The following is a 72,089-nucleotide window of genomic DNA, read 5'->3' as shown; positions in this document are numbered from 1 at the left end:
TCTGTTTGCTAGCTCCTGTGCCGTTGCCTGACTGGCTCGTACCTTTATAGGACCCCTAGTCAGTGAAGCCCCGCCCCCTAATCAGGGCTCAGCTTCTCTCCGAGCACAAAGCCCCTACACATACAGATACGACCAATACAAAACCAAACACACACAAACACCTTCTCCTCCAACAGAACTTCCCCTCAAACTCCCCTGTTTACAGCTCTGTTTGCTAGCTCCTGTGCCGCTGCCTGACTGGCTGCTCCCTTTATAGGACCCCTAGTCAGTGAAGCCCCGCCCCCTAATCAGGGCTCAGCTTCTCTCCCAGCACAAAGCCCCTCCAAGCCTCTACACATACATATACTACCAATACAAAACCAAACACACACACAAATACCTTCTCCTCCAACAGAACTCCCACTCAAACTCCCCTGTTTACAGCTCTGTTTGCTAGCTCCTGTATCGCTGCAGCTGTCTGTGCCGCTGCCTGACTAGCTGCTGCCTCTATAGAACCCCAAGTCAGTGTAGCCCCGCCGCCTAATCAGGGCTCAGCTTCTCTCCCAGCACAAAGCCCCTGCACATACAGATACCACCAATACAAAACCAAACACACACAAATACCTTCTCCTCCAACAGAACTCCCACTCAAACTCCCCTGTTTACAGCTCTGTTTGCTAGCTCCTGTGCCGCTGCCTGACTGGCTGCTACCTTTATAGGACCCCTAGTCAGGGAAGCCCCGCCCCCTAATCAGGGCTCAGCTTCTTTCCCAGCACAAAGCCCCTACACATACAGATACCACCAATACAAAACCAAACACACACAAATACCTTCTCCTCCAACAGAACTCCCACTAAAACTCTCCTGTTTCCAGCTCTGTTTGCTAGCTGCTGTGTCGCTGCAACTGTCTGTGCCGCTGCCTGACTGGCTGCTACCTTTATAGGACCGCTAGTCAGTGAAGCCCCGCCCCCTAATCAGGGCTCAGCTGCTCTCCCAGCACAAAGCCCCTAAACATACAAATACTACCAATACAAAACCAAACACACACAAATACCTTCTCCTCCAACAGAACTCCCACTCAAACTCCCGTTTACAGCTCTGTTTGCTAGCTCCCGTGCCGCTGCAGCTGTCTGTGCCGCTGCCTGACTGGCTGCTACCTTTATAGGACCCCTAGTCAGGGAAGCCCCGCCCCCTAATCAGTGCTCAGCTTCTCTCCCAACACAAAGCCCCTCCAAGCCTCTACACATACAGATACTACCAATACAAAACCAAACACACACAAATACCTTCTCCTCCAACAGAACTCCCACTCAAACTCCCCTGTTTACAGCTCCATTTGCTAGCTCCTGTACCACTGCAGCTATCTGTGCTGCTGCCTGACTGGCTGCTCCCTTTATAGGACCCCTAGTCAGTGAAGCCCCGCCCCCTAATCAGGGCTCAGCTTCTCTCCCAGCACAAAGCCCCTCCAAGCCTCTACACATACAGATACTACCAATACAAAACCAAACACACACACACACAAATACCTTCTCCTCCAACAGAACTCCCACTGAAACTCCCCTGTTTACAGCTCTGTTTGCTACCTCCTGTGCCGCTGCCTGACTGGCTGCTACCTTTATAGGACCCCTAGTCAGGGAAGCCCCGCCCTCTAATTAGGGCTCAGCTTCTCTCCCAGCACAAAGCCCCTACACATACAGATACTACCATTACAAAACCAAACACACACAAATACCTTCTCCTCCAACAGAACTCCCCTGTTTACAGCTCTCTTTGCTAGCTCCTGTGCCGCTGCAGCTGTCTGTGCCGCTGCCTGACTGGCTGCTACCTTTATAGGACCCCTAGTCAGTGAAGCCCCAGCCCCTAATCAGGGCTCAGCTTCTCTCCCAGCACAAAGCCCCTCCAAGCCTCTACACCTACAGATACTATCAATACAAAACCAAACACACACAAATACCTTCTCCTCCAACAGAACTCTCACTCAAACTCCCCTTTTTACAGCTCTGTTTGATAGCTCCTGTGCCGCTGCCTGACTGGCTGCTACCTTTATAGGATCCCTAGTCAGTGAAGCCCCGCCCCCTATCAGGGCTCAGCTTCTCTCCCAGCACAAAGCCCCTACACATACAGATACTATCAATACAAAACCAAACACACACAAACCTCTTCTCCTCCAACAGAACTCCCACTCCAACTCCCCTGTTTACAGCTCTGTTTGCTAGCTCCTGTGCCGCTGCAGCTGTCTGTGCCGCTACCTTTATAGGACCCCTAGTCAGGGAAGCCCCGCCCCCTAATCAGGGCTCACCTTCTCTCCCAGCACAAAGCCCCTACACATACAGATACTACCAATACAAAACCAAACACACACACACACAAATACCTTCTCCTCCAACAGAACTCCCACTCAAACTCCCCTGTTTACAGCTCTGTTTGCTAGCTCCTGGGCCGCTGCCTGACTGGCTGCTACCTTTATAGGACCCCTAGTCAGGGAAGCCCCGCCCCCTAATCAGGGCTCACCTTCTCTCCCAGCACAAAGCCCCTACACATACAGATACTACCAATACAAAACCAAACACACACACACACAAATACCTTCTCCTCCAACAGAACTCCCACTCAAACTCCCCTGTTTACAGCTCCGTTTGCTAGCTCCTGTACCACTGCAGCTGTCTGTGCCGCTGCCTGACTGGTTGCTCCCTTTATAAGACCCCTAGTCAGTGAAGCCCCGCCCCCTAATCAGGGCTCAGCTTCTCTCCCAGCACAAAGCCCCTACACATACAGATACTACCAATACAAAACAAAACACACACAAATGCCTTCTCCTCCAACAGAACTCCCCTGTTTACAGCTCTTTGCTAGCTCCTGTGCCGCTGCAGCTGTCTGTGATCCTACCTTTATAGGACCACTAGTCAGTGAAGCCCCGCCCCCTAATCAGGGCTCTGCTTCTCTCCCAGCACAAAGCCCCTCCAAGCCCCTACACATACAGATACTACCAATACAAAACCAAACACACACAAATACCTTCTCCTCCAACAGAACTCCCCTGTTTACAGCTCTCTTTGCTAGCTCCTGTGCCGCTGCAGCTGTCTGTGATGCTACCTTTATAGGACCCCTAGTCAGGGAAGCCCCGCCCCCTAATCAGGGCTCAGCTGCTCTCCCAGAACAAAGCCCCTACCCATACAGATACTACCAATACAAAACCAAACACACACAAATACCTTCTCCTCCAACAGAACTCCCACTCAAACTCCCCTGTTTACAGCTCTGTTTGCTAGCTCCTGTGCCGCTGCCTGACTGGCTGCTACCTTTATAGGACCCCTAGTCAGGGAAGCCCCGCCCCCTAATCAGGGCTCAGCTTCTTTCCCAGCACAAAGCCCCTACACATACAGATACCACCAATACAAAACCAAACACACACAAATACCTTCTCCTCCAACAGAACTCCCACTAAAACTCTCCTGTTTCCAGCTCTGTTTGCTAGCTGCTGTGTCGCTGCAACTGTCTGTGCCGCTGCCTGACTGGCTGCTACCTTTATAGGACCGCTAGTCAGTGAAGCCCCGCCCCCTAATCAGGGCTCAGCTGCTCTCCCAGCACAAAGCCCCTAAACATACAAATACTACCAATACAAAACCAAACACACACAAATACCTTCTCCTCCAACAGAACTCCCACTCAAACTCCCGTTTACAGCTCTGTTTGCTAGCTCCCGTGCCGCTGCAGCTGTCTGTGCCGCTGCCTGACTGGCTGCTACCTTTATAGGACCCCTAGTCAGGGAAGCCCCGCCCCCTAATCAGTGCTCAGCTTCTCTCCCAACACAAAGCCCCTCCAAGCCTCTACACATACAGATACTACCAATACAAAACCAAACACACACAAATACCTTCTCCTCCAACAGAACTCCCACTCAAACTCCCCTGTTTACAGCTCCATTTGCTAGCTCCTGTACCACTGCAGCTATCTGTGCTGCTGCCTGACTGGCTGCTCCCTTTATAGGACCCCTAGTCAGTGAAGCCCCGCCCCCTAATCAGGGCTCAGCTTCTCTCCCAGCACAAAGCCCCTCCAAGCCTCTACACATACAGATACTACCAATACAAAACCAAACACACACACACACAAATACCTTCTCCTCCAACAGAACTCCCACTGAAACTCCCCTGTTTACAGCTCTGTTTGCTACCTCCTGTGCCGCTGCCTGACTGGCTGCTACCTTTATAGGACCCCTAGTCAGGGAAGCCCCGCCCTCTAATTAGGGCTCAGCTTCTCTCCCAGCACAAAGCCCCTACACATACAGATACTACCATTACAAAACCAAACACACACAAATACCTTCTCCTCCAACAGAACTCCCCTGTTTACAGCTCTCTTTGCTAGCTCCTGTGCCGCTGCAGCTGTCTGTGCCGCTACCTTTATAGGACCACTAGTCAGTGAAGCCCCGCCCCCTAATCAGGGCTCAGCTTCTCTCCCAGCACAAAGCCCCTCCAAGCCCCTACACATACAGATACTACCAATACAAAACCAAACACACACAAACACCTTCTCCTCCAACAGAACTCCCACTCCAACTCCCCTGTTTACAGCTCTGTTTGCTAGCTCCCGTGCCACTGCAGCTGTCTGTGCCTCTGCCTGACTGGCTGCTCCCTTTATAGGACCCCTCGTCAGTGAAGCCCCGCCCCCTAATCAGGACTCAGCTTCTCTCCCAGCACGAAGCTCCTACACATACAGATACTACCAATACAAAACCAAACACACACAAATACCTTCTCCTTCAACAGAACTCCCACTCAAACTCCCCTGTTTACAGCTCTGTTTGCTAGCTCCTGTGCCGCTGCAGCTGTCTGTGCCGCTACCTTTATAAGACCCATAGTCAGTGAAGCCCCGCCCCCTAATCAGGGCTCAGCTTCTCTCCCAGCACAAAGCCCCTCCAAGCCCCTACACATACAGATACGACCAATACAAAACCAAACACACACAAACACCTTCTCCTCCAAGCGAACTCCCACTCCAACTCCCCCATTTACAGCTCTGTTTGCTAGGTCCTGTGCCACTGCCTGACTGGCTTCTACCTTTATAGGACTCCTAGTCAGTGAAGCCCCGCCCCCTAATCAGGGCTCAGCTTCTCTCCCAGCACAAAGCCCCTACACATACAGATACCACCAATACAAAACCAAATACACACACATACGTTCTCCTCCAACAGAACTCCCACTCAAACTCCCCTGTTTACATCTCTGTTTGCTAGCTCCTGTGCTGCTGCAGCTGTCTGTGCCGCTGCCTGACTGGCTGCTCCCTTGACAGGACCCCTAGTCAGTGAAGCCCCGCCCCCTAATCAGGGCTCAGCTTCTCTCCCAGCACAAAGCCCCTACACATACAGATACTACCAATACAAAACCAAACACAAATACCTTCTCCTCCAACAGAACTCCCACTCAAACTCCCCTGTTTACAGCTCTGTTTGATAGCTCCTGTGCCGCTGCAGCTGTCTGTGCCGCTGCCTGACTGCCTGCTCCCTTTATAGGACCCCTAGTCAGTGAAGCCCCGCCCCCTAATCAGGGCTCAGCTTCTCTCCCAACACAAAGCCCCTCCAAGCCTCTACAAATCCAAAACCAAACACACACACAAATACCTTCTCCTCCAACAGAACTCCACTCAAACTCCCCTGTTGACAGCTCTGTTTGCTAGCTCCTGTGCCGTTGCCTGACTGGCTCGTACCTTTATAGGACCCCTAGTCAGTGAAGCCCCGCCCCCTAATCAGGGCTCAGCTTCTCTCCGAGCACAAAGCCCCTACACATACAGATACGACCAATACAAAACCAAACACACACAAACACCTTCTCCTCCAACAGAACTTCCCCTCAAACTCCCCTGTTTACAGCTCTGTTTGCTAGCTCCTGTGCCGCTGCCTGACTGGCTGCTCCCTTTATAGGACCCCTAGTCAGTGAAGCCCCGCCCCCTAATCAGGGCTCAGCTTCTCTCCCAGCACAAAGCCCCTCCAAGCCTCTACACATACATATACTACCAATACAAAACCAAACACACACACAAATACCTTCTCCTCCAACAGAACTCCCACTCAAACTCCCCTGTTTACAGCTCTGTTTGCTAGCTCCTGTATCGCTGCAGCTGTCTGTGCCGCTGCCTGACTAGCTGCTGCCTCTATAGAACCCCAAGTCAGTGTAGCCCCGCCGCCTAATCAGGGCTCAGCTTCTCTCCCAGCACAAAGCCCCTGCACATACAGATACCACCAATACAAAACCAAACACACACAAATACCTTCTCCTCCAACAGAACTCCCACTCAAACTCCCCTGTTTACAGCTCTGTTTGCTAGCTCCTGTGCCGCTGCACCTGTGTGTGCTGCTACCTTTATAGAACCCCTAATCAGTGAAGCCCCGCCCCCTAATCAGGACTCAGCTTCTCTCCCAGCACAAAGCCCCTACACATACGGATACTACCAATACAAAACCAAACACACACGAATACCTTCTCCTCCAACAGAACTCCCTCTCAAACTCCCGTTTACAGCTCTGTTTGCTAGCTCCTGTGCTGCTGCAGCTGTCTGTGCCGCTGCCTGACTGGCTGGCTGCTCCCTTTATAGGACCCCTAGTCAGTGAAGCCCCGCCCCCTAATAAGGGCTCAGCTTCTCTCCCAGCACAAAGCCCCTCCAAGCCTCTACACATACAGGTACTACCAATACAAAACCAAACACACACACAAATACCTTCTCCTCCAACAGAACTCCCTCTCAAACTCCCGTTTACAGCTCTGTTTGCTAGCTCCTGTGCTGCTGCAGCTGTCTGTGCCGCTGCCTGACTGGCTGGCTGCTCCCTTTATAGGACCCCTAGTCAGTGAAGCCCCGCCCCCTAATAAGGGCTCAGCTTCTCTCCCAGCACAAAGCACCTCCAAGACTCTACACATACAGATACTACCAATACAAAACCAAACACACACAAATACCTTCTCCTCCAACAGAACTCCCACTCAAACGCCCCTGTTTACAGCTCTCTTTGCAAGCTCCTGTGCCGCTGCAGCTGTCTGTGCCGCTGTCTGACTGGCTGCTAACTTTATACGACCCCTAGTCAGTGAAGCCCCGCCCCCTAATCAGGGCTCAGCTTCTCTCCCAGCACAAAGCCCTCCAAGCCTCTACACATACAGATACCACCATACTAAACCGAACACACACACAAATACCTTCTCCAACAGAACTCCCACTCACACTCCCCTGTTTACAGCTCTGTTTGCTAGCTCCTGTGCCGCTGCCTGACTGGCTGCTACCTTTATAGGAGCCCTAGTCAGTGAAGCCCCGCCCCCTTATCAGGGCTCAGCTTCTCTCCCAGCACAAAGCCCCTCCAAGCCTCTACACATACTGATACTACCAATACATCTCTGGAGCTGCAGCTAGCCAGAGATGTCAAGAGTAACAAGAAGGGTTTCTTCAGGTATGTTGGCAACAAAAAGAAAGCCAAGGAATGTGTGGGCCCCTTACTGAATGAGGGAGGCAACCTAGTGACAGAGGATGTTGAAAAAGCTAATGTACTCAATGCTTTTTTTGCCTCTGTTTTCACTAACAAGGTCAGCTCCCAGACTGCTGCGCTGGGCATCACAAAATGCGGAAGAGATGGCCAGCCCTCTGTGGAGATAGAGGCGGTTAGGGACTATTTAGAAAAGCTGGACGTGCACAAGTCCATGGGGCCGGACGAGTTGCATCCGAGAGTGCTGAAGGAATTGGCGGCTGTGATTGCAGAGCCACTGGCCATTATCTTTGAAAACTCGTGGCGAACCGGGGAAGTCCCGGATGACTGGAAAAAGGCTAATGTAGTGCCAATCTTTAAAAAAGGGAAGAAGGAAGATCCTGGGAACTACAGGCCAGTCAGCCTCACCTCAGTCCCTGGAAAAATCATGGAACAGGTCCTCAAAGAATCAATCCTGAAGCACTTGCATGAGAGGAAAGTGATCAGGAACAGCCAGCATGGATTCACCAAGGGAAGGTCATGCCTGACTCATCTAATCGCCTTTTATGATGAGATTACTGGTTCTGTGGATGAAGGGAAAGCAGTGGATGTATTGTTTCTTGACTTTAGCAAAGCTTTTGACACGGTCTCCCATAGTATTCTTGTCAGCAAGTTTAGGAAGTATGGGCTGGATGAATGCACTATAAGGTGGGTAGAAAGCTGGCTAAATTGTCGGGCTCAACGGGTACTGATCAATGGCTCCATGTCTACTTGGCAGCCGGTATCAAGTGGAGTGACCCAGGGGTCGGTCCTGGGGCCGGTTTTATTCAATAACTTCATAAATGATCTGGAGGATGGTGTGGATTGCACTCTCAGCAAATTTGCGGATGATACTAAACTGGGAGGAGTGGTAGATACGCTGGAGGGGAGGGATAGGATACAGAAGGACCTAGACCAATTGGAAGATTGGGCCAAAAGGAATCTGATGAGGTTCAATAAGGATAAGTGCAGGGTCCTGCACTTAGGACGGAAGAACCCAATGCACAGCTACAGACTAGGGACCGAATGGCTAGGCAGCAGTTCTGCAGAAAAGGACCTAGGGGTGACAGTGGACGAGAAGCTGGATATGAGTCAGCAGTGTGCCCTTGTTGCCAAGAAGGCCAATGGCATTTTGGGATGTATAAGTAGGGGCATAGCGAGCAGATCGAGGGACGTGATCGTTCCCCTCTATTCGACATTGGTGAGGCCTCATCTGGAGTACTGTGTCCAGTTTTGGGCCCCACACTTCAAGAAGGATGTGGATAAATTGGAGAGAGTCCAGCGAAGGGCAACAAAAATGATTAGGGGACTGGAACACATGAGTTATGAGGAGAGGCTGAGGGAGCTGGGATTGTTTAGCCTGCAGAAGAGAAGAATGAGGGGGGATTTGATAGCTGCTTTCAACTACCTGAAAGGGGGTTCCAAAGAGGATGGCTCTAGACTGTTCTCAATGGTAGCAGATGACAGAACGAGGAGTAATGGTCTCAAGTTGCAGTGGGGGAGGTTTAGATTGGATATTAGGAAAAACTTTTTCACTAAGAGGGTGGTGAAACACTGGAATGCGTTACCTCGGGAGGTGGTAGAATCTCCTTCCTTAGAGGTTTTTAAGGTCAGGCTTGACAAAGCCCTGGCTGGGATGATTTAACTGGGAATTGGTCCTGCTTTGAGCAGGGGGTTGGACTAGATGACCTTCTGGGGTCCCTTCCAACCCTGATATTCTATGATTCTACAAAACCAAACACACACAAATACCTTCTCCCCCAACAGAACTCCCACTCAAACTCCCCTGTTTACAGCTCTGTTTGCTAGCTCCTGTGCCGCTGCAGCTGTCTGTGCCACTGCCTGACTGGCTGCTCCCTTTATAGGACCCCTAGTCAGTGAAGTCCCGCCCCCTAATCAGGGCTCAGCTTCTCTCCCAGCACAAAGCCCCTACACATACAGATACTACCAATACAAAACCAAACACACACAAATACCTTCTCCTCCCACTCAAACTCCCCTGTTTACAGCTCTGTTTGCTCGCTCCTGTGCCGCTGCCTGACTGGCTGCTCCCTTTATAGGACCACTAGTCAGTGAAGCCCTGCCCCCTAATCAGGGCTCAGCTTCTCTCCCAGCACAAAGCCCCTCCAAGCCTATACACATACAGATACTACCAATACAAAACCAAACACACACAAATACCTTCTCCTCCAACAGAACTCCCACTCAAACGCCCCTGTCTACAGCTCTGTTTGCTAGCTCGTGTGCCGCTGCAGCTGTCTGTGCTGCTGCCTGACTGGCTGCTACCATTATAGGACCCCTAGTCACTGAAGCCCCGCCCCCTAATCACGGCTCAGCTCCTCTCCCAGCACAAAACCCCTACACATACAGATACTACCAATACAAAACCAAACACACACAAATACCTTCTCCAACAGAACTCCCGCTCAAACTCCCCTGTTTACAGCTCTGTTTGCTCGCTCCTGTGCCACTGCCTGACTGGCTGCTACCTTTATAGGACCCCTAGTCAGTGAAGCCCCGCCCCCTAATCAGAGCTCAGCTTCTCTCCCAGCACAAAGCCCCTCCAAGCCTCTACACATACAGATACTACCAATACAAAACCAAATACACACACAAATACCTTCTCCTCCAACAGAACTCCCACTCAAACTCCCCTGTTTACATCTCTGTTTGCTAGCTCCTGTGCCGCTGCCTGACTGGCTGCTACCTTTATAGGACCCCTAGCCAGTGAAGCCCCGCCCCCTAATCAGGGCTCAGCTTCTCTCCCAGCACAAAGCCCCTACACATACAGATACTACCAATACAAAACCAAACACACAAATACCTTCTCCTCCAACAGAACTCCCACTCAAACTCCCCTGTTTACAGCTCTGTTTGCTAGCTCCTGTGCCGCAGCAGCTGTCTGTGCCGCTACCTTTATAGGACCCCTCGTCAGGGAAGCCCCGCCCCCTAATCGGGGCTCAGCTTCTCTCCCAGCACAAAGCCCCTACACATACAAATACACCAATACAAAACCAAACACACACACAAACACCTTCTCCTCCAACAGAACTCCCACTCAAACTCCCCTGTTTACAGCTCTGTTTGCAAGCTCCTGTGCCCCTGCAGCTGTCTGTGTCGCTGCCTGACTGGCTGCTACCTTTATAGGACCCCTAGTAAGTGAAGCCCCGCCCCCTAATCAGGGCTCAGCTTCTCTCCCAGCACAAAGCCCCTACACATACAGATACCACCAATACAAAACCAAACACACACACACACAAATACCTTCTCCTCCAACAGAACTCCCACTCAAACTCCCCTGTTTACAGCTCTGTTTGCTAGCTCCTGGGCCGCTGCCTGACTGGCTGCTACCTTTATAGGACCCCTAGTCAGGGAAGCCCCACCCCCTAATCAGGGCTCAGCTTCTCTCCCAGCACGAAACCCCTACAAATACACATACTGACAATACAAAACCAAACACACAAACACAAATACCTTCTCCTCCTACAGAACTCCCACTCAAACTCCCCTGTTTACAGCTCTGTTTGCTAGCTGCTGTGCCGCTCCCTGACTGGCTGCTACCTTTATAGGACCCCTAGTCAGGGAAGCCCCGCCCCCTAATCAGGGATCAGCTTCTCTCCCAGCACAAAGCCCCTCCAAGCCCCTACACATACAGATACTACCAATACAAAACCAAACACACACAAATACCTTCTCCTCCAACAGAACTCCCACTCAAACTCCCCTGTTTACAGCTCTCTTTGCTAGCTCCTGTGCCGCTGCAGATGTCTGTGCCGCTACCTTTATAGGACCCCTACTCAGTGAAGCCCCGCCCCCTAATCAGGGCTCAGCTTCTCTCCCAGAATAAAGCCCCTCCAAGCCTCTACACGTACAGATACTACCAATACAAAACCAAACACACAAAAAATACCTTCTCCTCTAACAGAACTCCTACTCAAACTCCCCTTTTTACAGCTCTGTTTGCTAGCTCCTGTGCTGCTGCAGCTGTCTGTGCCGCTGCCTGACTGGCTGCTACCTTTATAGGACCCTTACTCAGTGAAGCCCCGCCCCCAAATCAGGGCTCAGCTTCTCTCCCAGAATAAAGCCCCTCCAAGCCTCTACACGTCCAGATACTACCAATACAAAACCAAACACACACAAGTACCTTCTCCTCCAACAGAACTCCCACTCAGACTCCGCTGTTTACAGGTCTGTTTGCAACCTCCTGTGCGGCTGCCTGACTGGTTGCTACCTTTATAGGACATCTCGTCAGGGAAGCCCCGCCCCCTGATCAGGGCTCAGCTACTCTCCCAGCACAAAGCCCCTACAAGCCTCTACACATACAGATACTACCAATACAAAACCAAACACACAAAAAATAACTTCTCCTCTAACAGAACTCCTACTCAAACTCCCCTGTTTACATCTCTGTTTCCTAGCTCCTGTGCCGCTGCCTGACTGTCTGCTCCCTTGATAGGACCCCTAGTCAGTGAAGCCCCGCCCCCTAATCAGGGCTCAGCTTCTCTCCCAGCACAAAGCCCCTACACATACAGATACTAAAAATACAAAACTAAACACACACAAATACCTTCTCCTCGAACAGAACTCCACTCAAAATCCCCTGTTTACAGCTCTGTTTGCTAGCTCCTGTGCCGCTGCAGCTGTGTGTGCCGCTACCTTTATACGACCCCTAGTCAGTGAAGCTCCGCCCCCTAATCAGGGCTCAGCTTCTCTCCCAGCACAAGGCCCCTACACATACAGATACTACCAATACAAAACCAAACAAACACAAATACCTTCTCCTCCAACGGAACTCCCACTCAAACTCCCCTGTTTACAGCTCTGTTTGCTGGCTCCTGTGCCACTGCAGCTGTCTGTGCCGCTGCCTGCCTGGCTGCTACCTTCATAGGACCCCTACTCAGTGAAGCCCCGCCCCTAATCAGGGCTCAGCTTCTCTCGCAGCACAAAGCCCCTACAAGCCTCTACACATACAGATACCACCAATACAAAACCAAACACACACAAAAATACCTTCTCCTCCAACAGAACTCCCACTCAAACTCCCCTGTTTACAGCTCTGTTTGCTAGCTCCTGTGCCGCTGCAGCTGTCTGTGCCGCTGCCTGACTGGCTGCTACCTTCATAGGACCCCTAGTCAGTGAAGCCCCGCCCCCTAATCAGGGCTCAGCTTCTCTCCCAGCACAAAGCCCTTCCAAGCCTCTACACATACAGATACCACCAATACAAAACCAAACACACAAATACCTTCTCCTCCAACAGAACTCCCACTCAAACTCCCCTGTTTACAGCTCTGTTTGCTAGCTCCTGTGCCGCTGCAGCTGTGTGTGCCGCTACCTTTATACGACCCATAGTCAGTGAAGCTCCGCCCCCTAATCAGGGCTCAGCTTCTCTCCCAGCACAAAGCCCCTACACATACAGATACCACCAGTACAAAACGAGACACACAAAAATACCTTCTCCTCCAACAGAACTCCCACTCAAACTCCCCTGTTTACAGCTCTGTTTGCTAGTTCCTGTGCCGCTGTAGCTGTCTGTGCCGCTGCCTGACTGGCTGCTACCTTTATAGGACCCCCAGTCAGTGAAGCCCCGCCCCCTAATCGGTGCTCAGCTTCTCTCCCAGCACAAAGCCCCTACACATTCAGATACTACCAATACAAAACCAAACACACACAAATATCTTCTCCTCCAACAGAACTCCAACTCAAACTCCCCTGTTTACAGCTCTGTTTGCTAGCTCCTGTGCCGCTGCCTGACTGGAAGCTTCCTTCATAGGACCCCTAGTCATTGAAGCCCCGCCCCCTAATCAGGGATCAGCTTCTCTCCCAGAACAAAGCAGCTACACAAACAGATACCACCAATACAAAACCAAACACACACAAATATCTTCTCCTCCAACAGAACTCCAACTCAAACTCCCCTGTTTACAGCTCTGTTTGCTAGCTCCTGTGCCACTGCCTGACTGGCGGCTACCTTCATAGGACCCCTAGTCATTGAAGCCCCGCCCCCTAATCAGGGTTCAGCTTCTGTCCCAGCACAAAGCCACTCCAAGCCTCTACACATACACATACTACCAATACAAAACCAAACACACATAAATACCTTCTCCTCCAACAGAAGTCCCACTCAAACTCCCCTGTTTACAGCTCTGTTTGCTGGCTCCTGTGCCACTGCAGCTGTCTGTGCCGCTGCCTGCCTGGCTGCTACCTTCATAGGACCCCTACTCAGTGAAGCCCCGCCCCCTAATCAGGGCTCAGCTTCTCTCGCAGCACAAAGCCCCTACAAGCCTCTACACATACAGATACTACCAATACAAAACCAAACACACACAAATATCTTCTCCTCCAACAGAACTCCCACTCAAACTCCCCTGTTTACAGCTCTGTTTGCTAGCTCCTGTGCCGCTGCCTGACTGGAGGCTTCCTTCATAGGACCCCTAGTCATTGAAGCCCCGCCCCCTAATCAGGGATCAGCTTCTCTCCCAGAACAAAGCACCTACACAAACAGATACCACCAATACAAAACCAAACACACAAATACCTTCTCCTCCAACAGAACTCCCACTCAAACTCCCCTGTTTACAGCTCTGTTTGCTAGTTCCTGTGCCGCTGCAGCTGTCTGTGCCGCTGCCTGACTGGCTGCTCCCTTTATTGGACCCCTAGTCAGTGAAGCCCCGCCCCCTAATCAGGGCTCAGCTTCTCTCCCAGCACAAAGCCCCTACACATACAGATACTACCAATACAAAACCAAACAAACACAAATACCTTCTCCTCCAACGGAACTCCCACTCAAACTCCCCTGTTTACAGCTCTGTTTGCTAGCTCCTGTGCCGCTGCCTGACTGGCTGCTACCTTTATAGGACCCCTAGTCAGGGAAGCCCCGCCCCCTAATCAGGGCTCAGCTTCTCTCCCAGCACAAAGCCCCTCCAAGCCTCTACACATACAGATACCACCAATACAAAACCAAACACACACACAAATACTTTCTCCTCCAACAGAACTCCCACTCAAACTCCCCTGTTTAAAGCTCTCTTTGCTAGCTCCTGTGCCGCTGCCTGACTGGCTGCTCCCTTTATAGGACCCCTAGTCAGTGAAGCCCCGCCCCGTAATCAGGGCTCAGCTGCTCTCCCAGCACAAAGCCCCTACAAGCACCTACACATACAGATACTACCAATTCAAAACCAAACTAACACAAACACGTTCTCCTCCAACATCACTCCTGCTCAAACTCCCCTGTTTACAGCTCTGTTTGCTAGCTACTGTATCGCTGCAGCTGTCTGTGCCGCTGCCTGACTAGCTGCTGCCTCTATAGAACCCCAAGTCAGTGTAGCCCCGCCCCCTAATCAGGGCTCAGCTTCTCTCCCAGCACAAAGCCTCTACACATACAGATACTACCAATACAAAACCAAACACACACAAATACCTTCTCCTCCAACAGAACTCCCACTCAAACTCCCCTGTTTAGAGCTCTGTTTGCTAGCTCCTGTGCCGCTGCAGCTGTCCTTGCCGCTGCCTGACTGGCTGCTACCTTCATAGAACCCCTAGTCAGTGAAGCCCCGCCCCCTAATCATGGCTCAGCTTCTCTCCCAGCACAAAGACCCTCCAAGCCTCTACACCTACATATACTACCAATACAAAACCAAACACACACAAATAAATTCTCCTCCAACAGGGGAGTTTGAGTGAGAGTTCTGTTTACAGCTCTGTTTGCTAGCTCCTGTGCCGCTGCAGCTGTCTGCCGCTCCCTGACTGGCTGCTACCTTTGTAGGACCCCTAGTCAGTGAAGCCCCGCCCCCTAATCAGGGCTCAGCTTCTTTCCCAGGACAAAGACCCTCCAAGCCTCTACACCTACATATACTACCAATACAAAACCAAACACACACAAATAACTTCTCCTCCAACAGGAGAGTTTGAGTGGGAGTTCTGTTTACAGCTCTGTTTGCTAGCTCCTGTGCCGCTGCAGCTGTCTGTGCCGCTGCCTGACTGGCTGCTACCTTCATAGGACCCTTAGTCAGTGAAGCCCCGCCCCCTAATCAGGGCTCAGCTTCTCTCCCAGCACAAAGCCCCTACACATACAAGTACTACCAATCCAAACCAAACACACACAAGTACCTTCTCCTCCAACAGAACTCCCACTCAAACTCCCCTGTTTACATCTCTGTTTGCTAGCTCCTGTGCCGCTGCAGCTGTCTGTGCCGCTGCCTGACTGGCTGCTACCTTCATAGGACCCCTAGTCAGTGAAGCCCCGCCCCCTAATCAGGGCTCAGCTTCTCTCCCAGCACAAAGCCCCTACACATACAGATACCACCAATACAAAACCAAATACACACACATACGTTCTCCTCCAACAGAACTCCCACTCAAACTCCCCTGTTTACATCTCTGTTTGCTAGCTCCTGTGCTGCTGCAGCTGTCTGTGCCGCTGCCTGACTGGCTGCTCCCTTGACAGGACCCCTAGTCAGTGAAGCCCCGCCCCCTAATCAGGGCTCAGCTTCTCTCCCAACACAAAGCCCCTCCAAGCCTCTACAAATCCAAAACCAAACACACACACAAATACCTTCTCCTCCAACAGAACTCCACTCAAACTCCCCTGTTGACAGCTCTGTTTGCTAGCTCCTGTGCCGCTGCAGCGGTCTGTGCCGCTGCCTGACTGGCTGCTACCTTTGTTGGACCCCTAGTCAGTGAAGCCCCGCCCCCTAATCATGGCTCAGCTTCTCTCCCAGCACAAAGACCCTCCAAGCCTCTACACATACAGATACTACCAATACAAAACCAAACACACACAAATAACTTCTCCTCCAACAGGGGAGTTTGAGTGAGAGTTCTGTTTACAGCTCTGTTTGCTAGCTCCTGTGCCGCTGCAGCTGTCTGTGCCGCTGCCTGACTGGCTGCTCCCTTTATAGGACCCCTAGTCAGTGAAGCCCCGCCCCCTAATCAGGGCTCAGCTTCTCTCCCAGCACAAAGCCTCTACACATACAGATACCACCAATACAAAACCAAACATACACAAACACCTTCTCCTCCAAACTCCCACTCTTAATCCCCTGTTAATAGCTCTGTTTGCTAGCTCCTGTGCCACTGCAGCTGTCTGTGCCGCTGCCTGACTGGCTGCTACCTTTATAGGACCCCTAGTCAGTGAAGCCCCAGCCCCTAATCAGGGCTCAGCTTCTCTCCCAGCACAAAGCCCCTCCAAGCCTCTACACCTACAGATACTATCAATACAAAACCAAACACACACAAATACCTTCTCCTCCAACAGAACTCTCACTCAAACTCCCCTTTTTACAGCTCTGTTTGATAGCTCCTGTGCCGCTGCCTGACTGGCTGCTACCTTTATAGGATCCCTAGTCAGGGAAGCCCCGCCCCCTAATCAGGGCTCACCTTCTCTCCCAGCACAAAGCCCCTCCAAGCCTCTACACATACAGATACTACCAATACAAAACCAAACAAACGAACACCTTCTCCTCCAACAGAACTCCCACTCAAACTCCCCTGTTTACAGCTCTGTTTGCTAGCTCCTGTGCCGCTGCAGCTGTCTGTGCCGCTACCTTTATAGGACCCCTAGTCAGTGAAGCCCCGCCCCCTATCAGGGCTCAGCTTCTCTCCCAGCACAAAGCCCCTACACATACAGATACTATCAATACAAAACCAAACACACACAAACCTCTTCTCCTCCAACAGAACTCCCACTCCAACTCCCCTGTTTACAGCTCTGTTTGCTAGCTCCTGTGCCGCTGCAGCTGTCTGTGCCGCTACCTTTATAGGACCCCTAGTCAGGGAAGCCCCGCCCCCTAATCAGGGCTCACCTTCTCTCCCAGCACAAAGCCCCTACACATACAGATACTACCAATACAAAACCAAACACACACACACACAAATACCTTCTCCTCCAACAGAACTCCCACTCAAACTCCCCTGTTTACAGCTCTGTTTGCTAGCTCCTGTGCCGCTGCCTGACTGGCTGCTACCTTTATAGGACCCCTAGTCAGGGAAGCCCCGCCCCCTAATCAGGGCTCAGCTTCTTTCCCAGCACAAAGCCCCTACACATACAGATACCACCAATACAAAACCAAACACACACAAATACCTTCTCCTCCAACAGAACTCCCACTAAAACTCTCCTGTTTCCAGCTCTGTTTGCTAGCTGCTGTGTCGCTGCAACTGTCTGTGCCGCTGCCTGACTGGCTGCTACCTTTATAGGACCGCTAGTCAGTGAAGCCCCGCCCCCTAATCAGGGCTCAGCTGCTCTCCCAGCACAAAGCCCCTAAACATAAAAATACTACCAATACAAAACCAAACACACACAAATACCTTCTCCTCCAACAGAACTCCCACTCAAACTCCCGTTTACAGCTCTGTTTGCTAGCTCCCGTGCCGCTGCAGCTGTCTGTGCCGCTGCCTGACTGGCTGCTACCTTTATAGGACCCCTAGTCAGGGAAGCCCCGCCCCCTAATCAGTGCTCAGCTTCTCTCCCAACACAAAGCCCCTCCAAGCCTCTACACATACAGATACTACCAATACAAAACCAAACACACACAAATACCTTCTCCTCCAACAGAACTCCCACTCAAACTCCCCTGTTTACAGCTCCATTTGCTAGCTCCTGTACCACTGCAGCTATCTGTGCTGCTGCCTGACTGGCTGCTCCCTTTATAGGACCCCTAGTCAGTGAAGCCCCGCCCCCTAATCAGGGCTCAGCTTCTCTCCCAGCACAAAGCCCCTCCAAGCCTCTACACATACAGATACTACCAATACAAAACCAAACACACACACACACAAATACCTTCTCCTCCAACAGAACTCCCACTCAAACTCCCCTGTTTAAAGCTCTGTTTGCTAGCTCCTGTGCCGCTGCCTGACTGGCTGCTACCTTTATAGGACCCCTAGTCAGGGAAGCCCCGCCCTCTAATTAGGGCTCAGCTTCTCTCCCAGCACAAAGCCCCTACACATACAGATACTACCATTACAAAACCAAACACACACAAATACCTTCTCCTCCAACAGAACTCCCACTCCAACTCCCCTGTTTACAGCTCTGTTTGCTAGCTCCCGTGCCACTGCAGCTGTCTGTGCCGCTTCCTGACTGGCTGCTACCTTTATAGGACCCCTAGTCAGTGAAGCCCCGCCCCCTAATCAGGGCTCAGCTTCTCTCCCAGCACAAAGCCCCTACACATACAGATACTACCAATACAAAACCAAACACACACACACAAATACCTTCTCCTCCAACAGAACTCCCACTCAAACTCCCCTGTTTAAAGCTCTGTTTGCTAGCTCCTGTGCCGCTGCAGCTGTCTTTGCCTCTGCCTGACTGGCTGCTCCCTTTATAGGACCCCTCGTCAGTGAAGCCCCGCCCCCTAATCAGGACTCAGCTTCTCTCCCAGCACGAAGCCCCTACACATACAGATACTACCAATACAAAACCAAACACACACAAATACCTTCTCCTTCAACAGAACTCCCACTCAAACTCCCCTGTTTACAGCTCTGTTTGCTAGCTCCTGTGCCGCTGCAGCTGTCTGTGCCGCTACCTTTATAAGACCCATAGTCAGTGAAGCCCCGCCCCCTAATCAGGGCTCAGCTTCTCTCCCAGCACAAAGCCCCTCCAAGCCTCTACACATACAGATACTACCAATACAAAACCAAACACACACAAACACCTTCTCCTCCAAGCGAACTCCCACTCAAACTCCCCCATTTACAGCTCTGTTTGCTAGGTCCTGTGCCACTGCCTGACTGGCTTCTACCTTTATAGGACTCCTAGTCAGTGAAGCCCCGCCCCCTAATCAGGGCTCAGCTTCTCTCCCAGCACAAAGCCCCTACACATACAGATACCACCAATACAAAACCAAATACACACACATACGTTCTCCTCCAACAGAACTCCCACTCAAACTCCCCTGTTTACATCTCTGTTTGCTAGCTCCTGTGCTGCTGCAGCTGTCTGTGCCGCTGCCTGACTGGCTGCTCCCTTGACAGGACCCCTAGTCAGTGAAGCCCCGCCCCCTAATCAGGGCTCAGCTTCTCTCCCAGCACAAAGCCCCTACACATACAGATACTACCAATACAAAACCAAACACAAATACCTTCTCCTCCAACAGAACTCCCACTCAAACTCCCCTGTTTACAGCTCTGTTTGATAGCTCCTGTGCCGCTGCAGCTGTCTGTGCCGCTGCCTGACTGCCTGCTCCCTTTATAGGACCCCTAGTCAGTGAAGCCCCGCCCCCTAATCAGGGCTCAGCTTCTCTCCCAACACAAAGCCCCTCCAAGCCTCTACAAATCCAAAACCAAACACACACACAAATACCTTCTCCTCCAACAGAACTCCACTCAAACTCCCCTGTTGACAGCTCTGTTTGCTAGCTCCTGTGCCGTTGCCTGACTGGCTCGTACCTTTATAGGACCCCTAGTCAGTGAAGCCCCGCCCCCTAATCAGGGCTCAGCTTCTCTCCGAGCACAAAGCCCCTACACATACAGATACGACCAATACAAAACCAAACACACACAAACACCTTCTCCTCCAACAGAACTTCCCCTCAAACTCCCCTGTTTACAGCTCTGTTTGCTAGCTCCTGTGCCGCTGCACCTGTGTGTGCTGCTACCTTTATAGAACCCCTAATCAGTGAAGCCCCGCCCCCTAATCAGGACTCAGCTTCTCTCCCAGCACAAAGCCCCTACACATACGGATACTACCAATACAAAACCAAACACACACGAATACCTTCTCCTCCAACAGAACTCCCTCTCAAACTCCCGTTTACAGCTCTGTTTGCTAGCTCCTGTGCTGCTGCAGCTGTCTGTGCCGCTGCCTGACTGGCTGGCTGCTCCCTTTATAGGACCCCTAGTCAGTGAAGCCCCGCCCCCTAATAAGGGCTCAGCTTCTCTCCCAGCACAAAGCACCTCCAAGACTCTACACATACAGATACTACCAATACAAAACCAAACACACACAAATACCTTCTCCTCCAACAGAACTCCCACTCAAACGCCCCTGTTTACAGCTCTCTTTGCAAGCTCCTGTGCCGCTGCAGCTGTCTGTGCCGCTGTCTGACTGGCTGCTAACTTTATACGACCCCTAGTCAGTGAAGCCCCGCCCCCTAATCAGGGCTCAGCTTCTCTCCCAGCACAAAGCCCTCCAAGCCTCTACACATACAGATACCACCATACTAAACCGAACACACACACAAATACCTTCTCCAACAGAACTCCCACTCACACTCCCCTGTTTACAGCTCTGTTTGCTAGCTCCTGTGCCGCTGCCTGACTGGCTGCTACCTTTATAGGAGCCCTAGTCAGTGAAGCCCCGCCCCCTAATCAGGGCTCAGCTTCTCTCCCAGCACAAAGCCCCTCCAAGCCTCTACACATACTGATACTACCAATACATCTCTGGAGCTGCAGCTAGCCAGAGATGTCAAGAGTAACAAGAAGGGTTTCTTCAGGTATGTTGGCAACAAAAAGAAAGCCAAGGAATGTGTGGGCCCCTTACTGAATGAGGGAGGCAACCTAGTGACAGAGGATGTTGAAAAAGCTAATGTACTCAATGCTTTTTTTGCCTCTGTTTTCACTAACAAGGTCAGCTCCCAGACTGCTGCGCTGGGCATCACAAAATGCGGATGAGATGGCCAGCCCTCTGTGGAGATAGAGGCGGTTAGGGACTATTTAGAAAAGCTGGACGTGCACAAGTCCATGGGGCCGGACGAGTTGCATCCGAGAGTGCTGAAGGAATTGGCGGCTGTGATTGCAGAGCCACTGGCCATTATCTTTGAAAACTCGTGGCGAACCGGGGAAGTCCCGGATGACTGGAAAAAGGCTAATGTAGTGCCAATCTTTAAAAAAGGGAAGAAGGAAGATCCTGGGAACTACAGGCCAGTCAGCCTCACCTCAGTCCCTGGAAAAATCATGGAACAGGTCCTCAAAGAATCAATCCTGAAGCACTTGCATGAGAGGAAAGTGATCAGGAACAGCCAGCATGGATTCACCAAGGGAAGGTCATGCCTGACTCATCTAATCGCCTTTTATGATGAGATTACTGGTTCTGTGGATGAAGGGAAAGCAGTGGATGTATTGTTTCTTGACTTTAGCAAAGCTTTTGACACGGTCTCCCATAGTATTCTTGTCAGCAAGTTTAGGAAGTATGGGCTGGATGAATGCACTATAAGGTGGGTAGAAAGCTGGCTAAATTGTCGGGCTCAACGGGTACTGATCAATGGCTCCATGTCTACTTGGCAGCCGGTATCAAGTGGAGTGACCCAGGGGTCGGTCCTGGGGCCGGTTTTATTCAATAACTTCATAAATGATCTGGAGGATGGTGTGGATTGCACTCTCAGCAAATTTGCGGATGATACTAAACTGGGAGGAGTGGTAGATACGCTGGAGGGGAGGGATAGGATACAGAAGGACCTAGACCAATTGGAAGATTGGGCCAAAAGGAATCTGATGAGGTTCAATAAGGATAAGTGCAGGGTCCTGCACTTAGGACGGAAGAACCCAATGCACAGCTACAGACTAGGGACCGAATGGCTAGGCAGCAGTTCTGCAGAAAAGGACCTAGGGGTGACAGTGGACGAGAAGCTGGATATGAGTCAGCAGTGTGCCCTTGTTGCCAAGAAGGCCAATGGCATTTTGGGATGTATAAGTAGGGGCATAGCGAGCAGATCGAGGGACGTGATCGTTCCCCTCTATTCGACATTGGTGAGGCCTCATCTGGAGTACTGTGTCCAGTTTTGGGCCCCACACTTCAAGAAGGATGTGGATAAATTGGAGAGAGTCCAGCGAAGGGCAACAAAAATGATTAGGGGACTGGAACACATGAGTTATGAGGAGAGGCTGAGGGAGCTGGGATTGTTTAGCCTGCAGAAGAGAAGAATGAGGGGGGATTTGATAGCTGCTTTCAACTACCTGAAAGGGGGTTCCAAAGAGGATGGCTCTAGACTGTTCTCAATGGTAGCAGATGACAGAACGAGGAGTAATGGTCTCAAGTTGCAGTGGGGGAGGTTTAGATTGGATATTAGGAAAAACTTTTTCACTAAGAGGGTGGTGAAACACTGGAATGCGTTACCTCGGGAGGTGGTAGAATCTCCTTCCTTAGAGGTTTTTAAGGTCAGGCTTGACAAAGCCCTGGCTGGGATGATTTAACTGGGAATTGGTCCTGCTTTGAGCAGGGGGTTGGACTAGATGACCTTCTGGGGTCCCTTCCAACCCTGATATTCTATGATTCTACAAAACCAAACACACACAAATACCTTCTCCCCCAACAGAACTCCCACTCAAACTCCCCTGTTTACAGCTCTGTTTGCTAGCTCCTGTGCCGCTGCAGCTGTCTGTGCCACTGCCTGACTGGCTGCTCCCTTTATAGGACCCCTAGTCAGTGAAGTCCCGCCCCCTAATCAGGGCTCAGCTTCTCTCCCAGCACAAAGCCCCTACACATACAGATACTACCAATACAAAACCAAACACACACAAATACCTTCTCCTCCCACTCAAACTCCCCTGTTTACAGCTCTGTTTGCTCGCTCCTGTGCCGCTGCCTGACTGGCTGCTCCCTTTATAGGACCACTAGTCAGTGAAGCCCTGCCCCCTAATCAGGGCTCAGCTTCTCTCCCAGCACAAAGCCCCTCCAAGCCTATACACATACAGATACTACCAATACAAAACCAAACACACACAAATACCTTCTCCAACAGAACTCCCGCTCAAACTCCCCTGTTTACAGCTCTGTTTGCTCGCTCCTGTGCCACTGCCTGACTGGCTGCTACCTTTATAGGACCCCTAGTCAGTGAAGCCCCGCCCCCTAATCAGAGCTCAGCTTCTCTCCCAGCACAAAGCCCCTCCAAGCCTCTACACATACAGATACTACCAATACAAAACCAAATACACACACAAATACCTTCTCCTCCAACAGAACTCCCACTCAAACTCCCCTGTTTACATCTCTGTTTGCTAGCTCCTGTGCCGCTGCCTGACTGGCTGCTACCTTTATAGGACCCCTAGCCAGTGAAGCCCCGCCCCCTAATCAGGGCTCAGCTTCTCTCCCAGCACAAAGCCCCTACACATACAGATACTACCAATACAAAACCAAACACACACACAAATACCTTCTCCTCCAACCGAACTCCCACTCAAACTCCCCTGTTTACAGCTCTGTTTGCTAGCTCCTGTGCCGCTGCAGTTGTCTGTGTCGCTGCCTGACTGGCTGCTCCGTTTATAGGACCCCTAGTCAGTGAAGCCCAACCCCCTAATCAGGGCTCAGCTTCTCACCCAGCACAAAGCCCCTCCAAGCCTCTACACATACAGATACAACCAATACAAAACCAAACACACAAATACCTTCTCCTCCAACAGAACTCCCACTCAAACTCCCCTGTTTACAGCTCTGTTTGCTAGCTCCTGTGCCGCAGCAGCTGTCTGTGCCGCTACCTTTATAGGACCCCTCGTCAGGGAAGCCCCGCCCCCTAATCGGGGCTCAGCTTCTCTCCCAGCACAAAGCCCCTACACATACAAATACACCAATACAAAACCAAACACACACACAAACACCTTCTCCTCCAACAGAACTCCCACTCAAACTCCCCTGTTTACAGCTCTGTTTGCAAGCTCCTGTGCCCCTGCAGCTGTCTGTGTCGCTGCCTGACTGGCTGCTACCTTTATAGGACCCCTAGTAAGTGAAGCCCCGCCCCCTAATCAGGGCTCAGCTTCTCTCCCAGCACAAAGCCCCTACACATACAGATACCACCAATACAAAACCAAACATACACAAACACCTTCTCCTCCAAACTCCCACTCTTAATCCCCTGTTAATAGCTCTGTTTGCTAGCTCCTGTGCCACTGCAGCTGTCTGTGCCGCTGCCTGACTGGCTGCTACCTTTATAGGACCCCTAGTCAGTGAAGCCCCAGCCCCTAATCAGGGCTCAGCTTCTCTCCCAGCACAAAGCCCCTCCAAGCCTCTACACCTACAGATACTATCAATACAAAACCAAACACACACAAATACCTTCTCCTCCAACAGAACTCTCACTCAAACTCCCCTTTTTACAGCTCTGTTTGCTAGCTCCTGTGCCGCTGCAGCTGTCTGTGCCGCTACCTTTATAGGACCCCTAGTCAGTGAAGCCCCGCCCCCTATCAGGGCTCAGCTTCTCTCCCAGCACAAAGCCCCTACACATACAGATACTATCAATACAAAACCAAACACACACAAACCTCTTCTCCTCCAACAGAACTCCCACTCCAACTCCCCTGTTTACAGCTCTGTTTGCTAGCTCCTGTGCCGCTGCAGCTGTCTGTGCCGCTACCTTTATAGGACCCCTAGTCAGGGAAGCCCCGCCCCCTAATCAGGGCTCACCTTCTCTCCCAGCACAAAGCCCCTACACATACAGATACTACCAATACAAAACCAAACACACACACACACAAATACCTTCTCCTCCAACAGAACTCCCACTCAAACTCCCCTGTTTACAGCTCTGTTTGCTAGCTCCTGGGCCGCTGCCTGACTGGCTGCTACCTTTATAGGACCCCTAGTCAGGGAAGCCCCACCCCCTAATCAGGGCTCAGCTTCTCTCCCAGCACGAAACCCCTACAAATACACATACTGACAATACAAAACCAAACACACAAACACAAATACCTTCTCCTCCTACAGAACTCCCACTCAAACTCCCCTGTTTACAGCTCTGTTTGCTAGCTGCTGTGCCGCTCCCTGACTGGCTGCTACCTTTATAGGACCCCTAGTCAGGGAAGCCCCGCCCCCTAATCAGGGATCAGCTTCTCTCCCAGCACAAAGCCCCTCCAAGCCCCTACACATACAGATACTACCAATACAAAACCAAACACACACAAATACCTTCTCCTCCAACAGAACTCCCACTCAAACTCCCCTGTTTACAGCTCCGTTTGCTAGCTCCTGTACCACTGCAGCTGTCTGTGCCGCTGCCTGACTGGTTGCTCCCTTTATAAGACCCCTAGTCAGTGAAGCCCCGCCCCCTAATCAGGGCTCAGCTGCTCTCCCAGAACAAAGCCCCTACCCATACAGATACCACCAATACAAAACCAAACACACACAAATACCTTCTCCTCCAACAGAACTCCCACTCAAACTCCCCTGTTTACAGCTCTGTTTGCTAGCTCCTGTGCCGCTGCCTGACTGGCTGCTACCTTTATAGGACCCCTAGTCAGGGAAGCCCCGCCCCCTAATCAGGGCTCAGCTTCTTTCCCAGCACAAAGCCCCTACACATACAGATACCACCAATACAAAACCAAACACACACAAATACCTTCTCCTCCAACAGAACTCCCACTAAAACTCTCCTGTTTCCAGCTCTGTTTGCTAGCTGCTGTGTCGCTGCAACTGTCTGTGCCGCTGCCTGACTGGCTGCTACCTTTATAGGACCGCTAGTCAGTGAAGCCCCGCCCCCTAATCAGGGCTCAGCTGCTCTCCCAGCACAAAGCCCCTAAACATACAAATACTACCAATACAAAACCAAACACACACAAATACCTTCTCCTCCAACAGAACTCCCACTCAAACTCCCGTTTACAGCTCTGTTTGCTAGCTCCCGTGCCGCTGCAGCTGTCTGTGCCGCTGCCTGACTGGCTGCTACCTTTACAGGACCCCTAGTCAGGGAAGCCCCGCCCCTAATCAGTGCTCAGCTTCTCTCCCAACACAAAGCCCCTCCAAGCCTCTACACATACAGATACTACCAATACAAAACCAAACACACACAAATACCTTCTCCTCCAACAGAACTCCCACTCAAACTCCCCTGTTTACAGCTCCATTTGCTAGCTCCTGTACCACTGCAGCTATCTGTGCTGCTGCCTGACTGGCTGCTCCCTTTATAGGACCCCTAGTCAGTGAAGCCCCGCCCCCTAATCAGGGCTCAGCTTCTCTCCCAGCACAAAGCCCCTCCAAGCCTCTACACATACAGATACTACCAATACAAAACCAAACACACACATACAAATACCTTCTCCTCCAACAGAACACCCACTCAAACTCCCCTGTTTACAGCTCTGTTTGCTAGCTCCTGTGCCACTGCCTGACTGGCTGCTACCTTTATAGGACCCCTAGTCAGGGAAGCCCCGCCCCCTAATCAGGGCTCAGCTTCTCTCCCAACACAAAGTCCCTACACATACAGATACTACCAATACAAAACCAAACACACACACACACAAATACCTTCTCCTCCAACAGAACTCCCACTGAAACTCCCCTGTTTACAGCTCTGTTTGCTACCTCCTGTGCCGCTGCCTGACTGGCTGCTACCTTTATAGGACCCCTAGTCAGGGAAGCCCCGCCCTCTAATTAGGGCTCAGCTTCTCTCCCAGCACAAAGCCCCTACACATACAGATACTACCATTACGAAACCAAACACACACAAATACCTTCTCCTCCAACAGAACTCCCCTGTTTACAGCTCTCTTTGCTAGCTCCTGTGCCGCTGCAGCTGTCTGTGCCGCTACCTTTATAGGACCACTAGTCAGTGAAGCCCCGCCCCCTAATCAGGGCTCAGCTTCTCTCCCAGCACAAAGCCCCTCCAAGCCCCTACACATACAGATACTACCAATACAAAACCAAACACACACAAACACCTTCTCCTCCAACAGAACTCCCACTCCAACTCCCCTGTTTACAGCTCTGTTTGCTAGCTCCCGTGCCACTGCAGCTGTCTGTGCCGCTTCCTGACTGGCTGCTACCTTTATAGGACCCCTAGTCAGTGAAGCCCCGCCCCCTAATCAGGGCTCAGCTTCTCTCCCAGCACAAAGCCCCTACACATACAGATACTACCAATACAAAACCAAACACACACACACAAATACCTTCTCCTCCAACAGAACTCCCACTCAAACTCCCCTGTTTAAAGCTCTGTTTGCTAGCTCCTGTGCCGCTGCAGCTGTCTGTGCCGCTACCTTTATAAGACCCATAGTCAGTGAAGCCCCGCCCCCTAATCAGGGCTCAGCTTCTCTCCCAGCACAAAGCCCCTCCAAGCCTCTACACATACAGATACTACCAATACAAAACCAAACACACACAAACACCTTCTCCTCCAAGAGAACTCCCACTCAAACTCCCCCATTTACAGCTCTGTTTGCTAGGTCCTGTGCCACTGCCTGACTGGCTTCTACCTTTATAGGACTCCTAGTCAGTGAAGCCCCGCCCCCTAATCAGGGCTCAGCTTCTCTCCCAGCACAAAGCCCCTACAAGCCTCTACAGCCTCTTGGGGAAATATCTCCTGTGCCACCGCCAAAAATACTCCTTGAGTGGGAACGGTCAGAGGCCTCACTGGCGGGCTGGCTTTGTTTTCCTACCACCTTGTGATGCTGGCCGCAGAGAGAATGCTGGTCTGTAGGTGGCCTTCAGTGAGGGTTCGGCATGCCAGAGAGCAGGGAGCAGGCTGTCTGTCTTTCTCTGTGGCTGTCTGCTGGCCACACATAGGCATGTTCCTCTTCTCCTCTTGCCCCACCCACGGTTGCTCTGTGCCTTTTAAGCCTTCCCTTGGAGCTGTCAGCACCAGCCGCCTCTGCTCTAGGTGCCCAGAGGAGGAGAGATGTGCTGGGCTCCAGCCTGGAACACTTCCTCCCTCCTGCCTAGCCCTGACTATGAAGCCTGTCCCTGGCACTCCTTTATTCAAGCGCCATGTGGGCAAGAGGAAGAGGTTGGCAACTGCAGGTAGAAGGACCAAACTTGTAAGCATCAGGTGAAGCATTGAGAAACACAATGTTCAGGTGTCTCTAGCCAGACTGTTAAGTTCCAGGGCCCCAACCTATTGTGGCCAGACCCTTGAACCAGCTGGACCAAAGACCTATCTCCAGTGGGCATCAGTTGCCCAGGAAGAGGGAAAAAATTCACTCTGATTCACCCAGAGACACGGAAACCAAGCACCCTAAACTCTAAAGCTTTGCAGCAAACCAACATAGACCCAGGAAGTCCCACTGGGATTCGAACTCAGATCGCAGGATTCAGAGTTTTGCATGCTGACCATTACACCATAGGACCTGCTAGCATTTCCATTTCTGGACCCCTGTGACTCTCAGCTGGCTGGCTAGCACTCTGCACTTATTGCTTCCCTCCGGCTGCTTCCTCTTGCAGGACTCTCTCTCCTCCATCAACTGTAGCCCTGCAGTACCGGATCTGCGGGTCCTGCCCTGAGTCCCTGCATCCCCCTGCTTTGTCTCCATTCCCTGCAGGCCACAAAAATGTCATGGGAGGCCGCCCCTCCCCTCACTCGGTGATCCTGCTCAAATCGTCCAGCTGCAGCCTCATCTCCTGGAACTCAGCCAGCTGTCACTTGATCCAATTGTACAGCAGCCCACAGCCTCCCCCTGGGTCTGCCCCACCTGGTTATTCCTTACAGGCTGACCTGACCCCCCCTTCCAAGCCCAGATTCGCCCACTAAGCAGCCTACTGGCACTCAGAGCCACAGACATGGAGGTGCTGGAGGAGGGAGGTGTGACTCTAGGGTGGGGTTCTTCTCTAAAGATGGCTGGCAGAAAGGTGGTGCTCAGCTCTGTCAGTGACCTGCCCCTTTGCCTCGCAGCCAGGGGATGCAGACAGTTATGTAAAGTTCATAAAGGGAGTATTTGGTTCCAAGTGAATGTGAGGAATGTGCAATTATGAGAGGGAATTTCCATCCCTCCTTCACTTATGCAGCAGGGCCCCAGTGGCCTAATGGATAAGGCATTGGCTTCCTAAGCCAGAGATTGTGGGTCCAAGTCCCATCTGGGGTGAAAAGCTGCTTTCTTCTTCTATATTGCAAGGAAACCTTGGTCTTATTTTCACCAAGGAAGCTGGGATATGTTGGAACACAAAGTACTGGATCTTGGGAACAATCCTCCACAAATGTCATCTTCCACTCGACAAACGCTTTCTAAACCCATCAGTAGCAAACAGTTAATACTAGTGTTTGTCTGAGAACAGAGTGAAGGGGAGTGTTTACTCCAACATGTCAATGAACAAAACAGATGGAAAGAGGAAGGCCGTTCTGAAAGAGAATGGATCTGTCTGGAGACAAAGCAGAGCCTGAGGATGAGCAATCGTGTGAAAAGAAGAGGTTCAAATGTCTGTTAGATGTTAGTTAGGTTGGTCTGGCAAATTTAAAGAAAATACCAATGCCCTTAGCATGATGCGGACACTGGCTGTTTCTGACCTTTTACGAAGAGTTCATTGAGAAATATTTTCCTTAATTATGTTATGGAATAAAGGGTGTGTCATAAATATAAAGGGAAGGGTAAACCCCTTTGAAATCCCTCCTGGCCAGGGGAAAGCTCCTCTCACCTGTAAAGGGTTAAGAAGCTAAAGGTAACCTTGCTGGCACCTGACCAAAATGACCAATGAGGAGACAAGATACTTTCAAAAGCTGGGAGGAGGGAGAGAAACAAAGGGTCTGTGTGTCTGTCTATATGCTGGTTTCTGCCGGGGATAGACCAGGAATGGAATCTTAGAACTTTTAGTAAGTAATCTAGCTAGGTATGTGTTAGATTATGAGTTCTTTAAATGGCTGAGAAAAGAATTGTGCTGAATAGAATAACTATTTCTGTCTGTGTATCTTTTTTGTAACTTAAGGTTTTGCCTAGAGGGGTTCTCTATGTTTTTGAATCTAATTACCCTGTAAGAGATCTACCATTCTGATTTTACAGGGGGGATTTCTTTATTTCTATTTACTTCTATTTTTATTAAAAGTCTTCTTGTAAGAAAACTGAATGCTTTTTCATTGTTCTCAGATCCAAGGGTTTGGGTCTGTGGTCACCTATGCAAATTGGTGAGGCTTTTTATCCAACATTTCCCAGGAAAGGGGGGGTGCAAGTGTTGGGAGGATTGTTCATTGTTCTTAAGATCCAAGGGTCTGGGTCTGTAGTCACCTAGGCAAATTGGTGAGGCTTTTTACCAAACCTGGTCCAGGAAGTGGGGTGCAAGGTTTTGGGAAGTATTTGGGGGGGAAAGACGCGTCCAAACAGCTCTTCCCTAGTAACCAGTATTAGTTTGGTGGTGGTAGCGGCCAATCCAAGGACAATGGGTGGAATATTTTGTACCTTGGGGAAGTTTTGACCTAAGCTGGTAAAGATAAGCTTAGGAGGTTTTTCATGCAGGTCCCCACATCTGTACCATAGAGTTCAGAGTGGGGGAGGAACCTTGACATGGTGGCATAGTGGTGGGATTAACCTGAAATTATTTTGAGATCCAGTTGAGATTTTTTGAACTAGAAATACAGATTTTAAAAAGGAAATTTTTTTTTCCTTTGGAAAGGAAGTCCAGAAAGCAGCTGAAACTGAAAGCAGCTTGTTTTTTCTCTGCTTTGTGGCCAAGCAGAGACAAAAGGGGATTATCTTTGTGAATTGCAGGTTTTCTTTGCCTGGAGGCAGGGTACTTAACTCCTGCAGGGAAATTCACAGTCTTCCAACCCAGAGGTTTTTTTTTCTTTTCTTTTCTTCCTAAAAGTAAATAGGGGGGGTGTGTTCTACCCATTTGCTTTTTCTTTGGGCTGGGTAAGCAGGTTTCCAAGTAGTTGGAGGTTTTTTGCTTTAATTTGGGCCCAGAGCAGAGACAAGGGAATTGTCTTTTTCTGTAGGCTGACAATCACTTTCAGAGAATAGGTATTCTATTCCAGCACAGCAAAATTTTACAGCCAAGTTTTGTTTGTTTCTTTCTAAACCTCGGATGTAAAGTTAGTTAAAAACAGAGAGGTTAGAATGACCAAATCCGCAGCTCGACTACAGCTGGAATTAGCCAAATTTCAGGCTGAGGAAAAACAAAGGGAACATGAAAGACAGATAGAACTCATGCGGCTGGAGAAGGAGGTACAGGAGGCTGCCCACAAGAGGGAAATGGAAGCAAGGAAGCATTTGGAGGAGGAGAAGGAAAAAGAGAGGAAGCATGTGGAGGAGGAGAAGGAAAAGAGAGGAAGCATGTGGAGGAGGTGGAGAGGATAAAGGCCCAACAGAATATACCAACAAACCCTAGCAATCCTTCTCCAGGTACCACTTCCCATCCCAGAAAGTTCCCCACCTACAAGGCAGGTGATGATAGGCCTTCTTAGAAAACTTCGAAAGGGCCTGCCTTGGGTACAACATCTCTACTGACCAATACATGGTAGAGCTGAGGCCACAGCTCAGTGGACCCTTAGCTGAGGTGGCAGCTGAAATGCCTAAAGTAACACATGAACAAGTATGAACTGTTTAAATCCAAGGTCACAGTCAGAATGGGGATAACACCTGAGCAGTCTCGTCGGAGGTTCAGAGCCCTAAGGTGGAAACCAGACATGTCATTTACCTGACATGCCTACCACATTGTGAAACATTGGGATGCCTGGATATCAGGAGCAAGTGTTGAATCTCCACTAAATTTGCCCTTCCTAATGCAAATGGAACAATTCTTAGAGGGTGTTCCTGAGGAAATAGAAAGATACTTCCTAGATGGGAAACCCAAAACTGTAATCGAGGCAGGAGAGATTGGAGCCAGATGGGTGGAGGTGGCAGAGAAGAAGAAAACTGGTCGCAGGTGGAGCGGAGACCAGAAGGGACCACCCCAGACCACACCCTATTACCAGGGGCCGCCCAAGGCCCCACCTACCTCCCAAAGAACCCTCCAGACCCCTTATCGTCCCACCACCCCGTTCTCCAGCAACCCTCCTCGCCCCAGTGACCCGTCAGCTGGACGATGTTTTAAATGTAACGAGCTGGGGCATGTAAAGGTCAACTGCCCCAAGAACCCCAACAGATTACAGTTCATTGCACCGGAATCACACCAGAGGTCCACAGGCCCAGATATCTCCCAGATACTCTTGGAGCGGAGGGAAACTGTGAGTGTGGGCGGGAAGAAGGTCACCGCGTGGAGGGACACCGGAGCACAAGTGTCAGCTATCCATGCTTCCTTAGTGGACCCCAATTTAATCAACCCAGAGATCCAAGTGACGATTCAACCCTTCAAGTCCAACTCTTTCAATTTGACTACAGGCAAGTTGCCTGTCCAGTACAAGGGCTGGTCAGGAATGTGGACTTTTGCAGTCTATGATGGTTATCCCATCCCCATGCTGTTGGGGGAAGACTTGGCCAATCATGTGAAGCAGGCCAAGAGGGTGGGAACGGTCACCCGCAGCCAGGCTAAACAAGCCGTGAGGCCTAGCTCTGTTCCGGAAACTTCTATCAGGACCCAGTCAGAGGTGATGGACCCGGACCCCAGGCCAATGTCTGCAACAGCAGTAGTGGATCCAGTCCCAGAGACCCAGACGGAACCAGTCCCAGAACCGGAACCAGCCGAACAACCAACACCAGACCCCGTGTCAGCACTGAATCCAGTACTTGCAACCTCAACACCAGAGGGCCCCACCGACCCTGAACTGGCAGCAGCTGATAACCTGACACAAGAGGCTCAGCCGGAGCCTGAATCCCAACATAGTGCACCAGCGGAGAGCGGTTCACAGTCAACAGAAACAGCTCCATCCCCTATATTGCTTCCAGAGGGACCAAGCCTAGGTCCACAATCCCATGAGGGACTGATGTCTCCAGCATCAAGGGAACAGTTCCACACTGAACAGAAAGTAGATGAAAGCCTCCAGAGAGCTTGGAGGGTGGCACGGAGCAACCCACCGCCTCTCAGCTCTTCTAATCGATCCAGGTTTGTTGTAGAAAGAGGACTTTTATACAAGGAAACTCTTTCTTGTGGACACCAGGAAGACTGGCATCCTCAGAGACAGTTGGTAGTTCCAACTAAATACCGGGCCAAGCTCTTGAGCTTAGCCCACGATCACCCTAGTGGCCATGCTGGGGTGAACAGGACCAAAGACCGTTTGGTGGGGTCATTCCACTGGGAGGGAATGGGCAAGGATGTTTCTACGTATGTCCAGTCTTGTGAGGTGTGCCAAAGAGTGGGAAAACCCCAAGACCAGGTCAAAGCTCCTCTCCAGCCACTCCCCATCATTGAAGTTCCATTTCAGCGAGTAGCTGTGGATATTCTGGGTCCTTTTCCGAAAAAGACAGCCAGAGGAAAGCAGTACATACTGACTTTCATGGATTTTGCCACCCGATGGCCGGAAGCAGTACCTCTAAGCAACACCAAGGGTAAAAGTGTGTGCCAGGCACTAGCAGACATTTTTGCCAGGGTAGGTTGGCCCTCCGACATCCTCACAGATGCAGGGACTAATTTCCTGGCAGGAACTATGGAAAACCTTTGGGAAGCTCATGGGGTAAATCACTTGGTTGCCACTCCTTACCACCATCAAACAAATGGCATGGTGGAGAAGTTTAATGGAACTTTGGGGGTCATGATACGTAAATTCGTAAATGAGCACTCCAATGATTGGGACCTAGTGTTGCAGCAGTTGCTCTTTGCCTACAGAGCTGTACCACATCCCAGTTTAGGGTTTTCCCCATTTGAACTTGTATATGGCCGTGAGGTTAGGGGGCCATTGCAGTTGGTGAAGCAGCAATGGGAGGGATTTACACCTTCTCCAGGAAATAACATTCTGGACTTTGTAACCAACCTACAAAACACCCTCCGAACCTCTTTAGCCCTTGCTAGAGAAAACTTACAGGATGCTCAAAAAGAGCAAAAAGCCTGGTATGATAAACATGCCAGAGAGCATTCCTTCAAAGTAGGAGACCAGGTCATGGTCTTAAAGGCGCTCCAGGCCCATAAAATGGAAGCATCGTGGGAAGGGCCATTCACGGTCCAGGAGCGCCTGGGAGCTGTTAATTATCTCATAGCATTCCCCACCTCTAACCGAAAGCCTAAGGTGCACCATATTAATTCTCTAAAGCCCTTTTATTCCAGAGAATTAAAGGTTTGTCAGTTTACAGCCCAGGGAGGAGATGACGCTGAGTGGCCTGAAGGTGTCTACTACGAAGGGAAAAGTGCTGGTCGTGTGGAAGAGGTGAACCTCTCCATGACCCTTGGGCGTATGCAGTGACAGCAGATCAAGGAGCTGCGCACTAGCTACGCACCAACGTTCTCAGCCACCCCAGGACTGACTGAACGGGCATACCACTCCATTGACACAGGTAATGCTCACCCAATTAGGGTCCACCCTTACCGGGTGTCTCCTCAAGCTAAAACTGCTATAGAACGGGAGATCCAGGATATGTTACAGATGGGTGTAATCCGCCCCTCTGAAAGTGCATGGGCATCTCCAGTGGTTCTAGTTCCCAAACCAGATGGGGAAATACGTTTTTGCGTGGACTACCGTAAGCTAAATGCTGTAACTCGCCCAGACAACTATCCAATGCCACGCACAGATGAACTATGAGAGAAACTGGGACGGGCCCAGTTCATCTCTACCTTGGACTTAACCAAGGGGTACTGGCAGGTACCGCTAGATGAATCTGCCAAGGAAAGGTCAGCCTTCATCACACATCTCGGGCTGTATGAATTTAATGTACTCCCTTTCGGGCTGCGAAATGCACCCGCCACTTTCCAAAGTCTTGTAGATGGTCTCCTAGCGGGATTAGGAGAATATGCAGTCGCCTACCTTGACGATGTGGCCATATTTTCGGATTCCTGGGCAGACCACCTGGAACATCTACACAAAGTCCTTGAGCGCATAAGGGAGGCAGGACTAACTGTTAAGGCTAAGAAGTGTCAAATAGGCCTAAACAGAGTGACTTACCTTGGACACCAGGTGGGTCAAGGAACTATCAGCCCCCTACAGGCCAAAGTGGATGCTATCCAAAAGTGGCCTGTCCCAAAGTCAAAGAAACAGGTTCAATCCTTCTTAGGCTTGGCCGGTTATTACAGACGATTTGTACCGCACTACAGCCAAATCGCTGCCCCACTGACAGACCTAACCAAAAAGAAACAGCCAAATGCTGTTCAGTGGACCGAAAAGTGTCAGAAGGCCTTCAACAAGCTTAAAGCGACACTCATGTCTGACCCTGTACTAAGGGCCCCAGACTTTGACAAACCGTTCCTAGTAACCACAGATGCGTCCGAGCGTGGTGTGGGAGCAGTTTTAATGCAGAAAGGACCTGATCAAGAATTCCACCCTGTAGTGTTTCTCAGCAAAAAACTGTCTGAGAGGGAAAGCAACCGGTCAGTCACTGAAAAAGAATGTTATGCATTGTTACGCTCTGGAATGTTACGCTCTGGAAAAGCTACGCCCATATGTTTGGGGACGGTGTTTCCACCTGCAAACCGACCATGCTGCACTGAAGTGGCTTCACACCGTCAAGGAAACTAACAAAAAACTTCTTTGGTGGAGTTTAGCTCTCCAAGATTTTGATTTCGACATCCAACACATCTCAGGAGCTCTAACAAAGTGGCTGATGCACTCTCCCGTGAAAGTTTCCTAGAATCAACTGGTTAAAATCGTCCTTGAGATGTGGAAAACATTGTTAGTCTTTATGTACTTGGTAGTGTATTTAGAGATGCATGTGTCTTATTATCTCTGTTTTTCCTAGAGCTCCAGGAAGAAATCCCAGCCAGTGTTTCACCCTAGCTGAGATTTGGGGGGGGGTGTCATAAATATAAAGGGAAGGGTAAACCCCTTTGAAATCCCTCCTGGCCAGGGGAAAGCGCCTCTCACCTGTAAAGGGTTAAGAAGCTAAAGGTAACCTTGCTGGCACCTGACCAAAATGACCAATGAGGAGACAAGATACTTTCAAAAGCTGGGAGGAGGGAGAGAAACAAAGGGTCTGTGTGTCTGTCTATATGCTGGTTTCTGCCGGGGATAGACCAGGAATGGAATCTTAGAACTTTTAGTAAGTAATCTAGCTAGGTATGTGTTAGATTATGAGTTCTTTAAATGGCTGAGAAAAGAATTGTGCTGAATAGAATAACTATTTCTGTCTGTGTATCTTTTTTGTAACTTAAGGTTTTGCCTAGAGGGGTTCTCTATGTTTTTGAATCTAATTACCCTGTAAGAGATCTACCATTCTGATTTTACAGGGGGGATTTCTTTATTTCTATTTACTTCTATTTTTATTAAAAGTCTTCTTGTAAGAAAACTGAATGCTTTTTCATTGTTCTCAGATCCAAGGGTTTGGGTCTGTGGTCACCTATGCAAATTGGTGAGGCTTTTTATCCAACATTTCCCAGGAAAGGGGAGGTGCAAGTGTTGGGAGGATTGTTCATTGTTCTTAAGATCCAAGGATCTGGGTCTGTAGTCACCTAGGCAAATTGGTGAGGCTTTTTACCAAACCTGGTCCAGGAAGTGGGGTGCAAGGATTTGGGAAGTATTTTGGGGGGAAAGATGCATCCAAACAGCTCTTCCCCAGTAACCAGTATTAGTTTGGTGGTGGTAGCGGCCAATCCAAGGACAACGGGTGGAATATTTTGTACCTTGGGGAAGTTTTGACCTAAGCTAGTAAAGATAAGCTTAGGAGGTGTTCCATGCAGGTCCCCACATCTGTACCCTAGAGTTCAGAGTGGGGGAGGAACCTTGGCAGCGACAGATAAATTTGAGAGGGAATCTTCCTGAAAGCCCCGAGGATTCACTACTCCAAGGGGCTGCCCGGTGTCACTGTTGCTCCGGGAGGGAAATGATATGAGCACTACCTGAATTGGCCACGCAGTGTCACCATTGCTCCGTGAGGGAAATGCTTTCTGCATTACTCCAAGTGGCCACCCAGTGTCACTGTTGCTCCATGAGGGAAATGCTTTCTGAATGACCTGAATTGGCCACAGACATCACTGTTGCTCCGGGGTGGGGGGTGGGGGGGGAGGCTTGGGATTGTTTGTGTATTACTCCTGAGTGGCCACGTCGTGTCACTCTTCCTCCAGGAGGGGAATGCTTTGTGCATTTCCCTGTGTTGTGGCCACCCAAGACAACACACACAGCACGATACCGACGCACACACACACAGAACACGTCACACATACAGATGGGTAGTGTAAAGTGCTAAAAATGAGACTTTCATTACTAATCAGATGTAGCCGTTGATGTCTCATGCACTCTTCCTCGAAAAGCCATACGTAATCTCGCCTGATCATTTGGTAGAGATCTGTTCAAGAAAATTACTCATAATGAGACATACATTATTGACAAGTACTAGTGATCCATTTCTCCTCGAATGATTCACCAAAACGCTTTTCGATTCCCTGCTGGTGATTTGGAAGAAATCCTTTCTCGAAATATACTAAAATAGAGAAATTCATCTTTGACCTGTGCGACAGATAAATTTGAGAGGGAATCTTCCTGAAAGCCCCGAGGATTCACTTCTCGTCAGACGGTACAGAGCAGGTTGCGAAAATTACTGAAAATGAGAACGTCATTCGAAATCAGGTATCCTGATGTCCTCCTCATGGAACCATGCACCAAAAAGCAAGTCTATTCTCTCTTTGGCATTTAGCAAGGATTTATCGAGAAAATTGCTAAAAAAGAGAAAGTTATAACTGATCAATGCTTATAATCAATGACAAATGGAATCCTCCTCCAAAAGCCTTTCAGATTGGCTCCTTGTGATTAGGTAGATATCAGTTGACGATTTGGTAGAAATGACTAAAAAGGAGGCAGTTCTTTCTGATCAATGTTAGCAATTAATTACACATGGAATCATCCTCCGTACTATATTCATAATTAGCTCCTGGAGATTTGGACTAAAATCGGTCCGTGAAACTGACTAGGAATGAGACAATTCATTCCTCAGCCGTCCTCTGATAAATTTCCCACGGAATCCTCCAGCAGAAAAGCAAAGGCATTCTCCTTTGGTGCGTTGGAACAGATCGGTTCGTGCAAAGGACTCAAGGTAGAAAATCATTCTTTACAAGTATCTAGTGGTAAAGACTCCAGCAATCCAGCGTCTCTCCTGAAGAGTTCGTAGCGATTGGGTCAAGAAAATTACTCCTAAGGAGACTTAAATTATCGACAAGTACTAGTGCTAAAGCTCTCCTCGAATTATTCACCAAAATGCTTTTCGATACGATGACACAGAAGGGCACAGAACACGACACACAAAAATAACACACGACAAAGACACACACACACCGCGACACGGAAAGCAACACACACAAAACATCACACACACGACCCACAACATCTCACAAACACACACTCACTCAACACAAAATAACCCACAACATGTCACACGCAACACAAGACGACCCACAACATGATGAGCGCTGTGGAGCGAGGGCTCCGGCTCGGCTTTCGCAGCGGCTCTGGCGAGGAATGGTGCCGGAGCTCTCGCCGGAGGGAAACACGGCAGGAGGGGGCCTGAGCCGCTTGGGCCTCTTTCCAAGGGGGCGGAACAAGGCCTCCGCTCTCTGCCCTCTGCAGACCTGGCTGCCAGGTCAGTGCTTCCAGTTCCTCGTCCGCAGTCGCTGTCGTCCTCCTCAGCGGCCGTGGGCGTCCTCGCTGGGGACAGGGCTCGGGGGGATGTAGGTGGAGAGGGGCCAGAGTCTCTTGAGCAGAGTGACTCTGTGGGGTGCCGTAAGAAAAGGAGATTTTGGTTGGGATGCTCAAGGTGTAATGGGAGGAGAGTGGAGGGCGGATCCCCGCCGTGTGGAAGAGGCAAACAGAGGAGCCTCTGAGACGTTGCCGCCTGAGATGGTAACTTACTTGTTTTTTTCCCCTTGGGCTGGCTTTAGTAGCAAGGAAAAAGAAGTCAAGCCTCAGAGTCTACTGCCCTCATGCGACGCAATGTGAGTGAGAGCAGCGAGCCTGTGACCGTTGGTGATGCCAGGCAAGAGCCCTCCATCTGGGAGCCAAGCTCTCGCCAGTCTCGGAGAGAGAAGTGTCTGGTTTGGTGAGGACTCTGCTCACGCCCTGTCACGGAGTCCCCGGCATGCTCTGAAACTGCTCCCTATGAAGCCAGTCAGAACTCTGGGGCAGTCGCTTTTCTGTGAGCAGCCTGTCTTCAGGACTCACAGCTCACACAGCTTCCACCTTCCTGGGTCTGACCTCGGAGCATTCAGCCTCCTCTGCCCCTCCGTGCGCTTCCCCCCAGCGAGTCCGCTCAGGCGGGGCTCCTGGGGAAGCCAGAGGGTCCTGCACCCCAACTCCGCAGTCAGATGTGACTCTCAGCCAGCCAGTAAACAGAAGGTTTATTTGACGACAGAAACATGGTCTAAAACAGAGCTTGCAGGTGCAGAGAACGGGACCCCTCAGCTGGGTCCATTTTGGGGGGCAGTGAGCCAGACAACCACGTCTGCACTTCACTCCATGTCCCAGCCAGCCCCAAACTGAAACCCCCCTCCAGCCCCTCCTCCTCTGGGCTTTGTCCCTTTCCCGGGCCAGGAGGTCACCTGATTCCTTTGTTCTCCAACCCTTCAGCTCTAACCTTGCAGGGGGGGGGAAGGGCCCAGGCCATCAGTTGCCAGGAAACAGGGTGTTGGCCATTCTCTGTGTCCAGACTCCTGCACACATATGCCCTCTAGGGCTCTGCAATGATCATACACCCTTACTCCACCCCCTAGATACTTAAGAACTGCCTAGGGGAAACTGAGGCACCCCCACACTATTCAGAGGAAACATTAAGAACAGTCCCACTTCTCACACGCCCCACCTGAGTCCGGGTCGGGAAGCCCCGTCCATTAGGGTTCGGTTTGTAAGCAAAGGATCCTGACCAGCTGTGGCTAGGAGGGAGAAAAGGCCCCTTTTTCAGAGGCTGCTCGTTTCTCTGGTCAGGAACGGTGTCTTCTCCACAACTGAAGCTTGGATCCAAGAGGATGACTCCAGGTGGTGAGTTGCTCGCCATGCTCTCCTGTTTCTCTGTTTTCTCTCCTGTGTTCGCCAACTCTCTCTTTCTCGTCTCTCCTCTTCTCTCCTCGTGCCGTGTCCCTTCACAGGACGCGGGTCGGAGTGCATTCCCACAAGTGAGGTCTCGGGAGCCATGGAAAAGTCGGAGAGGACGAAGATCATGCAGGGCAGTAGAAAGGCTGCTGAAAGTACCTGAAGAGACAAAGGAAACGAGAAGGGGGAAGTCCAGCCTAACACAGGAGTGTAATCTGTAAAGAGAAACAACGGCAAATCTAATCTACAGAAACTCTTCAAGTTGCCGAAAGACATGTAGGATGGGAAAATACTTGTTGAATCCAGTCTCTTGAAGATCTTAGGCTCAGTATGCGTGCGAATTTGTAGTTGCTTAGAAATCTGCCTTCTTCTGTTTGCTCTACCTTCCAATTATTGAAAATCTACCTACCTATTTTTTGTTTAGTTTTATTATTAATTATTATTATGATTATTCAACTCATTTTGTGCAACTGGTGCTCCGTGAGGAAATGAATTGTGTCTTACTCCAAGGGGCTGCCCGGTGTCACTGTTGCTCCGGGAGGGAAATGATATGAGCACTACCTGAATTGGCCACGCAGTTTCACCATTGCTCCGTGAGGGAAATGCTTTCTGCATTACTCCAAGTGGCCACCCAGTGTCACTGTTGCTCCATGAGGGAAATGCTTTCTGAATGACCTGAATTGGCCACAGACATCACTGTTGCTCCGGGGTGGGGGGTGGGGGGGAGGCTTGGGATTGTTTGTGTATTACTCCTGAGTGGCCACGTCGTGTCACTCTTCCTCCAGGAGGGGAATGCTTTGTGCATTTCCCTGTGTTGTGGCCACCCAAGACAACACACACAGCACGATACCGACGCACACACACACACAGAACACGTCACACATACAGATGGGTAGTGTAAAGTGCTAAAAATGAGACTTTCATTACTAATCAGATGTAGCCGTTGATGTCTCATGCACTCTTCCTCGAAAAGCCATACGTAATCTCGCCTGATCATTTGGTAGAGATCTGTTCAAGAAAATTACTCATAATGAGACATACATTATTGACAAGTACTAGTGATCCATTTCTCCTCGAATGATTCACCAAAACGCTTTTCGATTCCCTGCTGGTGATTTGGAAGAAATCCTTTCTCGAAATATACTAAAATAGAGAAATTCATCTTTGACCTGTGCGACAGATAAATTTGAGAGGGAATCTTCCTGAAAGCCCCGAGGATTCACTTCTCGTCAGACGGTACAGAGCAGGTTGCGAAAATTACTGAAAATGAGAACGTCATTCGAAATCAGGTATCCTGATGTCCTCCTCATGGAACCATGCACCAAAAAGCAAGTCTATTCTCTCTTTGGCATTTAGCAAGGATTTATCGAGAAAATTGCTAAAAAAGAGAAAGTTATAACTGATCAATGCTTATAATCAATGACAAATGGAATCCTCCTCCAAAAGCCTTTCAGATTGGCTCCTTGTGATTAGGTAGATATCAGTTGACGATTTGGTAGAAATGACTAAAAAGGAGGCAGTTCTTTCTGATCAATGTTAGCAATTAATTACACATGGAATCATCCTCCGTACTATATTCATAATTAGCTCCTGGAGATTTGGACTAAAATCGGTCCGTGAAACTGACTAGGAATGAGACAATTCATTCCTCAGCCGTCCTCTGATAAATTTCCCACGGAATCCTCCAGCAGAAAAGCAAAGGCATTCTCCTTTGGTGCGTTGGAACAGATCGGTTCGTGCAAAGGACTCAAGGTAGAAAATCATTCTTTACAAGTATCTAGTGGTAAAGACTCCAGCAATCCAGCGTCTCTCCTGAAGAGTTCGTAGCGATTGGGTCAAGAAAATTACTCCTAAGGAGACTTAAATTATCGACAAGTACTAGTGCTAAAGCTCTCCTCGAATTATTCACCAAAATGCTTTTCGATACGATGACACAGAAGGGCACAGAACACGACACACAAAAATAACACACGACAAAGACACACACACACCGCGACACGGAAAGCAACACACACAAAACATCACACACACGACCCACAACATCTCACAAACACACACTCACTCAACACAAAATAACCCACAACATGTCACACGCAACACAAGACGACCCACAACATGATGAGCGCTGTGGAGCGAGGGCTCCGGCTCGGCTTTCGCAGCGGCTCTGGCGAGGAATGGTGCCGGAGCTCTCGCCGGAGGGAAACACGGCAGGAGGGGGCCTGAGCCGCTTGGGCCTCTTTCCAAGGGGGCGGAACAAGGCCTCCGCTCTCTGCCCTCTGCAGACCTGGCTGCCAGGTCAGTGCTTCCAGTTCCTCGTCCGCAGTCGCTGTCGTCCTCCTCAGCGGCCGTGGGCGTCCTCGCTGGGGACAGGGCTCGGGGGGATGTAGGTGGAGAGGGGCCAGAGTCTCTTGAGCAGAGTGACTCTGTGGGGTGCCGTAAGAAAAGGAGATTTTGGTTGGGATGCTCAAGGTGTAATGGGAGGAGAGTGGAGGGCGGATCCCCGCCGTGTGGAAGAGGCAAACAGAGGAGCCTCTGAGACGTTGCCGCCTGAGATGGTAACTTACTTGTTTTTTTCCCCTTGGGCTGGCTTTAGTAGCAAGGAAAAAGAAGTCAAGCCTCAGAGTCTACTGCCCTCATGCGACGCAATGTGAGTGAGAGCAGCGAGCCTGTGACCGTTGGTGATGCCAGGCAAGAGCCCTCCATCTGGGAGCCAAGCTCTCGCCAGTCTCGGAGAGAGAAGTGTCTGGTTTGGTGAGGACTCTGCTCACGCCCTGTCACGGAGTCCCCGGCATGCTCTGAAACTGCTCCCTATGAAGCCAGTCAGAACTCTGGGGCAGTCGCTTTTCTGTGAGCAGCCTGTCTTCAGGACTCACAGCTCACACAGCTTCCACCTTCCTGGGTCTGACCTCGGAGCATTCAGCCTCCTCTGCCCCTCCGTGCGCTTCCCCCCAGCGAGTCCGCTCAGGCGGGGCTCCTGGGGAAGCCAGAGGGTCCTGCACCCCAACTCCGCAGTCAGATGTGACTCTCAGCCAGCCAGTAAACAGAAGGTTTATTTGACGACAGAAACATGGTCTAAAACAGAGCTTGCAGGTGCAGAGAACGGGACCCCTCAGCTGGGTCCATTTTGGGGGGCAGTGAGCCAGACAACCACGTCTGCACTTCACTCCATGTCCCAGCCAGCCCCAAACTGAAACCCCCCTCCAGCCCCTCCTCCTCTGGGCTTTGTCCCTTTCCCGGGCCAGGAGGTCACCTGATTCCTTTGTTCTCCAACCCTTCAGCTCTAACCTTGCAGGGGGGGGGAAGGGCCCAGGCCATCAGTTGCCAGGAAACAGGGTGTTGGCCATTCTCTGTGTCCAGACTCCTGCACACATATGCCCTCTAGGGCTCTGCAATGATCATACACCCTTACTCCACCCCCTAGATACTTAAGAACTGCCTAGGGGAAACTGAGGCACCCCCACACTATTCAGAGGAAACATTAAGAACAGTCCCACTTCTCACACGCCCCACCTGAGTCCGGGTCGGGAAGCCCCGTCCATTAGGGTTCGGTTTGTAAGCAAAGGATCCTGACCAGCTGTGGCTAGGAGGGAGAAAAGGCCCCTTTTTCAGAGGCTGCTCGTTTCTCTGGTCAGGAACGGTGTCTTCTCCACAACTGAAGCTTGGATCCAAGAGGATGACTCCAGGTGGTGAGTTGCTCGCCATGCTCTCCTGTTTCTCTGTTTTCTCTCCTGTGTTCGCCAACTCTCTCTTTCTCGTCTCTCCTCTTCTCTCCTCGTGCCGTGTCCCTTCACAGGACGCGGGTCGGAGTGCATTCCCACAAGTGAGGTCTCGGGAGCCATGGAAAAGTCGGAGAGGACGAAGATCATGCAGGGCAGTAGAAAGGCTGCTGAAAGTACCTGAAGAGACAAAGGAAACGAGAAGGGGGAAGTCCAGCCTAACACAGGAGTGTAATCTGTAAAGAGAAACAACGGCAAATCTAATCTACAGAAACTCTTCAAGTTGCCGAAAGACATGTAGGATGGGAAAATACTTGTTGAATCCAGTCTCTTGAAGATCTTAGGCTCAGTATGCGTGCGAATTTGTAGTTGCTTAGAAATCTGCCTTCTTCTGTTTGCTCTACCTTCCAATTATTGAAAATCTACCTACCTATTTTTTGTTTAGTTTTATTATTAATTATTATTATGATTATTCAACTCATTTTGTGCAACTGGTGCTCCGTGAGGAAATGAATTGTGTCTTACTCCAAGGGGCTGCCCGGTGTCACTGTTGCTCCGGGAGGGAAATGATATGAGCACTACCTGAATTGGCCACGCAGTTTCACCATTGCTCCGTGAGGGAAATGCTTTCTGCATTACTCCAAGTGGCCACCCAGTGTCACTGTTGCTCCATGAGGGAAATGCTTTCTGAATGACCTGAATTGGCCACAGACATCACTGTTGCTCCGGGGTGGGGGGTGGGGGGGAGGCTTGGGATTGTTTGTGTATTACTCCTGAGTGGCCACGTCGTGTCACTCTTCCTCCAGGAGGGGAATGCTTTGTGCATTTCCCTGTGTTGTGGCCACCCAAGACAACACACACAGCACGATACCGACGCACACACACACACAGAACACGTCACACATACAGATGGGTAGTGTAAAGTGCTAAAAATGAGACTTTCATTACTAATCAGATGTAGCCGTTGATGTCTCATGCACTCTTCCTCGAAAAGCCATACGTAATCTCGCCTGATCATTTGGTAGAGATCTGTTCAAGAAAATTACTCATAATGAGACATACATTATTGACAAGTACTAGTGATCCATTTCTCCTCGAATGATTCACCAAAACGCTTTTCGATTCCCTGCTGGTGATTTGGAAGAAATCCTTTCTCGAAATATACTAAAATAGAGAAATTCATCTTTGACCTGTGCGACAGATAAATTTGAGAGGGAATCTTCCTGAAAGCCCCGAGGATTCACTTCTCGTCAGACGGTACAGAGCAGGTTGCGAAAATTACTGAAAATGAGAACGTCATTCGAAATCAGGTATCCTGATGTCCTCCTCATGGAACCATGCACCAAAAAGCAAGTCTATTCTCTCTTTGGCATTTAGCAAGGATTTATCGAGAAAATTGCTAAAAAAGAGAAAGTTATAACTGATCAATGCTTATAATCAATGACAAATGGAATCCTCCTCCAAAAGCCTTTCAGATTGGCTCCTTGTGATTAGGTAGATATCAGTTGACGATTTGGTAGAAATGACTAAAAAGGAGGCAGTTCTTTCTGATCAATGTTAGCAATTAATTACACATGGAATCATCCTCCGTACTATATTCATAATTAGCTCCTGGAGATTTGGACTAAAATCGGTCCGTGAAAATGACTAGGAATGAGACAATTCATTCCTCAGCCGTCCTCTGATAAATTTCCCACGGAATCCTCCAGCAGAAAAGCAAAGGCATTCTCCTTTGGTGCGTTGGAACAGATCGGTTCGTGCAAAGGACTCAAGGTAGAAAATCATTCTTTACAAGTATCTAGTGGTAAAGACTCCAGCAATCCAGCGTCTCTCCTGAAGAGTTCGTAGCGATTGGGTCAAGAAAATTACTCCTAAGGAGACTTAAATTATCGACAAGTACTAGTGCTAAAGCTCTCCTCGAATTATTCACCAAAATGCTTTTCGATACGATGACACAGAAGGGCACAGAACACGACACACAAAAATAACACACGACAAAGACACACACACACCGCGACACGGAAAGCAACACACACAAAACATCACACACACGACCCACAACATCTCACAAACACACACTCACTCAACACAAAATAACCCACAACATGTCACACGCAACACAAGACGACCCACAACATGATGAGCGCTGTGGAGCGAGGGCTCCGGCTCGGCTTTCGCAGCGGCTCTGGCGAGGAATGGTGCCGGAGCTCTCGCCGGAGGGAAACACGGCAGGAGGGGGCCTGAGCCGCTTGGGCCTCTTTCCAAGGGGGCGGAACAAGGCCTCCGCTCTCTGCCCTCTGCAGACCTGGCTGCCAGGTCAGTGCTTCCAGTTCCTCGTCCGCAGTCGCTGTCGTCCTCCTCAGCGGCCGTGGGCGTCCTCGCTGGGGACAGGGCTCGGGGGGATGTAGGTGGAGAGGGGCCAGAGTCTCTTGAGCAGAGTGACTCTGTGGGGTGCCGTAAGAAAAGGAGATTTTGGTTGGGATGCTCAAGGTGTAATGGGAGGAGAGTGGAGGGCGGATCCCCGCCGTGTGGAAGAGGCAAACAGAGGAGCCTCTGAGACGTTGCCGCCTGAGATGGTAACTTACTTGTTTTTTTCCCCTTGGGCTGGCTTTAGTAGCAAGGAAAAAGAAGTCAAGCCTCAGAGTCTACTGCCCTCATGCGACGCAATGTGAGTGAGAGCAGCGAGCCTGTGACCGTTGGTGATGCCAGGCAAGAGCCCTCCATCTGGGAGCCAAGCTCTCGCCAGTCTCGGAGAGAGAAGTGTCTGGTTTGGTGAGGACTCTGCTCACGCCCTGTCACGGAGTCCCCGGCATGCTCTGAAACTGCTCCCTATGAAGCCAGTCAGAACTCTGGGGCAGTCGCTTTTCTGTGAGCAGCCTGTCTTCAGGACTCACAGCTCACACAGCTTCCACCTTCCTGGGTCTGACCTCGGAGCATTCAGCCTCCTCTGCCCCTCCGTGCGCTTCCCCCCAGCGAGTCCGCTCAGGCGGGGCTCCTGGGGAAGCCAGAGGGTCCTGCACCCCAACTCCGCAGTCAGATGTGACTCTCAGCCAGCCAGTAAACAGAAGGTTTATTTGACGACAGAAACATGGTCTAAAACAGAGCTTGCAGGTGCAGAGAACGGGACCCCTCAGCTGGGTCCATTTTGGGGGGCAGTGAGCCAGACAACCACGTCTGCACTTCACTCCATGTCCCAGCCAGCCCCAAACTGAAACCCCCCTCCAGCCCCTCCTCCTCTGGGCTTTGTCCCTTTCCCGGGCCAGGAGGTCACCTGATTCCTTTGTTCTCCAACCCTTCAGCTCTAACCTTGCAGGGGGGGGGAAGGGCCCAGGCCATCAGTTGCCAGGAAACAGGGTGTTGGCCATTCTCTGTGTCCAGACTCCTGCACACATATGCCCTCTAGGGCTCTGCAATGATCATACACCCTTACTCCACCCCCTAGATACTTAAGAACTGCCTAGGGGAAACTGAGGCACCCCCACACTATTCAGAGGAAACATTAAGAACAGTCCCACTTCTCACACGCCCCACCTGAGTCCGGGTCGGGAAGCCCCGTCCATTAGGGTTCGGTTTGTAAGCAAAGGATCCTGACCAGCTGTGGCTAGGAGGGAGAAAAGGCCCCTTTTTCAGAGGCTGCTCGTTTCTCTGGTCAGGAACGGTGTCTTCTCCACAACTGAAGCTTGGATCCAAGAGGATGACTCCAGGTGGTGAGTTGCTCGCCATGCTCTCCTGTTTCTCTGTTTTCTCTCCTGTGTTCGCCAACTCTCTCTTTCTCGTCTCTCCTCTTCTCTCCTCGTGCCGTGTCCCTTCACAGGACGCGGGTCGGAGTGCATTCCCACAAGTGAGGTCTCGGGAGCCATGGAAAAGTCGGAGAGGACGAAGATCATGCAGGGCAGTAGAAAGGCTGCTGAAAGTACCTGAAGAGACAAAGGAAACGAGAAGGGGGAAGTCCAGCCTAACACAGGAGTGTAATCTGTAAAGAGAAACAACGGCAAATCTAATCTACAGAAACTCTTCAAGTTGCCGAAAGACATGTAGGATGGGAAAATACTTGTTGAATCCAGTCTCTTGAAGATCTTAGGCTCAGTATGCGTGCGAATTTGTAGTTGCTTAGAAATCTGCCTTCTTCTGTTTGCTCTACCTTCCAATTATTGAAAATCTACCTACCTATTTTTTGTTTAGTTTTATTATTAATTATTATTATGATTATTCAACTCATTTTGTGCAACTGGTGCTCCGTGAGGAAATGAATTGTGTCTTACTCCAAGGGGCTGCCCGGTGTCACTGTTGCTCCGGGAGGGAAATGATATGAGCACTACCTGAATTGGCCACGCAGTTTCACCATTGCTCCGTGAGGGAAATGCTTTCTGCATTACTCCAAGTGGCCACCCAGTGTCACTGTTGCTCCATGAGGGAAATGCTTTCTGAATGACCTGAATTGGCCACAGACATCACTGTTGCTCCGGGGTGGGGGGTGGGGGGGAGGCTTGGGATTGTTTGTGTATTACTCCTGAGTGGCCACGTCGTGTCACTCTTCCTCCAGGAGGGGAATGCTTTGTGCATTTCCCTGTGTTGTGGCCACCCAAGACAACACACACAGCACGATACCGACGCACACACACACACAGAACACGTCACACATACAGATGGGTAGTGTAAAGTGCTAAAAATGAGACTTTCATTACTAATCAGATGTAGCCGTTGATGTCTCATGCACTCTTCCTCGAAAAGCCATACGTAATCTCGCCTGATCATTTGGTAGAGATCTGTTCAAGAAAATTACTCATAATGAGACATACATTATTGACAAGTACTAGTGATCCATTTCTCCTCGAATGATTCACCAAAACGCTTTTCGATTCCCTGCTGGTGATTTGGAAGAAATCCTTTCTCGAAATATACTAAAATAGAGAAATTCATCTTTGACCTGTGCGACAGATAAATTTGAGAGGGAATCTTCCTGAAAGCCCCGAGGATTCACTTCTCGTCAGACGGTACAGAGCAGGTTGCGAAAATTACTGAAAATGAGAACGTCATTCGAAATCAGGTATCCTGATGTCCTCCTCATGGAACCATGCACCAAAAAGCAAGTCTATTCTCTCTTTGGCATTTAGCAAGGATTTATCGAGAAAATTGCTAAAAAAGAGAAAGTTATAACTGATCAATGCTTATAATCAATGACAAATGGAATCCTCCTCCAAAAGCCTTTCAGATTGGCTCCTTGTGATTAGGTAGATATCAGTTGACGATTTGGTAGAAATGACTAAAAAGGAGGCAGTTCTTTCTGATCAATGTTAGCAATTAATTACACATGGAATCATCCTCCGTACTATATTCATAATTAGCTCCTGGAGATTTGGACTAAAATCGGTCCGTGAAACTGACTAGGAATGAGACAATTCATTCCTCAGCCGTCCTCTGATAAATTTCCCACGGAATCCTCCAGCAGAAAAGCAAAGGCATTCTCCTTTGGTGCGTTGGAACAGATCGGTTCGTGCAAAGGACTCAAGGTAGAAAATCATTCTTTACAAGTATCTAGTGGTAAAGACTCCAGCAATCCAGCGTCTCTCCTGAAGAGTTCGTAGCGATTGGGTCAAGAAAATTACTCCTAAGGAGACTTAAATTATCGACAAGTACTAGTGCTAAAGCTCTCCTCGAATTATTCACCAAAATGCTTTTCGATACGATGACACAGAAGGGCACAGAACACGACACACAAAAATAACACACGACAAAGACACACACACACCGCGACACGGAAAGCAACACACACAAAACATCACACACACGACCCACAACATCTCACAAACACACACTCACTCAACACAAAATAACCCACAACATGTCACACGCAACACAAGACGACCCACAACATGATGAGCGCTGTGGAGCGAGGGCTCCGGCTCGGCTTTCGCAGCGGCTCTGGCGAGGAATGGTGCCGGAGCTCTCGCCGGAGGGAAACACGGCAGGAGGGGGCCTGAGCCGCTTGGGCCTCTTTCCAAGGGGGCGGAACAAGGCCTCCGCTCTCTGCCCTCTGCAGACCTGGCTGCCAGGTCAGTGCTTCCAGTTCCTCGTCCGCAGTCGCTGTCGTCCTCCTCAGCGGCCGTGGGCGTCCTCGCTGGGGACAGGGCTCGGGGGGATGTAGGTGGAGAGGGGCCAGAGTCTCTTGAGCAGAGTGACTCTGTGGGGTGCCGTAAGAAAAGGAGATTTTGGTTGGGATGCTCAAGGTGTAATGGGAGGAGAGTGGAGGGCGGATCCCCGCCGTGTGGAAGAGGCAAACAGAGGAGCCTCTGAGACGTTGCCGCCTGAGATGGTAACTTACTTGTTTTTTTCCCCTTGGGCTGGCTTTAGTAGCAAGGAAAAAGAAGTCAAGCCTCAGAGTCTACTGCCCTCATGCGACGCAATGTGAGTGAGAGCAGCGAGCCTGTGACCGTTGGTGATGCCAGGCAAGAGCCCTCCATCTGGGAGCCAAGCTCTCGCCAGTCTCGGAGAGAGAAGTGTCTGGTTTGGTGAGGACTCTGCTCACGCCCTGTCACGGAGTCCCCGGCATGCTCTGAAACTGCTCCCTATGAAGCCAGTCAGAACTCTGGGGCAGTCGCTTTTCTGTGAGCAGCCTGTCTTCAGGACTCACAGCTCACACAGCTTCCACCTTCCTGGGTCTGACCTCGGAGCATTCAGCCTCCTCTGCCCCTCCGTGCGCTTCCCCCCAGCGAGTCCGCTCAGGCGGGGCTCCTGGGGAAGCCAGAGGGTCCTGCACCCCAACTCCGCAGTCAGATGTGACTCTCAGCCAGCCAGTAAACAGAAGGTTTATTTGACGACAGAAACATGGTCTAAAACAGAGCTTGCAGGTGCAGAGAACGGGACCCCTCAGCTGGGTCCATTTTGGGGGGCAGTGAGCCAGACAACCACGTCTGCACTTCACTCCATGTCCCAGCCAGCCCCAAACTGAAACCCCCCTCCAGCCCCTCCTCCTCTGGGCTTTGTCCCTTTCCCGGGCCAGGAGGTCACCTGATTCCTTTGTTCTCCAACCCTTCAGCTCTAACCTTGCAGGGGGGGGGAAGGGCCCAGGCCATCAGTTGCCAGGAAACAGGGTGTTGGCCATTCTCTGTGTCCAGACTCCTGCACACATATGCCCTCTAGGGCTCTGCAATGATCATACACCCTTACTCCACCCCCTAGATACTTAAGAACTGCCTAGGGGAAACTGAGGCACCCCCACACTATTCAGAGGAAACATTAAGAACAGTCCCACTTCTCACACGCCCCACCTGAGTCCGGGTCGGGAAGCCCCGTCCATTAGGGTTCGGTTTGTAAGCAAAGGATCCTGACCAGCTGTGGCTAGGAGGGAGAAAAGGCCCCTTTTTCAGAGGCTGCTCGTTTCTCTGGTCAGGAACGGTGTCTTCTCCACAACTGAAGCTTGGATCCAAGAGGATGACTCCAGGTGGTGAGTTGCTCGCCATGCTCTCCTGTTTCTCTGTTTTCTCTCCTGTGTTCGCCAACTCTCTCTTTCTCGTCTCTCCTCTTCTCTCCTCGTGCCGTGTCCCTTCACAGGACGCGGGTCGGAGTGCATTCCCACAAGTGAGGTCTCGGGAGCCATGGAAAAGTCGGAGAGGACGAAGATCATGCAGGGCAGTAGAAAGGCTGCTGAAAGTACCTGAAGAGACAAAGGAAACGAGAAGGGGGAAGTCCAGCCTAACACAGGAGTGTAATCTGTAAAGAGAAACAACGGCAAATCTAATCTACAGAAACTCTTCAAGTTGCCGAAAGACATGTAGGATGGGAAAATACTTGTTGAATCCAGTCTCTTGAAGATCTTAGGCTCAGTATGCGTGCGAATTTGTAGTTGCTTAGAAATCTGCCTTCTTCTGTTTGCTCTACCTTCCAATTATTGAAAATCTACCTACCTATTTTTTGTTTAGTTTTATTATTAATTATTATTATGATTATTCAACTCATTTTGTGCAACTGGTGCTCCGTGAGGAAATGAATTGTGTCTTACTCCAAGGGGCTGCCCGGTGTCACTGTTGCTCCGGGAGGGAAATGATATGAGCACTACCTGAATTGGCCACGCAGTTTCACCATTGCTCCGTGAGGGAAATGCTTTCTGCATTACTCCAAGTGGCCACCCAGTGTCACTGTTGCTCCATGAGGGAAATGCTTTCTGAATGACCTGAATTGGCCACAGACATCACTGTTGCTCCGGGGTGGGGGGTGGGGGGGAGGCTTGGGATTGTTTGTGTATTACTCCTGAGTGGCCACGTCGTGTCACTCTTCCTCCAGGAGGGGAATGCTTTGTGCATTTCCCTGTGTTGTGGCCACCCAAGACAACACACACAGCACGATACCGACGCACACACACACACAGAACACGTCACACATACAGATGGGTAGTGTAAAGTGCTAAAAATGAGACTTTCATTACTAATCAGATGTAGCCGTTGATGTCTCATGCACTCTTCCTCGAAAAGCCATACGTAATCTCGCCTGATCATTTGGTAGAGATCTGTTCAAGAAAATTACTCATAATGAGACATACATTATTGACAAGTACTAGTGATCCATTTCTCCTCGAATGATTCACCAAAATGCTTTTCGATTCCCTGCTGGTGATTTGGAAGAAATCCTTTCTCGAAATATACTAAAATAGAGAAATTCATCTTTGACCTGTGCGACAGATAAATTTGAGAGGGAATCTTCCTGAAAGCCCCGAGGATTCACTTCTCGTCAGACGGTACAGAGCAGGTTGCGAAAATTACTGAAAATGAGAACGTCATTCGAAATCAGGTATCCTGATGTCCTCCTCATGGAACCATGCACCAAAAAGCAAGTCTATTCTCTCTTTGGCATTTAGCAAGGATTTATCGAGAAAATTGCTAAAAAAGAGAAAGTTATAACTGATCAATGCTTATAATCAATGACAAATGGAATCCTCCTCCAAAAGCCTTTCAGATTGGCTCCTTGTGATTAGGTAGATATCAGTTGACGATTTGGTAGAAATGACTAAAAAGGAGGCAGTTCTTTCTGATCAATGTTAGCAATTAATTACACATGGAATCATCCTCCGTACTATATTCATAATTAGCTCCTGGAGATTTGGACTAAAATCGGTCCGTGAAACTGACTAGGAATGAGACAATTCATTCCTCAGCCGTCCTCTGATAAATTTCCCACGGAATCCTCCAGCAGAAAAGCAAAGGCATTCTCCTTTGGTGCGTTGGAACAGATCGGTTCGTGCAAAGGACTCAAGGTAGAAAATCATTCTTTACAAGTATCTAGTGGTAAAGACTCCAGCAATCCAGCGTCTCTCCTGAAGAGTTCGTAGCGATTGGGTCAAGAAAATTACTCCTAAGGAGACTTAAATTATCGACAAGTACTAGTGCTAAAGCTCTCCTCGAATTATTCACCAAAATGCTTTTCGATACGATGACACAGAAGGGCACAGAACACGACACACAAAAATAACACACGACAAAGACACACACACACCGCGACACGGAAAGCAACACACACAAAACATCACACACACGACCCACAACATCTCACAAACACACACTCACTCAACACAAAATAACCCACAACATGTCACACGCAACACAAGACGACCCACAACATGATGAGCGCTGTGGAGCGAGGGCTCCGGCTCGGCTTTCGCAGCGGCTCTGGCGAGGAATGGTGCCGGAGCTCTCGCCGGAGGGAAACACGGCAGGAGGGGGCCTGAGCCGCTTGGGCCTCTTTCCAAGGGGGCGGAACAAGGCCTCCGCTCTCTGCCCTCTGCAGACCTGGCTGCCAGGTCAGTGCTTCCAGTTCCTCGTCCGCAGTCGCTGTCGTCCTCCTCAGCGGCCGTGGGCGTCCTCGCTGGGGACAGGGCTCGGGGGGATGTAGGTGGAGAGGGGCCAGAGTCTCTTGAGCAGAGTGACTCTGTGGGGTGCCGTAAGAAAAGGAGATTTTGGTTGGGATGCTCAAGGTGTAATGGGAGGAGAGTGGAGGGCGGATCCCCGCCGTGTGGAAGAGGCAAACAGAGGAGCCTCTGAGACGTTGCCGCCTGAGATGGTAACTTACTTGTTTTTTTCCCCTTGGGCTGGCTTTAGTAGCAAGGAAAAAGAAGTCAAGCCTCAGAGTCTACTGCCCTCATGCGACGCAATGTGAGTGAGAGCAGCGAGCCTGTGACCGTTGGTGATGCCAGGCAAGAGCCCTCCATCTGGGAGCCAAGCTCTCGCCAGTCTCGGAGAGAGAAGTGTCTGGTTTGGTGAGGACTCTGCTCACGCCCTGTCACGGAGTCCCCGGCATGCTCTGAAACTGCTCCCTATGAAGCCAGTCAGAACTCTGGGGCAGTCGCTTTTCTGTGAGCAGCCTGTCTTCAGGACTCACAGCTCACACAGCTTCCACCTTCCTGGGTCTGACCTCGGAGCATTCAGCCTCCTCTGCCCCTCCGTGCGCTTCCCCCCAGCGAGTCCGCTCAGGCGGGGCTCCTGGGGAAGCCAGAGGGTCCTGCACCCCAACTCCGCAGTCAGATGTGACTCTCAGCCAGCCAGTAAACAGAAGGTTTATTTGACGACAGAAACATGGTCTAAAACAGAGCTTGCAGGTGCAGAGAACGGGACCCCTCAGCTGGGTCCATTTTGGGGGGCAGTGAGCCAGACAACCACGTCTGCACTTCACTCCATGTCCCAGCCAGCCCCAAACTGAAACCCCCCTCCAGCCCCTCCTCCTCTGGGCTTTGTCCCTTTCCCGGGCCAGGAGGTCACCTGATTCCTTTGTTCTCCAACCCTTCAGCTCTAACCTTGCAGGGGGGGGGAAGGGCCCAGGCCATCAGTTGCCAGGAAACAGGGTGTTGGCCATTCTCTGTGTCCAGACTCCTGCACACATATGCCCTCTAGGGCTCTGCAATGATCATACACCCTTACTCCACCCCCTAGATACTTAAGAACTGCCTAGGGGAAACTGAGGCACCCCCACACTATTCAGAGGAAACATTAAGAACAGTCCCACTTCTCACACGCCCCACCTGAGTCCGGGTCGGGAAGCCCCGTCCATTAGGGTTCGGTTTGTAAGCAAAGGATCCTGACCAGCTGTGGCTAGGAGGGAGAAAAGGCCCCTTTTTCAGAGGCTGCTCGTTTCTCTGGTCAGGAACGGTGTCTTCTCCACAACTGAAGCTTGGATCCAAGAGGATGACTCCAGGTGGTGAGTTGCTCGCCATGCTCTCCTGTTTCTCTGTTTTCTCTCCTGTGTTCGCCAACTCTCTCTTTCTCGTCTCTCCTCTTCTCTCCTCGTGCCGTGTCCCTTCACAGGACGCGGGTCGGAGTGCATTCCCACAAGTGAGGTCTCGGGAGCCATGGAAAAGTCGGAGAGGACGAAGATCATGCAGGGCAGTAGAAAGGCTGCTGAAAGTACCTGAAGAGACAAAGGAAACGAGAAGGGGGAAGTCCAGCCTAACACAGGAGTGTAATCTGTAAAGAGAAACAACGGCAAATCTAATCTACAGAAACTCTTCAAGTTGCCGAAAGACATGTAGGATGGGAAAATACTTGTTGAATCCAGTCTCTTGAAGATCTTAGGCTCAGTATGCGTGCGAATTTGTAGTTGCTTAGAAATCTGCCTTCTTCTGTTTGCTCTACCTTCCAATTATTGAAAATCTACCTACCTATTTTTTGTTTAGTTTTATTATTAATTATTATTATGATTATTCAACTCATTTTGTGCAACTGGTGCTCCGTGAGGAAATGAATTGTGTCTTACTCCAAGGGGCTGCCCGGTGTCACTGTTGCTCCGGGAGGGAAATGATATGAGCACTACCTGAATTGGCCACGCAGTTTCACCATTGCTCCGTGAGGGAAATGCTTTCTGCATTACTCCAAGTGGCCACCCAGTGTCACTGTTGCTCCATGAGGGAAATGCTTTCTGAATGACCTGAATTGGCCACAGACATCACTGTTGCTCCGGGGTGGGGGGTGGGGGGGAGGCTTGGGATTGTTTGTGTATTACTCCTGAGTGGCCACGTCGTGTCACTCTTCCTCCAGGAGGGGAATGCTTTGTGCATTTCCCTGTGTTGTGGCCACCCAAGACAACACACACAGCACGATACCGACGCACACACACACACAGAACACGTCACACATACAGATGGGTAGTGTAAAGTGCTAAAAATGAGACTTTCATTACTAATCAGATGTAGCCGTTGATGTCTCATGCACTCTTCCTCGAAAAGCCATACGTAATCTCGCCTGATCATTTGGTAGAGATCTGTTCAAGAAAATTACTCATAATGAGACATACATTATTGACAAGTACTAGTGATCCATTTCTCCTCGAATGATTCACCAAAATGCTTTTCGATTCCCTGCTGGTGATTTGGAAGAAATCCTTTCTCGAAATATACTAAAATAGAGAAATTCATCTTTGACCTGTGCGACAGATAAATTTGAGAGGGAATCTTCCTGAAAGCCCCGAGGATTCACTTCTCGTCAGACGGTACAGAGCAGGTTGCGAAAATTACTGAAAATGAGAACGTCATTCGAAATCAGGTATCCTGATGTCCTCCTCATGGAACCATGCACCAAAAAGCAAGTCTATTCTCTCTTTGGCATTTAGCAAGGATTTATCGAGAAAATTGCTAAAAAAGAGAAAGTTATAACTGATCAATGCTTATAATCAATGACAAATGGAATCCTCCTCCAAAAGCCTTTCAGATTGGCTCCTTGTGATTAGGTAGATATCAGTTGACGATTTGGTAGAAATGACTAAAAAGGAGGCAGTTCTTTCTGATCAATGTTAGCAATTAATTACACATGGAATCATCCTCCGTACTATATTCATAATTAGCTCCTGGAGATTTGGACTAAAATCGGTCCGTGAAACTGACTAGGAATGAGACAATTCATTCCTCAGCCGTCCTCTGATAAATTTCCCACGGAATCCTCCAGCAGAAAAGCAAAGGCATTCTCCTTTGGTGCGTTGGAACAGATCGGTTCGTGCAAAGGACTCAAGGTAGAAAATCATTCTTTACAAGTATCTAGTGGTAAAGACTCCAGCAATCCAGCGTCTCTCCTGAAGAGTTCGTAGCGATTGGGTCAAGAAAATTACTCCTAAGGAGACTTAAATTATCGACAAGTACTAGTGCTAAAGCTCTCCTCGAATTATTCACCAAAATGCTTTTCGATACGATGACACAGAAGGGCACAGAACACGACACACAAAAATAACACACGACAAAGACACACACACACCGCGACACGGAAAGCAACACACACAAAACATCACACACACGACCCACAACATCTCACAAACACACACTCACTCAACACAAAATAACCCACAACATGTCACACGCAACACAAGACGACCCACAACATGATGAGCGCTGTGGAGCGAGGGCTCCGGCTCGGCTTTCGCAGCGGCTCTGGCGAGGAATGGTGCCGGAGCTCTCGCCGGAGGGAAACACGGCAGGAGGGGGCCTGAGCCGCTTGGGCCTCTTTCCAAGGGGGCGGAACAAGGCCTCCGCTCTCTGCCCTCTGCAGACCTGGCTGCCAGGTCAGTGCTTCCAGTTCCTCGTCCGCAGTCGCTGTCGTCCTCCTCAGCGGCCGTGGGCGTCCTCGCTGGGGACAGGGCTCGGGGGGATGTAGGTGGAGAGGGGCCAGAGTCTCTTGAGCAGAGTGACTCTGTGGGGTGCCGTAAGAAAAGGAGATTTTGGTTGGGATGCTCAAGGTGTAATGGGAGGAGAGTGGAGGGCGGATCCCCGCCGTGTGGAAGAGGCAAACAGAGGAGCCTCTGAGACGTTGCCGCCTGAGATGGTAACTTACTTGTTTTTTTCCCCTTGGGCTGGCTTTAGTAGCAAGGAAAAAGAAGTCAAGCCTCAGAGTCTACTGCCCTCATGCGACGCAATGTGAGTGAGAGCAGCGAGCCTGTGACCGTTGGTGATGCCAGGCAAGAGCCCTCCATCTGGGAGCCAAGCTCTCGCCAGTCTCGGAGAGAGAAGTGTCTGGTTTGGTGAGGACTCTGCTCACGCCCTGTCACGGAGTCCCCGGCATGCTCTGAAACTGCTCCCTATGAAGCCAGTCAGAACTCTGGGGCAGTCGCTTTTCTGTGAGCAGCCTGTCTTCAGGACTCACAGCTCACACAGCTTCCACCTTCCTGGGTCTGACCTCGGAGCATTCAGCCTCCTCTGCCCCTCCGTGCGCTTCCCCCCAGCGAGTCCGCTCAGGCGGGGCTCCTGGGGAAGCCAGAGGGTCCTGCACCCCAACTCCGCAGTCAGATGTGACTCTCAGCCAGCCAGTAAACAGAAGGTTTATTTGACGACAGAAACATGGTCTAAAACAGAGCTTGCAGGTGCAGAGAACGGGACCCCTCAGCTGGGTCCATTTTGGGGGGCAGTGAGCCAGACAACCACGTCTGCACTTCACTCCATGTCCCAGCCAGCCCCAAACTGAAACCCCCCTCCAGCCCCTCCTCCTCTGGGCTTTGTCCCTTTCCCGGGCCAGGAGGTCACCTGATTCCTTTGTTCTCCAACCCTTCAGCTCTAACCTTGCAGGGGGGGGGAAGGGCCCAGGCCATCAGTTGCCAGGAAACAGGGTGTTGGCCATTCTCTGTGTCCAGACTCCTGCACACATATGCCCTCTAGGGCTCTGCAATGATCATACACCCTTACTCCACCCCCTAGATACTTAAGAACTGCCTAGGGGAAACTGAGGCACCCCCACACTATTCAGAGGAAACATTAAGAACAGTCCCACTTCTCACACGCCCCACCTGAGTCCGGGTCGGGAAGCCCCGTCCATTAGGGTTCGGTTTGTAAGCAAAGGATCCTGACCAGCTGTGGCTAGGAGGGAGAAAAGGCCCCTTTTTCAGAGGCTGCTCGTTTCTCTGGTCAGGAACGGTGTCTTCTCCACAACTGAAGCTTGGATCCAAGAGGATGACTCCAGGTGGTGAGTTGCTCGCCATGCTCTCCTGTTTCTCTGTTTTCTCTCCTGTGTTCGCCAACTCTCTCTTTCTCGTCTCTCCTCTTCTCTCCTCGTGCCGTGTCCCTTCACAGGACGCGGGTCGGAGTGCATTCCCACAAGTGAGGTCTCGGGAGCCATGGAAAAGTCGGAGAGGACGAAGATCATGCAGGGCAGTAGAAAGGCTGCTGAAAGTACCTGAAGAGACAAAGGAAACGAGAAGGGGGAAGTCCAGCCTAACACAGGAGTGTAATCTGTAAAGAGAAACAACGGCAAATCTAATCTACAGAAACTCTTCAAGTTGCCGAAAGACATGTAGGATGGGAAAATACTTGTTGAATCCAGTCTCTTGAAGATCTTAGGCTCAGTATGCGTGCGAATTTGTAGTTGCTTAGAAATCTGCCTTCTTCTGTTTGCTCTACCTTCCAATTATTGAAAATCTACCTACCTATTTTTTGTTTAGTTTTATTATTAATTATTATTATGATTATTCAACTCATTTTGTGCAACTGGTGCTCCGTGAGGAAATGAATTGTGTCTTACTCCAAGGGGCTGCCCGGTGTCACTGTTGCTCCGGGAGGGAAATGATATGAGCACTACCTGAATTGGCCACGCAGTTTCACCATTGCTCCGTGAGGGAAATGCTTTCTGCATTACTCCAAGTGGCCACCCAGTGTCACTGTTGCTCCATGAGGGAAATGCTTTCTGAATGACCTGAATTGGCCACAGACATCACTGTTGCTCCGGGGTGGGGGGTGGGGGGGAGGCTTGGGATTGTTTGTGTATTACTCCTGAGTGGCCACGTCGTGTCACTCTTCCTCCAGGAGGGGAATGCTTTGTGCATTTCCCTGTGTTGTGGCCACCCAAGACAACACACACAGCACGATACCGACGCACACACACACACAGAACACGTCACACATACAGATGGGTAGTGTAAAGTGCTAAAAATGAGACTTTCATTACTAATCAGATGTAGCCGTTGATGTCTCATGCACTCTTCCTCGAAAAGCCATACGTAATCTCGCCTGATCATTTGGTAGAGATCTGTTCAAGAAAATTACTCATAATGAGACATACATTATTGACAAGTACTAGTGATCCATTTCTCCTCGAATGATTCACCAAAACGCTTTTCGATTCCCTGCTGGTGATTTGGAAGAAATCCTTTCTCGAAATATACTAAAATAGAGAAATTCATCTTTGACCTGTGCGACAGATAAATTTGAGAGGGAATCTTCCTGAAAGCCCCGAGGATTCACTTCTCGTCAGACGGTACAGAGCAGGTTGCGAAAATTACTGAAAATGAGAACGTCATTCGAAATCAGGTATCCTGATGTCCTCCTCATGGAACCATGCACCAAAAAGCAAGTCTATTCTCTCTTTGGCATTTAGCAAGGATTTATCGAGAAAATTGCTAAAAAAGAGAAAGTTATAACTGATCAATGCTTATAATCAATGACAAATGGAATCCTCCTCCAAAAGCCTTTCAGATTGGCTCCTTGTGATTAGGTAGATATCAGTTGACGATTTGGTAGAAATGACTAAAAAGGAGGCAGTTCTTTCTGATCAATGTTAGCAATTAATTACACATGGAATCATCCTCCGTACTATATTCATAATTAGCTCCTGGAGATTTGGACTAAAATCGGTCCGTGAAACTGACTAGGAATGAGACAATTCATTCCTCAGCCGTCCTCTGATAAATTTCCCACGGAATCCTCCAGCAGAAAAGCAAAGGCATTCTCCTTTGGTGCGTTGGAACAGATCGGTTCGTGCAAAGGACTCAAGGTAGAAAATCATTCTTTACAAGTATCTAGTGGTAAAGACTCCAGCAATCCAGCGTCTCTCCTGAAGAGTTCGTAGCGATTGGGTCAAGAAAATTACTCCTAAGGAGACTTAAATTATCGACAAGTACTAGTGCTAAAGCTCTCCTCGAATTATTCACCAAAATGCTTTTCGATACGATGACACAGAAGGGCACAGAACACGACACACAAAAATAACACACGACAAAGACACACACACACCGCGACACGGAAAGCAACACACACAAAACATCACACACACGACCCACAACATCTCACAAACACACACTCACTCAACACAAAATAACCCACAACATGTCACACGCAACACAAGACGACCCACAACATGATGAGCGCTGTGGAGCGAGGGCTCCGGCTCGGCTTTCGCAGCGGCTCTGGCGAGGAATGGTGCCGGAGCTCTCGCCGGAGGGAAACACGGCAGGAGGGGGCCTGAGCCGCTTGGGCCTCTTTCCAAGGGGGCGGAACAAGGCCTCCGCTCTCTGCCCTCTGCAGACCTGGCTGCCAGGTCAGTGCTTCCAGTTCCTCGTCCGCAGTCGCTGTCGTCCTCCTCAGCGGCCGTGGGCGTCCTCGCTGGGGACAGGGCTCGGGGGGATGTAGGTGGAGAGGGGCCAGAGTCTCTTGAGCAGAGTGACTCTGTGGGGTGCCGTAAGAAAAGGAGATTTTGGTTGGGATGCTCAAGGTGTAATGGGAGGAGAGTGGAGGGCGGATCCCCGCCGTGTGGAAGAGGCAAACAGAGGAGCCTCTGAGACGTTGCCGCCTGAGATGGTAACTTACTTGTTTTTTTCCCCTTGGGCTGGCTTTAGTAGCAAGGAAAAAGAAGTCAAGCCTCAGAGTCTACTGCCCTCATGCGACGCAATGTGAGTGAGAGCAGCGAGCCTGTGACCGTTGGTGATGCCAGGCAAGAGCCCTCCATCTGGGAGCCAAGCTCTCGCCAGTCTCGGAGAGAGAAGTGTCTGGTTTGGTGAGGACTCTGCTCACGCCCTGTCACGGAGTCCCCGGCATGCTCTGAAACTGCTCCCTATGAAGCCAGTCAGAACTCTGGGGCAGTCGCTTTTCTGTGAGCAGCCTGTCTTCAGGACTCACAGCTCACACAGCTTCCACCTTCCTGGGTCTGACCTCGGAGCATTCAGCCTCCTCTGCCCCTCCGTGCGCTTCCCCCCAGCGAGTCCGCTCAGGCGGGGCTCCTGGGGAAGCCAGAGGGTCCTGCACCCCAACTCCGCAGTCAGATGTGACTCTCAGCCAGCCAGTAAACAGAAGGTTTATTTGACGACAGAAACATGGTCTAAAACAGAGCTTGCAGGTGCAGAGAACGGGACCCCTCAGCTGGGTCCATTTTGGGGGGCAGTGAGCCAGACAACCACGTCTGCACTTCACTCCATGTCCCAGCCAGCCCCAAACTGAAACCCCCCTCCAGCCCCTCCTCCTCTGGGCTTTGTCCCTTTCCCGGGCCAGGAGGTCACCTGATTCCTTTGTTCTCCAACCCTTCAGCTCTAACCTTGCAGGGGGGGAAGGGCCCAGGCCATCAGTTGCCAGGAAACAGGGTGTTGGCCATTCTCTGTGTCCAGACTCCTGCACACATATGCCCTCTAGGGCTCTGCAATGATCATACACCCTTACTCCACCCCCTAGATACTTAAGAACTGCCTAGGGGAAACTGAGGCACCCCCACACTATTCAGAGGAAACATTAAGAACAGTCCCACTTCTCACACGCCCCACCTGAGTCCGGGTCGGGAAGCCCCGTCCATTAGGGTTCGGTTTGTAAGCAAAGGATCCTGACCAGCTGTGGCTAGGAGGGAGAAAAGGCCCCTTTTTCAGAGGCTGCTCATTTCTCTGGTCAGGAACGGTGTCTTCTCCACAACTGAAGCTTGGATCCAAGAGGATGACTCCAGGTGGTGAGTTGCTCGCCATGCTCTCCTGTTTCTCTGTTTTCTCTCCTGTGTTCGCCAACTCTCTCTTTCTCGTCTCTCCTCTTCTCTCCTCGTGCCGTGTCCCTTCACAGGACGCGGGTCGGAGTGCATTCCCACAAGTGAGGTCTCGGGAGCCATGGAAAAGTCGGAGAGGACGAAGATCATGCAGGGCAGTAGAAAGGCTGCTGAAAGTACCTGAAGAGACAAAGGAAACGAGAAGGGGGAAGTCCAGCCTAACACAGGAGTGTAATCTGTAAAGAGAAACAACGGCAAATCTAATCTACAGAAACTCTTCAAGTTGCCGAAAGACATGTAGGATGGGAAAATACTTGTTGAATCCAGTCTCTTGAAGATCTTAGGCTCAGTATGCGTGCGAATTTGTAGTTGCTTAGAAATCTGCCTTCTTCTGTTTGCTCTACCTTCCAATTATTGAAAATCTACCTACCTATTTTTTGTTTAGTTTTATTATTAATTATTATTATGATTATTCAACTCATTTTGTGCAACTGGTGCTCCGTGAGGAAATGAATTGTGTCTTACTCCAAGGGGCTGCCCGGTGTCACTGTTGCTCCGGGAGGGAAATGATATGAGCACTACCTGAATTGGCCACGCAGTTTCACCATTGCTCCGTGAGGGAAATGCTTTCTGCATTACTCCAAGTGGCCACCCAGTGTCACTGTTGCTCCATGAGGGAAATGCTTTCTGAATGACCTGAATTGGCCACAGACATCACTGTTGCTCCGGGGTGGGGGGTGGGGGGGAGGCTTGGGATTGTTTGTGTATTACTCCTGAGTGGCCACGTCGTGTCACTCTTCCTCCAGGAGGGGAATGCTTTGTGCATTTCCCTGTGTTGTGGCCACCCAAGACAACACACACAGCACGATACCGACGCACACACACACACAGAACACGTCACACATACAGATGGGTAGTGTAAAGTGCTAAAAATGAGACTTTCATTACTAATCAGATGTAGCCGTTGATGTCTCATGCACTCTTCCTCGAAAAGCCATACGTAATCTCGCCTGATCATTTGGTAGAGATCTGTTCAAGAAAATTACTCATAATGAGACATACATTATTGACAAGTACTAGTGATCCATTTCTCCTCGAATGATTCACCAAAACGCTTTTCGATTCCCTGCTGGTGATTTGGAAGAAATCCTTTCTCGAAATATACTAAAATAGAGAAATTCATCTTTGACCTGTGCGACAGATAAATTTGAGAGGGAATCTTCCTGAAAGCCCCGAGGATTCACTTCTCGTCAGACGGTACAGAGCAGGTTGCGAAAATTACTGAAAATGAGAACGTCATTCGAAATCAGGTATCCTGATGTCCTCCTCATGGAACCATGCACCAAAAAGCAAGTCTATTCTCTCTTTGGCATTTAGCAAGGATTTATCGAGAAAATTGCTAAAAAAGAGAAAGTTATAACTGATCAATGCTTATAATCAATGACAAATGGAATCCTCCTCCAAAAGCCTTTCAGATTGGCTCCTTGTGATTAGGTAGATATCAGTTGACGATTTGGTAGAAATGACTAAAAAGGAGGCAGTTCTTTCTGATCAATGTTAGCAATTAATTACACATGGAATCATCCTCCGTACTATATTCATAATTAGCTCCTGGAGATTTGGACTAAAATCGGTCCGTGAAACTGACTAGGAATGAGACAATTCATTCCTCAGCCGTCCTCTGATAAATTTCCCACGGAATCCTCCAGCAGAAAAGCAAAGGCATTCTCCTTTGGTGCGTTGGAACAGATCGGTTCGTGCAAAGGACTCAAGGTAGAAAATCATTCTTTACAAGTATCTAGTGGTAAAGACTCCAGCAATCCAGCGTCTCTCCTGAAGAGTTCGTAGCGATTGGGTCAAGAAAATTACTCCTAAGGAGACTTAAATTATCGACAAGTACTAGTGCTAAAGCTCTCCTCGAATTATTCACCAAAATGCTTTTCGATACGATGACACAGAAGGGCACAGAACACGACACACAAAAATAACACACGACAAAGACACACACACACCGCGACACGGAAAGCAACACACACAAAACATCACACACACGACCCACAACATCTCACAAACACACACTCACTCAACACAAAATAACCCACAACATGTCACACGCAACACAAGACGACCCACAACATGATGAGCGCTGTGGAGCGAGGGCTCCGGCTCGGCTTTCGCAGCGGCTCTGGCGAGGAATGGTGCCGGAGCTCTCGCCGGAGGGAAACACGGCAGGAGGGGGCCTGAGCCGCTTGGGCCTCTTTCCAAGGGGGCGGAACAAGGCCTCCGCTCTCTGCCCTCTGCAGACCTGGCTGCCAGGTCAGTGCTTCCAGTTCCTCGTCCGCAGTCGCTGTCGTCCTCCTCAGCGGCCGTGGGCGTCCTCGCTGGGGACAGGGCTCGGGGGGATGTAGGTGGAGAGGGGCCAGAGTCTCTTGAGCAGAGTGACTCTGTGGGGTGCCGTAAGAAAAGGAGATTTTGGTTGGGATGCTCAAGGTGTAATGGGAGGAGAGTGGAGGGCGGATCCCCGCCGTGTGGAAGAGGCAAACAGAGGAGCCTCTGAGACGTTGCCGCCTGAGATGGTAACTTACTTGTTTTTTTCCCCTTGGGCTGGCTTTAGTAGCAAGGAAAAAGAAGTCAAGCCTCAGAGTCTACTGCCCTCATGCGACGCAATGTGAGTGAGAGCAGCGAGCCTGTGACCGTTGGTGATGCCAGGCAAGAGCCCTCCATCTGGGAGCCAAGCTCTCGCCAGTCTCGGAGAGAGAAGTGTCTGGTTTGGTGAGGACTCTGCTCACGCCCTGTCACGGAGTCCCCGGCATGCTCTGAAACTGCTCCCTATGAAGCCAGTCAGAACTCTGGGGCAGTCGCTTTTCTGTGAGCAGCCTGTCTTCAGGACTCACAGCTCACACAGCTTCCACCTTCCTGGGTCTGACCTCGGAGCATTCAGCCTCCTCTGCCCCTCCGTGCGCTTCCCCCCAGCGAGTCCGCTCAGGCGGGGCTCCTGGGGAAGCCAGAGGGTCCTGCACCCCAACTCCGCAGTCAGATGTGACTCTCAGCCAGCCAGTAAACAGAAGGTTTATTTGACGACAGAAACATGGTCTAAAACAGAGCTTGCAGGTGCAGAGAACGGGACCCCTCAGCTGGGTCCATTTTGGGGGGCAGTGAGCCAGACAACCACGTCTGCACTTCACTCCATGTCCCAGCCAGCCCCAAACTGAAACCCCCCTCCAGCCCCTCCTCCTCTGGGCTTTGTCCCTTTCCCGGGCCAGGAGGTCACCTGATTCCTTTGTTCTCCAACCCTTCAGCTCTAACCTTGCAGGGGGGGAAGGGCCCAGGCCATCAGTTGCCAGGAAACAGGGTGTTGGCCATTCTCTGTGTCCAGACTCCTGCACACATATGCCCTCTAGGGCTCTGCAATGATCATACACCCTTACTCCACCCCCTAGATACTTAAGAACTGCCTAGGGGAAACTGAGGCACCCCCACACTATTCAGAGGAAACATTAAGAACAGTCCCACTTCTCACACGCCCCACCTGAGTCCGGGTCGGGAAGCCCCGTCCATTAGGGTTCGGTTTGTAAGCAAAGGATCCTGACCAGCTGTGGCTAGGAGGGAGAAAAGGCCCCTTTTTCAGAGGCTGCTCGTTTCTCTGGTCAGGAACGGTGTCTTCTCCACAACTGAAGCTTGGATCCAAGAGGATGACTCCAGGTGGTGAGTTGCTCGCCATGCTCTCCTGTTTCTCTGTTTTCTCTCCTGTGTTCGCCAACTCTCTCTTTCTCGTCTCTCCTCTTCTCTCCTCGTGCCGTGTCCCTTCACAGGACGCGGGTCGGAGTGCATTCCCACAAGTGAGGTCTCGGGAGCCATGGAAAAGTCGGAGAGGACGAAGATCATGCAGGGCAGTAGAAAGGCTGCTGAAAGTACCTGAAGAGACAAAGGAAACGAGAAGGGGGAAGTCCAGCCTAACACAGGAGTGTAATCTGTAAAGAGAAACAACGGCAAATCTAATCTACAGAAACTCTTCAAGTTGCCGAAAGACATGTAGGATGGGAAAATACTTGTTGAATCCAGTCTCTTGAAGATCTTAGGCTCAGTATGCGTGCGAATTTGTAGTTGCTTAGAAATCTGCCTTCTTCTGTTTGCTCTACCTTCCAATTATTGAAAATCTACCTACCTATTTTTTGTTTAGTTTTATTATTAATTATTATTATGATTATTCAACTCATTTTGTGCAACTGGTGCTCCGTGAGGAAATGAATTGTGTCTTACTCCAAGGGGCTGCCCGGTGTCACTGTTGCTCCGGGAGGGAAATGATATGAGCACTACCTGAATTGGCCACGCAGTTTCACCATTGCTCCGTGAGGGAAATGCTTTCTGCATTACTCCAAGTGGCCACCCAGTGTCACTGTTGCTCCATGAGGGAAATGCTTTCTGAATGACCTGAATTGGCCACAGACATCACTGTTGCTCCGGGGTGGGGGGTGGGGGGGAGGCTTGGGATTGTTTGTGTATTACTCCTGAGTGGCCACGTCGTGTCACTCTTCCTCCAGGAGGGGAATGCTTTGTGCATTTCCCTGTGTTGTGGCCACCCAAGACAACACACACAGCACGATACCGACGCACACACACACACAGAACACGTCACACATACAGATGGGTAGTGTAAAGTGCTAAAAATGAGACTTTCATTACTAATCAGATGTAGCCGTTGATGTCTCATGCACTCTTCCTCGAAAAGCCATACGTAATCTCGCCTGATCATTTGGTAGAGATCTGTTCAAGAAAATTACTCATAATGAGACATACATTATTGACAAGTACTAGTGATCCATTTCTCCTCGAATGATTCACCAAAACGCTTTTCGATTCCCTGCTGGTGATTTGGAAGAAATCCTTTCTCGAAATATACTAAAATAGAGAAATTCATCTTTGACCTGTGCGACAGATAAATTTGAGAGGGAATCTTCCTGAAAGCCCCGAGGATTCACTTCTCGTCAGACGGTACAGAGCAGGTTGCGAAAATTACTGAAAATGAGAACGTCATTCGAAATCAGGTATCCTGATGTCCTCCTCATGGAACCATGCACCAAAAAGCAAGTCTATTCTCTCTTTGGCATTTAGCAAGGATTTATCGAGAAAATTGCTAAAAAAGAGAAAGTTATAACTGATCAATGCTTATAATCAATGACAAATGGAATCCTCCTCCAAAAGCCTTTCAGATTGGCTCCTTGTGATTAGGTAGATATCAGTTGACGATTTGGTAGAAATGACTAAAAAGGAGGCAGTTCTTTCTGATCAATGTTAGCAATTAATTACACATGGAATCATCCTCCGTACTATATTCATAATTAGCTCCTGGAGATTTGGACTAAAATCGGTCCGTGAAACTGACTAGGAATGAGACAATTCATTCCTCAGCCGTCCTCTGATAAATTTCCCACGGAATCCTCCAGCAGAAAAGCAAAGGCATTCTCCTTTGGTGCGTTGGAACAGATCGGTTCGTGCAAAGGACTCAAGGTAGAAAATCATTCTTTACAAGTATCTAGTGGTAAAGACTCCAGCAATCCAGCGTCTCTCCTGAAGAGTTCGTAGCGATTGGGTCAAGAAAATTACTCCTAAGGAGACTTAAATTATCGACAAGTACTAGTGCTAAAGCTCTCCTCGAATTATTCACCAAAATGCTTTTCGATACGATGACACAGAAGGGCACAGAACACGACACACAAAAATAACACACGACAAAGACACACACACACCGCGACACGGAAAGCAACACACACAAAACATCACACACACGACCCACAACATCTCACAAACACACACTCACTCAACACAAAATAACCCACAACATGTCACACGCAACACAAGACGACCCACAACATGATGAGCGCTGTGGAGCGAGGGCTCCGGCTCGGCTTTCGCAGCGGCTCTGGCGAGGAATGGTGCCGGAGCTCTCGCCGGAGGGAAACACGGCAGGAGGGGGCCTGAGCCGCTTGGGCCTCTTTCCAAGGGGGCGGAACAAGGCCTCCGCTCTCTGCCCTCTGCAGACCTGGCTGCCAGGTCAGTGCTTCCAGTTCCTCGTCCGCAGTCGCTGTCGTCCTCCTCAGCGGCCGTGGGCGTCCTCGCTGGGGACAGGGCTCGGGGGGATGTAGGTGGAGAGGGGCCAGAGTCTCTTGAGCAGAGTGACTCTGTGGGGTGCCGTAAGAAAAGGAGATTTTGGTTGGGATGCTCAAGGTGTAATGGGAGGAGAGTGGAGGGCGGATCCCCGCCGTGTGGAAGAGGCAAACAGAGGAGCCTCTGAGACGTTGCCGCCTGAGATGGTAACTTACTTGTTTTTTTCCCCTTGGGCTGGCTTTAGTAGCAAGGAAAAAGAAGTCAAGCCTCAGAGTCTACTGCCCTCATGCGACGCAATGTGAGTGAGAGCAGCGAGCCTGTGACCGTTGGTGATGCCAGGCAAGAGCCCTCCATCTGGGAGCCAAGCTCTCGCCAGTCTCGGAGAGAGAAGTGTCTGGTTTGGTGAGGACTCTGCTCACGCCCTGTCACGGAGTCCCCGGCATGCTCTGAAACTGCTCCCTATGAAGCCAGTCAGAACTCTGGGGCAGTCGCTTTTCTGTGAGCAGCCTGTCTTCAGGACTCACAGCTCACACAGCTTCCACCTTCCTGGGTCTGACCTCGGAGCATTCAGCCTCCTCTGCCCCTCCGTGCGCTTCCCCCCAGCGAGTCCGCTCAGGCGGGGCTCCTGGGGAAGCCAGAGGGTCCTGCACCCCAACTCCGCAGTCAGATGTGACTCTCAGCCAGCCAGTAAACAGAAGGTTTATTTGACGACAGAAACATGGTCTAAAACAGAGCTTGCAGGTGCAGAGAACGGGACCCCTCAGCTGGGTCCATTTTGGGGGGCAGTGAGCCAGACAACCACGTCTGCACTTCACTCCATGTCCCAGCCAGCCCCAAACTGAAACCCCCCTCCAGCCCCTCCTCCTCTGGGCTTTGTCCCTTTCCCGGGCCAGGAGGTCACCTGATTCCTTTGTTCTCCAACCCTTCAGCTCTAACCTTGCAGGGGGGGAAGGGCCCAGGCCATCAGTTGCCAGGAAACAGGGTGTTGGCCATTCTCTGTGTCCAGACTCCTGCACACATATGCCCTCTAGGGCTCTGCAATGATCATACACCCTTACTCCACCCCCTAGATACTTAAGAACTGCCTAGGGGAAACTGAGGCACCCCCACACTATTCAGAGGAAACATTAAGAACAGTCCCACTTCTCACACGCCCCACCTGAGTCCGGGTCGGGAAGCCCCGTCCATTAGGGTTCGGTTTGTAAGCAAAGGATCCTGACCAGCTGTGGCTAGGAGGGAGAAAAGGCCCCTTTTTCAGAGGCTGCTCGTTTCTCTGGTCAGGAACGGTGTCTTCTCCACAACTGAAGCTTGGATCCAAGAGGATGACTCCAGGTGGTGAGTTGCTCGCCATGCTCTCCTGTTTCTCTGTTTTCTCTCCTGTGTTCGCCAACTCTCTCTTTCTCGTCTCTCCTCTTCTCTCCTCGTGCCGTGTCCCTTCACAGGACGCGGGTCGGAGTGCATTCCCACAAGTGAGGTCTCGGGAGCCATGGAAAAGTCGGAGAGGACGAAGATCATGCAGGGCAGTAGAAAGGCTGCTGAAAGTACCTGAAGAGACAAAGGAAACGAGAAGGGGGAAGTCCAGCCTAACACAGGAGTGTAATCTGTAAAGAGAAACAACGGCAAATCTAATCTACAGAAACTCTTCAAGTTGCCGAAAGACATGTAGGATGGGAAAATACTTGTTGAATCCAGTCTCTTGAAGATCTTAGGCTCAGTATGCGTGCGAATTTGTAGTTGCTTAGAAATCTGCCTTCTTCTGTTTGCTCTACCTTCCAATTATTGAAAATCTACCTACCTATTTTTTGTTTAGTTTTATTATTAATTATTATTATGATTATTCAACTCATTTTGTGCAACTGGTGCTCCGTGAGGAAATGAATTGTGTCTTACTCCAAGGGGCTGCCCGGTGTCACTGTTGCTCCGGGAGGGAAATGATATGAGCACTACCTGAATTGGCCACGCAGTTTCACCATTGCTCCGTGAGGGAAATGCTTTCTGCATTACTCCAAGTGGCCACCCAGTGTCACTGTTGCTCCATGAGGGAAATGCTTTCTGAATGACCTGAATTGGCCACAGACACCACTGTTGCTCCGGGGTGGGGGGTGGGGGGGAGGCTTGGGATTGTTTGTGTATTACTCCTGAGTGGCCACGTCGTGTCACTCTTCCTCCAGGAGGGGAATGCTTTGTGCATTTCCCTGTGTTGTGGCCACCCAAGACAACACACACAGCACGATACCGACGCACACACACACACAGAACACGTCACACATACAGATGGGTAGTGTAAAGTGCTAAAAATGAGACTTTCATTACTAATCAGATGTAGCCGTTGATGTCTCATGCACTCTTCCTCGAAAAGCCATACGTAATCTCGCCTGATCATTTGGTAGAGATCTGTTCAAGAAAATTACTCATAATGAGACATACATTATTGACAAGTACTAGTGATCCATTTCTCCTCGAATGATTCACCAAAATGCTTTTCGATTCCCTGCTGGTGATTTGGAAGAAATCCTTTCTCGAAATATTCTAAAATAGAGAAATTCATCTTTGACCTGTGCGACAGATAAATTTGAGAGGGAATCTTCCTGAAAGCCCCGAAGATTCACTTCTCGTCAGACGGTACAGAGCAGGTTGCGAAAATTACTGAAAATGAGAACGTCTTTCCTAATCAGGTATCCTGATGTCTTTCTCATGGAACCATCCACCAAAAAGCAAGTCTATTCTCTCTTCGGCATTTGGCAGAGATTTATCGAGAAAATTGCTAAAAAAGAGAAAGTTATAACTGATCAATGCTAATAATCAATGAATGACAAATGGAATCCTCCTCCAAAAGCCTTTCAGATTGGCTCCTTGTGATTAGGTAGATATCAGTTGACGATTTGGTAGAAATGACTAAAAAGGAGGCAGTTCTTTCTGATCAATGTTAGCAATTAATTACACATGGAATCATCCTCCGTACTATATTCATAATTAGCTCCTGGAGATTTGGAATAAAATCGGTCCGTGAAACTGACTAGGAATGAGACAATTAATTCCTCAGCCGTCCTCTGATAAATTTCCCACGGAATCCTCCAGTAGAAAAGCAAAGGCATTCTCCCTTGGTGCGTTGGAACAGATCGGTTCGTGCAAAGGACTCAGGGTAGAAAATCATTCTTTACAAGTCCCTAGTGGTAAAGACTCCAGCAATCCAGCGTCTCTCCTGAAGAGTCCGTAGCGATTGGTTCAAGAAAATTACTCCTAAGGAGACTTAAATTATCGACAGGTACTAGTGCTAAAGCTCTCCTCGAATGATTCACCAAAATGCTTTTCGATACGATGACACAGAACGGCAAAGAACACGACACACAAAAATAACACACGACAAAGACACACACACACCGTGACACGGAAAGCAACACACACAAAACATCACACACACGACCCACAACATCTCACAAACACACACTCACTCAACACAAAATAACCCACAACATGT

The 72,089-nt window shown here is 50.2% G+C and overlaps 1 non-coding gene across 1 annotated transcript; it reads left to right on the top strand.

Annotated features, from left to right (window-relative positions):
• Positions 1 to 29,103: 29,103 nt before the first annotated feature.
• On the top strand, positions 29,104 to 29,176 carry TRNAR-CCU (transfer RNA arginine (anticodon CCU)). Its single transcript has one exon. It is a non-coding gene; the product is annotated as a tRNA-Arg (tRNA).
• Positions 29,177 to 72,089: the final 42,913 nt, after the last annotated feature.

Source organism: Lepidochelys kempii, unplaced genomic scaffold (assembly GCF_965140265.1).
Source record: "Lepidochelys kempii isolate rLepKem1 unplaced genomic scaffold, rLepKem1.hap2 scaffold_106, whole genome shotgun sequence".
In the NCBI taxonomy this organism is placed as follows: domain Eukaryota; kingdom Metazoa; phylum Chordata; order Testudines; family Cheloniidae; genus Lepidochelys; species Lepidochelys kempii.
Note: the sequence above shows the minus strand (reverse complement) of the source record. Positions and strands in the feature narration are given on the sequence as shown.